Source organism: Anomaloglossus baeobatrachus, unplaced genomic scaffold (genome assembly GCF_048569485.1).
Source record: "Anomaloglossus baeobatrachus isolate aAnoBae1 unplaced genomic scaffold, aAnoBae1.hap1 Scaffold_28, whole genome shotgun sequence".
In the NCBI taxonomy this organism is placed as follows: Eukaryota; Metazoa; Chordata; class Amphibia; order Anura; family Aromobatidae; genus Anomaloglossus; species Anomaloglossus baeobatrachus.
Window position 1 is genome coordinate 1,173,014 of NW_027442278.1, and position 72,089 is coordinate 1,245,102.

A 72,089-nucleotide genomic window follows, 5' to 3' on the forward strand; every position below is an offset into this window, starting at 1 on the left:
ACAGACAACTCCCCTGTAAATATTCCCTTTTCAATCGTGAGTGACAGACGGCTGCGCGAGCCCCGGATCCGGCTGCCACTCGAGCCACAGCCACCACCCGGATCCGAGTGCGGCCCGCCGGTTGTGATCTGTCTCTTGCCCGCGACACATTATACAGCAATACATGGAGGGTTATAGGGTGGGATTAAAGTATATGGCGGACTATGGGGGCTGCATTATAATATATGGAGGACTATGGGGGCTACCTTATACATGGACTATGGGGGTGCATTATAAAACATGGAAGACTGGGGGCTGCATTATAATACATGCTGGGCTATTTCGCTGCATTATAGAAAGAAAGAGAAAAAGCGATCAGGGAGCCCAATTATACAAAGAACAATCAATTTCATCAAAAATAGATTTTTATTGAGAATAAATATTGAATATTAATTATCTATCAAATACACAAGTGCTTGTTTGACAACTCTATATGCATCAACAATATACATGTAACGGAACCGTATCATGAAAAATATATATTCTAGAATGGATAAAATTATCATACATAAGTCAAAGATATATAATCCTTGAAGCTATAGAATATAAATTGAAACAAATATATATAGTAACAGAAATATCTGTAGATCAACAGGGATCACTTTTGCTGCACCAAGGTGTACTGCAACTCTAGTGCTTCAAGTAATATCAAACCCAGAATCGCTGGACATAGGAATGTAGCAGATATCGTTACAGACCACCAGGGGTCACTCTTGCTACACCACAGTCATATCTACCCTACTATTCACAATTACCCAATATTGGTTATTAAGTCAGTTAGGGATATGCCCATATAAACCCATAATGGTGAATTACCAATCAGAATTGTAAATACAGGATTGTTACTACATACATATACCCAAATAAACGGTTACTGTTAGAAAAGTGTGACACCCGACACGTGTTTCGGTTTCTTCGTCAGGGGGCGTGCCCAATCGACCGGAGAGGTTTAAATACAGCCCACCTCCAATCACCGCACATTACCATTAGTGACGCGCGCACCATCATTGCAACTCATCGACGCGAGGTCGTCCGCCGCGTCACAGATCATCTGACCCAGGGAAACATGTGACTCAAGTACAGAGGAGCCGTGGAGACACAGCGAGCTGAACAAGCGCCGATAACCTATGACAGCCGCGCGTTCAGGTGTGGGGCAAAATTAGAATTTATATCATGAATGCAAATTTAGGATTTAAATAGAGAGATTTTTGCAAACACATTATTTGTCAAGAGATACAAGTAAATCTATGTAGCCAGACAGCAATAAATAAAGAAGAGGGAATTCGTTCGTTGGATAATGATATAATACCCAAAAGCAAGACACATAGGACCATTGTACACATTGGTATCATTGTAAGATGTGATCAAGCAGCAAGTTCATTTGGATACTTAGAGAATGCTAAGCAGAACTGGGTCTGTCAATATGTGTGATGGGGGACTACTTGATTATCCCCAATACTATGTATTGTGGGAGATGTACCCTCTTATGTAATATATACAAGTTTTAATATTTATAATAACATCATTTACACATGTTCTGTCCGTTCTAACCTAATATTTATGATATGTATCCTGTATAGGGGTATTTGAACGTTAACATAGGCATAATGATTTATACTTTATTTATTGCTGTCTGGCTACATAGATTTACTTGTATCTCTTGACAAATATTGTGTTTGCAATTTCCAGGGAATAGAAGTATAATCATGGATTGATTTATTCATTCACTATCTTTCACATATATTTAGATTCTGTAATGAATAGTACACTTATTATGTGGTCAAAAATCTCTCTATTTAAATCCTAAATTTGCATTCATGATATAAATTCTAATTTTGCCCCACACCTGAACGCGCGGCTGTCATAGGTTATCGGCGCTTGTTCGGCTCGCTGTGTCTCCACGGCTCCTCTGTACTCGGGTCACGTGTTGCCCTGGGTCAGATGATCTGTGACGCGGCGGCCGACCTCGCGTCGGTGAGTTGCCATGACAGCGCATGCGTCACTAATGGTGATGTGCGGTGATTGGAGGTGGGCTGTATTTAAACCTCCTTTCCGGTCGATCAGGCATGCCCCCTGACGAAGAAACCGAAACACGTGTTGGGTGTCACACGCTTCCAACGGTAACCGTTCATTTAGGTATATATATGTATGTAGTAACAATCCTGTATTTACAATTCTGATTGGTAATTCACCATTATGGGTTTATATGGGCATATCCCTAACTGACTTAACCAATATTGGGTAATTGTGAATAGTGGGGTAGATATGACTGTGGTGTAGCAAGAGTGACCCCTGGTGGTCTGTAACGATATCTGCTACATTCCTATGTCCAGCGATTCTGGGTTTGATATTACTTGAAGCACTAGAGTTTCAGTACACCTTGGTGCAGCAAAAGTGATCCCTGTTGATCTACAGATATTTCTGTTACTATATATATTTGTTTCAATTTATATTCTATAGCTTCAAGGATTATATATCTTTGACTTATGTATGATAATTTTATCCATTCTAGAATATATATTTATATATTTTTCATGATACGGTTCCATTACATGTATATTGTTGATGCATATAGAGTTGTCCAAACAAGCACTTGTGTATTTGATAGATAATTAATATTCAATATTTATTCTCAATAAAAATCTATTTTTGATGAAATTGATTGTTCTTTGTATAATTGGGCTCCCTGATCGCTTTTTCTCTTTCTTTCTTTCTAAATGTGGTTATGCGATTTTTGCCCATATATAGTCCTTGATATTACTAGATTGATTTAATAATGTACACTATCTAGTGATATATTATGTATCTGAAATCACTGTTTAAAATCCTCTTTGTTGGCTACATTATAATATCTGGAGGACTATGGGGAGTGCATTATACAATAATACATGAAGGACTATGGGGTGCAGCATAATATATAGAGGACTATGGGGTGATTATAATACATGGAGGACTGTGGGGTGAATTATAATATATTGAGGATTATGGGGTGAATTATACAAGAAGGACTATGGGATGAATTAAAATACATAGGGGACTATGGGAGGTGCATTATAATATATGGAGGTCTATGGGGAGTGTATTATAATACATGGAGGACTATGGGGTGCATTCTAATATATAAAGGGTTACGTGAGACCCATTATACTATATGGAAGGCTATGTGGGGGCCATTATAGTATTTGGGTAGCTATGAGGGAGCCTTTGTATTTCTTTATCGTTCCTTATGGGAGACCCAAACCATGGGTGTATAGCTTCTGCCTCCGGAGGACACACAAAGTACTACACTCAAACGTGTAGCTCCTCCCTCCGGGCTATATACACCCCCTGGATGACAATCTACCCAGTTCAATGCTTTGTGTTTCAGGAGGATCACACACTTGCATTCTCTGATATTTTTTTATTTTTATTTTTAAAGATTTGGAAGAAAAGCGGGTCCAGTCTGGACTCCCGGCATGTCCCTTCACACCCCACTCTGTCGGGTGCTGTTAAGGTTGACTTTATAAGGCTGGAGCCTTCACATGCCGCGCTCCTTCACACCCTCTGTCGAGGCTCTGTTTGAAGTGGGAGCCTCCACGGTCCTCTCTGCTCGCAGAAGGCCGGTCTCCATCCGCAGCCCTGTCTGGTCCCTGCTGGAAGGAGCGTTACCCCCATTCAGGGACATGGCCCTGCGTCTCAAGAGCTAAGTATTGAGACGTTTTTTCAGGGGTCCCGGGTTCTTTTATTTGGGGGACAGTATGTGCTTTAGCGTTACTGTTAATTCCGGACGGTTCTGGGGGTTTCCCCTGAGAACCGCGCCGAAGGTGCCTGCTCGTCGGCCGCTTTTTAAAATCTAGGCCCCGGCTTCTGTTTGGGCCTAGTTTCGTTTTCGGCTTCTCTGCATGTTTTGCATACAGCGCCGCCCACCGCCCGACCAGCAGAGGGGAGGGCACTCCTCTCTGGGGAGATGTTCCCTCCCCTGTATTTCTTCCTGTATCTCTCTGCCCTCCGTTTTTTCCCGCTCTTGGGGCTTATACACGCCCCCCCTCTTCTCCCAGCGCCATTTTCTCAGCGTTCCTACACTGGAAGGCGCTGGATGCTGCAGCTGCATACTGTTAGAAGGCTGACGCTTCACAGGGGAGCGGTGGAATCCGGAGGGCACACAGAGAGCACGGGCTGGTAAGCCACAACCTCTGGTTGTGGACTTTTATTACACTCTCAGGCTTTCTACAGGAGTGTATTCTGGCTGCAGAGCTTCCACCATCAGCAGCATGTCTGTCACTAGGAGCAAGGCTGCAAACATGTACGCTATATGCACTGCGTGTAAGCTCATTCTGCCAGAGCCAAGCACATACCCACATTGTGATGCCTGTGCTAACATGTTTGTGTCTCAGCCTGGAGCCGCCTCAGGGGTCCCTCTGGCTGCTCCGGCCCCGGTGGCTGAACCCCCGGCTTGGGTAGCTTCCTTTTCACAAGCTATTTCCCAGTCTTTTGCCGACTCCATGGGGCAGCTGTCCCGGACACTGCTGTCCATGCATCAGCCCCCTTCTCAGGGTGTCTCTGCGGCTCCGAGCTCTGCAGAGCCCTCAGAGCATGTCCTAGGACCCCGTCCCCCTAAACGGAGACGCAGGGAACCTTCTCCTTCCTCGTCCCACGGCTCTGATTCACAAGCCGAGGTGCAGGGCGAGGAGGATTCGTTTACTGTGGGCTCAGACGCTGCCTCTATGTACCCCATTGACTTGTCTGAGGGTGATGCGGATGTTAGTGACTTGATTGCGTCCATTAACTCCGTACTGAACCTCAACCCACAAGAGTCAGAGGAACAACCCTCTCTGATAGAGGTACACCAGTTTACCTCTCCTAAGAAACCTAGGAGTATGTTTTTTAACCACTCCAGCTTTCAGACCACTGTTAACAAGCCCAGGGCCTGTCCTGACAAACGTTTTCCGAAGCGTAGTTCAGATGACCGTTTTCCTTTTCCACCGGAGGTGGTTAAGGACTGGGCCCAGTCCCCAAAGGTAGACCCTCCGGTGTCCAGAATCTCAGCCCGCACAGTCGTAGCTGTGGCTGATGGCACTTCTCTTAAGGATCCCACTGACCGCCAGGTTGACCTTCTGGCCAAGTCTGTATATGAGGCGGCAGGAGCCTCGTTCTCCCCGTCTTTTGCGGCAGTGTGGGCTCTTAAGGCAGTCTCTGCCTCTCTGGCGGAGATTCATTCCCTCTCCAGGGACTCTGTTCCTGAGACGGATGCCTTAACTTCTCAAGCTTCGGCTTTTGCATCCTATGCCATGTCTGCCATCCTGGAGGCTTCTCACCGCACTGCGGTGGCCTCCGCTAACTCCCTCGCGATCCGCAGGATCTTGTGGCTTCGAGAGTGGAAAGCAGACGCTTCCTCTAAGAAGTACCTTGCGAGTCTCCCTTTTGCTGGGTCCCGGCTGTTTGGGGAACATCTGGATGATATAATTAAGGAAGCTACTGGCGGGAAGAGTACTTCCTTGCCACAAGCTAAAGCCAAGAAACCTGTCCAGGGCAGGAACCAATCGAGGTTTCGTTCCTTTCGTTCCTCTAACTGGTCGTCCTCTAAGCCCTCGGCCTCGTCCACTACCGCAGTCAAGGATCGTAAATCCAACTGGCGCGCAAAGCCGCGTCCTCAAAAGACCGGAGGAGCCGCTGCCACTAAGGCAGCCTCCTCGTGACTATCTGGCCGCGCCAGCAACGTCCTTAGTCGGTGGCAGGCTCTCCCACTTTGGCGACGTGTGGTTGCAACACGTCTCCGATCAGTGGGTGCGGGATATCATCTCCCACGGCTACAGGATAGAATTTTCTTCCAGCCCGCCAAACAGATTTTTTCTGTCCACCCCCCCCTGCTCCAAAGCCGCCGCCTTCTCTCAGGCCGTGGCATCCCTGCAGGCCAACGGTGTAATTGTTCCGGTTCCCGCCCGGGAACGGTTCAGCGGTTTCTACTCAAACCTCTTTCTAGTCCCCAAAAAGGACGGTTCCTTCCGGCCCATCCTGGATCTCAAGCTTCTCAACAAGCATGTTCAGGTGCGGCACTTTCGCATGGAATCTCTGAGATCGGTCATTGCCTCAATGACCCAAGGAGATTTTCTGGCATCCATCGACATCAGAGATGCCTATCTGCATGTGCCTATTGCGGTTTCACACCAGCGTTGGCTACGCTTTGCGATCGGAGAGGAACATTTCCAATTCGTGGCTCTCCCCTTCGGCTTAGCCACGGCCCCTCGAGTATTCACCAAGGTCATGGCAGCAGTGGTTGCGGTCCTGCACCTCCAGGGGTTGGCAGTGATTCCTTACCTGGACGACCTTCTAGTCAAGGCCTCATCCAGTGCAGACTGCCAGCGGAGTGTCTCTCTCACTCTCGCCACGCTAGTTCAGTTCGGGTGGCTTGTCAACCTGCCCAAGTCCACTCTGACCCCGACCCAGGTGCTTTTGTACCTAGGGATGCAATTCGAGACTCTGCCGGCACTTGTCAAGTTGCCCTTAGTCAAACAGCAGTCCCTTCGTCTGGCGGTGCGCTCTCTGCTGAGGCACCGCCGTCATTCCATCAGACACCTCATGCAGGTGCTGGGTCAGATGGTGGCGTCCATGGAAGCGGTTCCCTTTGCTCAGTTCCATCTGCGTCCCCTGCAGCTGGACATTCTCCGCTGTTGGGACAAGCGGATCTCTTCCTTGCACAGGCAGGTGGCTCTGTCGTCACAGACCAGGAGCTCCCTTCAGTGGTGGCTTCGGCCCCTCTCTCTGTCTCAGGGACGCTCCTTCCTGACTCCGTCCTGGGTGATCCTCACCACGGATGCCAGCCTCTCCGGTTGGGGAGCAGTATTTCTCCATCACCGAGCACAGGGCACTTGGACTCCGTCCGAATCAGCCCTCTCGATCAATGTGCTGGAGATCAGAGCTGTGTTTCTAGCTCTCCTAGCCTTTCACCACCTGTTGGCGGGCAAGCACATTCGAGTTCAGTCGGACAACGCGACAGCGGTTGCCTACATCAATCACCAGGGCGGGACTCACAGCCGTCTGGCGATGTTGGAGGTTCAACGAATCCTCCAGTGGACGGAGGACTCCAAGTCCACCATGTCTGCAGTCCACATCCCAGGCGTGGAAAACTGGGAGGCCGATTACCTCAGCCGTCAAACCGTGGACAGCGGCGAGTGGGCCCTGCATCCGTCAGTGTTCAGATCAATCTGCCGCAAGTGGGGCACTCCGTAAGTGGACCTAATGGCATCCCGGCACAACAACAAGGTTCCGGTTTACGTGGCTCGCTCCCACGATCCTCAGGCCTTCGCAGCAGACGCACTGGTTCAAGATTGGTCTCAGTTCCGTCTGGCCTATGTGTTTCCCCCTCTAGCGCTCTTGCCCAGGGTTCTGCGCAAGATCAGAATGGAGGGCCGGCGAGTCATACTCATTGCTCCGGACTGGCCCAGGCGAGCCTGGTACCCAGACCTGCTCCGTCTGTCCGTAGAGGTGCCGTGGCATCTCCCGGACCGCCCAGACCTTCTCTCTCAAGGTCCGTTCTTCCGCCAGAATTCTGCGGCTCTCAGATTGACGGCGTGGCTCTTGAGTCCTGGATCCTGACGGCGTCAGGCATTCCCTCTGAGGTCATCTCCACCATGACTCAGGCTCGGAAGTCTTCCTCGGCCAAGATTTACCACAGGACTTGGAGGATTTTCCTGTCCTGGTGTCGCTCTTCCGACCATGCTCCTTGGCCGTTCTCCTTGCCGACCATCCTGTCTTTTCTACAGTCCGGTCTACAGCTAGGACTGTCCCTCAATTCCCTCAAGGGACAGGTGTCGGCTCTGTCGGTATTGTTCCAGCGGCGTATCGCCCGACTGGCTCAGGTGCGCACCTTCATGCAGGGCGCATCTCACATCATTCCTCCTTACCGGCGGCCCTTGGATCCCTGGGACCTTAATCTGGTCCTCACGGCCTTACAGAAACCCCCCTTTGAGCCTCTCAGGGAGGTTCCCTTGTTTCGACTTTCACAGAAAGTTGTTTTTCTAGTAGCCATAACTTCTCTCAGGAGAGTTTCTGATTTGGCTGCGCTCTCTTCGGAATCCCCCTTTTTGGTGTTTCACCAAGACAAGGTGGTTCTTCGTCCGTCTCCGGACTTTCTCCCTAAGGTGGTGTCTCCTTTCCACCTTAACCAGGACATTTCATTGCCTTCTCTTTGTCTGGCCCCTGTGCATCGCTTTGAAAAGGCGTTGCATACCTTGGATTTGGTGCGGGCGCTCCGAATCTATGTGTCACGCACCGCCGTTTTTAGGCGGTGCACCTCACTTTTTGTGCTAACCACTGGTCAGCGCAAAGGTCTCGCTGCTTCTAAACCGACCCTAGCTCGTTGGATCAGGTCGGCTATCACCGATGCCTACCAGTGTTCTCAGGTGCCTCTCCCGCCAGGGATTAAGGCGCACTCGACCAGAGCTGGCGGTGCCTCCTGGGCTTTCAGGCACCAGGCTACGGCTCAGCAGGTTTGTCAGGCTGCCACGTGGTCCAGTCTGCACACTTTTTCGAAGCACTACCAGGTGCATGCTCATGCTTCGGCAGATGCGAGCTTGGGCAGACGCATTCTTCAGGCGGCTGTCGCCCATTTGTGAAGTTAGGTTTTGCCTACTTCTCAGTTTGGTTTATTCCCACCCATGGACTGCTTTGGAACGTCCCATGGTTTGGGTCTCCCATAAGGAACGATAAAGAAAAAGAGAATTTTGTTTACTTACCGTAAATTCTTTTTCTTATAGTTCCGACATGGGAGACCCAGCACCCTCCCTGTTGCCTGTTGGCAGTTTTTTTGTTCCGTGTGTTTCACCGGCTGTTGTTAGTAGTCAGAGTTACGGTTATTCCGAGTTTTACTCTATCTCTACTTATGGGTGGATGTCCTCCTTCAGCTTTTGCACTGAACTGGGTAGATTGTCATCCAGGGGGTGTATATAGCCCGGAGGGAGGAGCTACACGTTTGAGTGTAGTACTTTGTGTGTCCTCCGGAGGCAGAAGCTATACACCCATGGTTTGGGTCTCCCATGTCGGAACTATAAGAAAAAGAATTTACGGTAAGTAAACAAAATTCTCTTTTTTATGGAGGGCCATTGCACTTTATGCAAGCAAGTGTGAAAATTTGTGTTGTGTCCATCATACTGTGCGGAGGGCTGTGTGGGGGTCATTATACTATTTGGAGGCTTTAAAAATAACCAAAATTGCCAAAACACAAGGGAACATATACAAGTATATCAATTTATCTCAACCATGGAAAAGTAGAAGGGAAGATAGCCCAGGCTACCTGCACAAAAACAATTGAAATAACCAAAATACAAAGCAAATAGCCAATTAAAATAACAAATTTTATTAGAGTTAATTAAAAGGTTTAAAAAAAGGTAAATAACAAGTGACTGAAGAATACCAGCAAGGAACAGAAGGAGGAAAAAATCAATGAAAGATGTGGCTGTACACAATATGTATAGCTCTACTCCATACCACCAGAGATTAATTAGAAGTATTTAGATATACAGCACAAGTGTGCATAAGAAAGCTCTGATGGAATTAGAGCAGGGCAAAACAATAAAGTACAAATCACAAAGAAATAAAGCCAAAACCTGACAACTTGGAAACCAAGTCCATTCAAGGCACAAAAGCATCTAACTGTGTTATCAATCTCTCGGATTACAAACCAAACAAAATGGAAGTTGCTGTGCTTTCTAGAGGACTCTCATTTTGTCCGACTAAAGCTCTAGACAAAATTGAACTCTGCAGCGACATGGAAGATTACTTCAGGAGACTACGTCTGAGGGAATATTTTAGCGATGCAGATGTTTTAGAATCCTCCCAGACTGAAGGAAGACGGATCTTGACAACCAGGAAAAGATCAGATTGGACACCTCCACCAGGACGCAACCCTCATCTGGATAACTATATAGACACTTTCAGACATTTGGTAAAATCCACTTTCCTAGACACACACAGGAGGCAACCATCCAACATCAGTGCCCAGGAGAGAAGGGCCATAAAATCTTTGAAAACCAACAAAGAAATCATCATTAAACCTGCAGACAAGGGGGGTGCAATAGTCATGATGAACAAATCAGACTACATGAAGGAAGCACACAGACAACTGATGGACACACGCTACTATAAGAAATTGGAGTCTGACCCTACACAGGACTATTACAAGGAACTTAACAAGTTGGCCTCTTGTCTGCCTGACATATCCATAAGAACTGATGAACTGATACCGGTGAGTCCAAGAATAGGCACATTCTACATGCTTCCCAAAATTCACAAATCTGGAAACCCAGGAAGACCCATCATTTCATGTGTGGGCACCCTCACTGAACAAGTCTCTGGATGGGTAGAGGGTATCCTTAAACCCTTGGTAAGGGATACAACCAGCTACATCCAGGACACTACTGACCTATTGAAAAAACTATCAGCAATAGGTCCTCTTCCAGAGGGAACCATCCTTGCCACCATGGATGTGGAATCCTTGTACTCGAATATTCCACACCAGGATGGATTAAATGCTTGCAAAATTTTCCTGGAAAATACAGGAACTGATGCCAATTCTGTGGTGAAGCTTACAAAATTTATCCTCACCCATAATTACTTTGAATTTGACAATGACATATATCTACAGGAGACTGGGACTGCAATGGGAAGCAAAATGGCACCACAATATGCAAATCTTTTCATGGCCAAGCTTGAGAGTGACTTTTTATCCTCTTGTCCTATCAGGCCTCTGGCCTACTACCGTTACATTGATGATATTTTAATCATCTGGACAGAGTCTGAGGAGCAGCTGAAGACCTTCCATGAACAATTTAATCAGTTTCATCCCACCATCAACCTAACACTCAACTACTCCTGCACGGAAATCAACTTCTTGGACACCATCATTAAACTACGGAACAATGAAATACAGACATCCCTGTACAAGAAGCCAATTGACCGTCCAACATACCTGAAATGGGACAGTTTTCATCCAAAACACATAAAAAACTCTATTGTATACAGCCAGGCTATCAGGTACAATCGGATATGTTCCAACAGTACAGATAGAGACAATCACCTTGAGGGCCTCAGAAAAACCTTTTTGAATCAAGGCTACCACCCAAGAACAATTGAAAACCAGATTATAAGAGCCACCAGAATATCAAGAAACCATCTTCTACATTATAAAACCAAAGAAGAGAACAACCGGGTCCCTCTTGTAGTCACCTACAATCCACATCTGGAGGTGTTTAGAGGAGCTGCACGGAAACTACAACCATTACTGCAAAAAGATGCCCGGTTAAAATCTATTTTTCCAGACCCCCCACTTCTGTGTTTTAGACAGCCCCCAAATCTAAGAAGCATCATTGTCAGAAGCTCCCTGTCCTCTCCAACACCAACAGGAACATTTCCCTGCAACCAGAAAAAATGCAAGACCTGTCCATTAATATTGACAACGGACAAGATAAAGATTCCCAGATCACATCAGGACTACAAGATCCCAGGTACGTTCAGCTGCACCACAACCAATGTGGTGTACTTAATTATATGTACCAAATGTCCAACTGGGGGTCTGTATGTAGGGGAGACAGGACAACAGCTCAGGACAAGGATGAATTCTCACCGCCACACAATTAGAGAAAAAAGGATGGATCTACCTGTGGCCAAACATTTTTGTAACCCAGACCACAGCATCATGGACATGAAATTGCTGGTATTGAAAGGAAACTTCAAGTCCCAGAGAGACAGGAGACTATGGGAGTACAAACTTATGATGACCTTTGACACATTCAGAGAAGGAATGAATGTGTCTCATGGATTCATGTCTTTTTACATCAGTTAAAAGATGTGCTCCTCTGACCATCCGAGCGTGTCACAGCCCTGGACCAGACCCTTATCAAAGGACAATAAAACTTTCACACTGAACTGCAGCAGTATTTATGGCTAGAACAGCTTGTCCCCCTGCCATAGAGATAGTTCTGTTTCATATAACTTGTTCCTTTTTTTTTTTTTTTTTTTTTTTTTTTTTTTTTTTTTACTGCACTATTCTAAGTCCTGTTGTGTATAAATACGTGACTCTTCAGATTTTGTGTTATACCATGCCTGATGAAGAGACCTGAGTAGTCTCGAAAGCTTGCAATTATTACCATCTTTTCAGTTAGCCATTAAAAGGTATCAACCACTGAGGACTCTCTGTTCTTTTAAACAATTTTTTTATCTCTACTGGCTAACACGGTACAAAGATATATTTTACTTGTAAAGAAATAAAGTACTGTTTAAAGGTGTAGGAAACCAAATCTATTAATAGATTACCCAGTGGCATCTCCTCCTGCTGGTGCTGGCGTCCGTCCCTACACGTGTTTCAGCATGAAAGCCTTCGTCAGGAGGGTTAGAAGGGGCCATTATACTGTATGAAGGCCCATTATAATGCATGGACACCTGCGTGGGGATCACACTGTGTTGGGGGTATTCATTCATTGCCGTGGTAGTTGTAGGGGGGTACTTTGAGGAGGAATTCACTGTGGGGATCATACAGTGTTTGTGAGGCAATTTTGTTGGCATCATACTTTATGGCTGCAATGAAAAGGGAACCAGGAGGCTTCAATAGGACTGCAATTACTTTGAAAGGGCTAAAAGGTTGTAAGATATGTTCCTATGTGACCAAGCCAAATATTATTATAATTAATAATAACAATAATAATAATAATAATAATAATAATAATAGTGTTTTTTTTGGGGGGGAGTGGCAATTAGAAATTCTGCTATGGGGCCCCATGATTTCTATGTACGCCCCTGCTTTGCACTGTCCCTCACAGGCAGTTTTTGACCACATATGGAGTACTGTAGTTAGGAGAATTTGTTCAACAAATTGGTGCTTTATCTCCTCTTCCCTAGTGAAAGGGATTAAAGCAACATTTTTGAGCTTTAAAAATGTACATTTTTCATTTTCACAGCTCAACGTTATACAATTCTGTGAAGCACCTGGGGTTTCCAGGTGCTCACCACACATCTAGGTAAACTCTGTAAAGTCTAGTTTCCAAAATGGGATCACTTGTGGGGGATGTCCACTATTTGGCCACATCAGTGGTTCTCCAAACGTGAAAAAGTCAAATGGCGCTCCTTCCCTTCCAAGCCCTGCCATGTGCTCAAACAGTAGATTTCCACCACACATGGGGTATTAATGTACTGAGGAGAGATTGCACAATAAATTGTACAGTGGAATTTCTCCTGCTACCCTTGTGAAAATGCAAAATTTGGGGCTAAAGTAACATTTTTGTGCGGAAAAAGTAATATTTTCATTTTTTCCTTCCACATTTTTTCGTTTAGTTAGTGAAGGACCTAAAGCATTAATAAATGTCTTTGACTCCCAGCCCCTTGCTTGACTTTAGGCAAGATACATTTGTCTTTGTCCTCGTCACATGGTTGCTACCAGACACGGTTGAAGCCGTCTAAACCAAATAGGGTTATCTTGGTCTCATTAGAATATGGCTTCAATAATCCATGTCCTTAGTTAGATGCATTAATCTAACCTATTTTCTAATATGCAGTATATCACAAGAGTGAACATATCCCTTATATTTTGTCACAAGTGACAAACAACCCCTGTGGTGTTCGGCTGTAGAAGGTCGCTGCGTTTGGCTGTACAAACTGCTCCTTGATATTCCTTTCCTTCTTCTGTGGAGTGAATGAAGTTCTATGTATTTTCTCTGTTAGGGTTAACTTTTTCCCTTTTAGGACCCTGCGGATATCTTTACCTTTCAGCTGCTAATTATTATGCTCTCCCTGTTTCTTTATGTACCCACATTACCCCTTGGATTGTTACTGGTGATAAAGTTTATTTCTATATGGTCCAGATTGTAAGCAGTCTGCTTGTAATCTCCTGGAAACATTTTGCTTTTTATTGCTGTCGCTCTCCCAAAGTCATCTTGCAGATAAGTTGTTCATTTGAACTGCCCTTTTTGTTTTCCCTATGTCTTATTTAGGACTTAGTGGGGTTGACTAGTGCTCATCCTGACCGATCATTACCTAGGGCCCAGTTCAGGGTCAGCGAGGGTCTAGGTTCCGCACCTATTCGCCGAGCAGGATACCTATCTAGTGATGTCAGGGGAGCCAGGGGCCAGCACAAGGTTTTATAAGGAGTCACCCTCTCTCCTAGACATGGGTCCCACCTTTCCTGCCCTCCTTATTTGCCATTTGCTCGGTATTTCCCCATACCCATCCCTAGCATGACACATTTTTGAAAATATTCTCTTTGCAAAACTACCCTCCGTTTCCAAAATTCAGTTTAAGTGTGGAGGAAACAAAACAAAAGAGCAAAAAAAGAAAAATTGCCTGGTCCTTAAGGGGTTGGGGAGAAAAGCAGTCAAAGTTTAAAAAATTATTTTTCTAAATTTTCAGAAAATAAAAGAAAAAAATATCAACCTAAAATTAAGCTAACATAAAGTATAATGTGTCATGAAAAAATAGTCTCAGAATCAGCAGGATATTTAGGAGCGTTCCAAAGTTATTACCACAAAGTGACACTGGTAACATTTGAATAAATGGGGCTTAATCATTAAGCTCAAAATTGGCTCTGTCATTAAAGGGTTAAACAAACAGGACAATTGGGCAATACACAAATTAACATGACATCTGAGTGCCGTCCCATTTTTATCCTCACACATCCAAAGACTTCTGTTTGGTAAGTTTAATTCCTGACTAGGATCATATATGAATTTGTCCCCATGTTTTGGGCAGACATGAACACCCCATAAAATATAATGGTTACGGCTTCTATCTGTGAAAAGCTCGGTTATAGAACTCATACCGGATACACATCTGAATGGGGCGGCATGTTCCATGTACAGGTTGGCTTTATCATTGCTTTAAAGAGCTCTGAACTTGAATCCTAAATACTCTGTATTGTTTTTCTTCAACAGAAACGCCCTGCTCCATATTTTCTTCAGAGCCAAGTGCAAAGGTAAGTCTCATTGAATTCTCTTAAAGATGTTGTGCATTTGTCACCCAGGGAAGGGGGTAGTCGCTCCCGGGCAGCATACACAGTTAGGGATGTCACTTTGGTGGCCGTTGCCCACTTCCGTGCGCTTCCGTGCCCTGGGTCCCTTTTGTAAGGGGAGTATTTACAGGGGAGATAAGAGTTAATGTTCATGTGACGCCACCTGCGGTGATGCGGGAAAAGGGAATGGATGCCGCCGCTGCTGTTTGTGAGGGACTGGGATTGGGGTTGGTGGAATTGGCAGCTAGTATGTTAATCCCTTCGCGGGTAGGGATAACCCCAGTGTCCCTTTTGGTGCTGGATGAGGCTGAATCGCGCTGGAAGAAAGGGATGGCACAGTACTGGTAAACCAACTTTCCTCTACTCACAAATTCATCCGGGAGACGGCTGCTTTCGGTCCCCTATTTCCCAATGCTGGTGCAGTATCCAGGGCTCTCTCGCTCTTGTGGCACTGTGGTTTAAGGTTGGGACCCCGTGGCCTGAAGCGTCTGTGGGTCCCTGAACTGACCTTGGCAGTTTCTGGTCCAAATGGCGGCAGTGTGAACCCTCTCGGGATGGCGTGGAGCTACTTTCCCTGGCTCAGTCGTTGCTGCTGGTACCTCGGAGTTTTGTGTGTTAGCCAGGTCCTTGAAGGTTTCCTGCTCTGCAGCTTTTTAGCAGGTTGTTTGCAGCTGTCACCTACTCTAGGGCCCTGTGCCCTGTCTGTACCCTGGTTCCAGAGACATGCGTCCTGTGCCTTCCCTGGAACCTCCCTCTCTGTGCCCCAGGTCACTGGGTACCCGATCCAGCTAGAGGCACACCTGACCCTTCACATTTCCTGGGTCTGTCTACACTGTTCGAGCACTTGCTTATCTTGTACGTCAGACACTCACCGCCCCCCCCCCCCACACTGGGCTTGACTGGGATCGCTCCACCCCTTTCAGGGCCATCCCCTAGGTCCCCCTCCCGGGGCAACCTACCCAGTGGGACGTAGGAAAGCTGGGATTTAAAGGTGTTGGTGTTTTCAGCATTGATACTCATGGGAACCAGGGGGGGTAGGCACTGCATCCTAGGAGAGGGTACTGTATTCTTCATTATAAAATAATATCAGCGACTGCTAATAGTCGCACCCCTTCAAGTAAGAGCACAGCAGATCAATGGTGGCCGCTGATTGATAATGTCCTGCGAGCCCCTGGAGATATGGTGCCGGGACGGAGGATGAGTATACAATGCGTATATTTTACAGGGGAATATAGTATTTTAAAAGGGATTGTGTAATTGATGGACAACCCCTTCAATGTTGTAATAACCGAGCTCTACAAATGCTGAGATATACGTAATGTTAAGTATTTATTTCATTACTGCTGCCTTTCTATATCCATTTGAGCTCTTCCAATGAGAGGGTGACCTTCTACACCAGAGGTGTCAAACCCAGCTAGGTGTATGGGGCACACATAGAAAAAAAAATTGAGAGGGGCCACGCTCCTTGCAGGACAAAGTGTCATTTTTAATAATTCCATAGTTGTTTCTATTCACGTTTGGATCACTTTTTTGAACATTTTTTGCTTGTTCATTATAACAAACCTGCACTTTTTTGTTTAGTTATATATATATATATATATATATATATATATATATATATAGAGAGAGAGAGAGAGAGAGAGAGAGAGAGAGAGGGAGAGAGAGATGTTGTTGTGTGTAGTTGCAAAGTGTTTGTGTAGGGCGCTGTAAATGTCCTGGGTGTTGTCTGGGTGTGGGGGGTGTGAGAGCAGTGTTGTTTGTGAGTGTTGCGTTGTTTGTGGAGCGCTGTGTGTCTGCAGAGTTGTGTGTGTGTGGTGCTGTGTGTGTTGCGCGGTTTGTGTGGGTGTGTGTGTTTTGGTGGGAAGTGTGTTTTGTGCAGTGTGTGTGTGTTAGAGGAATAGTCCTGGGGAGAGAGGAGTATAATAGGAGGAGTAGTCCTGGGTGGAGAGGAGTATAATAGGAGGAGTAGTTCTGGAGGTGAGGAATATAATATGAGGAGTAGTCCTGGGGGGAGAAGAGGATAATAGGAGGAGTAGTGCTGGGGAGAGAGGAGTATAATAGGAGGAGTAGTCTTGGGGGGAGAGGAGGATAATAGGAGGGGTAGTCCTGGGGAGAGAGGAGGATAATAGGAGGAGTAGTCCTGGGGGGAGAGGAGTATAATAGGAAGAGTAGTCCTGGGGAGAGAGGAGGATAATAGGAGAAGTAGTCCTGGGGGGAGAGGAGTCTAATAGGAGGAAGTGTCCTGGGGGAGGTGTCTAGTAGGTGAAGTAGTCCTGTGGGGGAGGTGTCTAATAGGTGGAGTAGTCCTTGGGGGGAGATGTCTAATAGGTGGAGCGGTCCTGGGGGGAGGTGCCTAATAGGTGCCCAATGTGTGCGGTGGGCGTGGCTGAGTGGGCATAGTGTGGGGGGCATGGCCAAGCAGGCATGGTTTAGGGGGGCGTGGCTGAGCGGGCATAGTGTGGCAGGGACGTGGCCGAGCGGGCATAGTGGGGCGTGGCTGAGTGGGCATAGTGTGGGTGGCGTGGCCGAGTGGGCATAGTGGGGGGGGCGCGTGGCCGAGCGGGCATAGTGTGGGGGGCGTGGCCGAGCGGGCATAGTGGGGGGGCGTGACCGAGCGGGCATAGTGGGGGGCGTGGCTGAGCGGGCAGAGTGTGGGGGGAGTGGCTGAGCGGGCATAGTGTGGGGGGTGCGTGGCCGAGCGGGCACAGTGCGGGGGTCGTGGCCCGGGTAACTATGCAACACGGTTTCCATAGTTACCCAATGTGTACCATGGTTACCAGCGTACGCCGACTCCAGCACACGTGTGCCAGGAGCCGGGGTAAGCTAGTAACCATGGTACACATCAGGTAACCATTCAAAGCGACAGTGCTGGTTCATTTTTTGTTTGTTGGTCTCCTGCTGTGCAGCATGCATTAACGTGTTTGACAGCTGGAGACTAACGATCTGAATGGGCAGGGAGCCGGCATACGCTGGTAACCATGGTACACAATCGGGTAATTAAGCAAAGTGGTTTCCATGGTTACCCGATGTGTACCATGGTTACCAGCATACGCCGGCTCCGGCACGATCCCAGCAACGCAAGGGTATGTCTCGGCTGGGTTACTGGTGTGGGCTCCCGGGGATGCAGCAGTCAACTGGGAGTCGGGGCTCCGTGCGGGTTCGGAGAATGCGTGCGGAGGGTGGGGCCAAGCCGAGCGTCCAATGCTTGAGGGGGGCGGGGCTTGACCGAGCGGCCAATGTGTGCGGGGGGGTCTGGTCGAGCGGCCAATCCGTGCGGGGGGCGGGGCCAGGCCGCTGTGTCCAGGATGAAATGGGTCCTGATCATGGGCACGTATCTTACGTGCTTGTTGCGGCCCGCAGACCCTGTGAAGATCGCGGCCCTATGACGGGGATCGGCGCCGGCAAGGCTTTTCTAGGGTTGAATCATTGACAGTGCTGCACAGCAGAGCTTTCTGCACTATACCAATGGCTGTTCTCCGCCAATCAGATGCAAGGAGATGACGTCATGCAGCGGCGTCACCTCCTTGCATCTGATTGGCGGGCAGAAAGCTCCTATGCGCGGCACTGAAAATGATTCAACTGTGCTCAGCTGGCGCCGACCTCCAGCATAAGGCCATGATCGTTAGTGGGTCTGCGGGCCGCAACAAGCAGCCTCAGGCCACATGCTGCTCTCGGGGGCCGCATGTTTGAGACCTCTGTTCTACACTAAACCCAGACTTACCCTCTTCTGGGCCTCGGCCTGTACAATGAGCCGAGAAGCAGGATCAAGCTGTGCTGTGTACTAATTTAAACAGTCCTCTCACAGGTTGGAGGGAAAGAAGGGGAGTGCACCCCGAAATGTACAGTGCAAACGGCACGATTATTCAGCACATCCAAACTAAGTGGAAAAAAGTGCAGATGCAAACTGTTCTGGCTGCAACACAGAAACGCTGAATGCTGCCTCCCAGGAGCTCATTGTGTAGGCCAGGGGTCTCAAACTCGGCTGGGCATATGAGCCACACATAGAAGAAGAAGAATTTGAGGGGCCGCATTCTTTGCAGGACAAAGTGGCATTTTTTTGGTGCCATATTTTTTTCTCTCCACACCTTTGGATCACTGTGAATATTTTTTGCTCGTTTATTATAACAACATACACTTTTTTAGTTTACATATAAAAAAACAACATTTCTTTACATACTTTATTTTTTTTGTTTACATTTTATCTTTCTTGTAAGTAATATAGTTTTACAACTAGCACCATTTAGTGATTTTGGCCAAGATATTTTAGTAATATTCCCCATCCTGTTCCCCATGCTGTAGTAATGTACTCATCCTTGTACCTATCCTGTAGTAACGTGCCCATACTTGTCCCCATCAATTTTTGTGAAACTTGTCACCGAGGATCTCAAAGTCCAAACAAAATGGAAATTTGATAATCTCACAAAGACCCAGAGAGATGCCCTGAGAGAGCTTAGGGCCATGGATGATGAGGTATTTAAAGATGCAGACAAGGGGGGGTCACACATAGTAATCTGGCCTAAGGACCAATACGAGCGGGAAGTCTTGAGGCAGCTGAGGAATCCTGATCCTAAACTACACTCCAACCCCCTACCTCTCTTTTCTAGACAATTGCATGCCATCTTGTTTAGGGCATTTGATGATGGCCATATTACTAAAAAAGTTTTCGAGGGCCTTACCACCACCTATCCCAAAATACCCACCTTTTACATAATCCCTAAAATCCACAGAGACCCCCTTTAACCTACAGGACATCCCATTGTGTCAGGGATAGAGGGTCTATGCCATATGTAGGTTCATAGACTACTACCTTAACCAACTTGTTGAGACATTACCTTCATATGTCAAAGACACAATGGATGTCCTGAATAGGGTTGATGGGATCTTTGTGGATGATAACGTGTTGCTGGTTACAGCAGATGTAGAATCCCTGTATACTTGCATGGACCACCAGCATGGTCTACAGGCAGTTCACTTCTTCCTCAGGGCAGCCAACCGGGATAGACACCTATGTGATTTGATTATTGAACTGGTCGACTTTGCCCTGTCACACTATTTTTTTGTGTTTAAGAATTCCTTTTATCTTCACCGTCGTGGCACTGCAATGGGGACGGCCTATGCCCAGTCTTATGCAAACCTCTTCCAGGAGTACTGGGAGTGGGCTTTGTCTGGGGGGAACAGTCACCGGCCGGCTCTCATATCCAGTGCTGGATAAGATACATCCACGATATTTTTATTTTCTGGCAGGGCACAGCGAGCAACTCGGTTTTTTTTCATACACTCAATAACAATGAGTATCACATCAAATTAATACACAGGTGTGATTCTTGCAAAATTGATTTTTTTGAGCATACAGTTGGACCATGGTCAAGGTAGTGCTATAAAGACCGACGTTTATCGCAAAAAAGTTGGTTCATTTTTTATTACACGCATCCTCCTCGCACAAATGCTCCACCATTAGAGCTATCCCGGTTGGCCAATTCTTGAGGATGCGGCGGATATGCTCTACCGAAGAATGTTTTGAGGTCAGTGACCTTAACACCTGCTTTTTACAGAGACGTTACAGCAACAGGTGTGTAAAGGGTGGGTACAAGTGAGCAAAATACACTTCCCGGGCTCAGTTACATCAACCAACTAAGAAAGATGGATCTGAACAAAAATGGAGATTCCTCTCAACTTATAACTATGAGTGGTTAGCTATAAAGGCCATTCTTTTAAAACATTTGTCCATCTTAAACATGGAGCCCTCCTTCACTCAATTTTTATCTGAAAGACCACTTTTGACCTCTAGGCGGTGTAAGAACCTCAGTGATGTCCTTATCCAAAGTCATTACGTATCTAAGATAACAAACCCCTTTAACACCAGAGGTCCTATCGTGGGTTGTTATTCATGTGGCCGCTGTGCTGCCTGCGCCAATGTCCTGCGCTGCTTCACTTTTGAGACAGCAGATGGTTTTCGTTGCTATAAAATAAATCACTACATCACATGTAAAAGCACCCACATGGTATATTATGCCACGTGTGGTTGCTCCAAAATCTATATTGGCCTGACCTCCAGAGAACTACGGGTTAGTCCAAGAACATTTGTGGGACATTGGTGCGGCCAGGACTGCGACCGATGTGGCTTTTTTGAAAAGTTTGCCTTGTCACTTCACAGATTTCCATAATTGTGATCCTAGGTCCCTGAGGATTTGAGACTTAGGCGGGCTTTGCACGTTGCGACATCGGTAACAATGTGTTACCGACGCTGCAGCGATAGTCCCCGCCCCCTTCGCAGGTACGATATCTTGTGATTGCTGGTGTAGCGAACATTATCGCTACGCCAGCTTTACATGCACTCACCTGCCCTGCGACGTCGCTGTGGCAAGCGACCCGCCTACTTCCTAAGGGGGCGGGTCGTGCGGCGTCATAGCGACGTCACACGGCAGGCAGCCAATAGAAGCGGAGGGGAGGAGATGAGCGGGACGTAAACATCCCGCCCACCTCCTTCCGCATAGCCGGCCGGGACGCAGGTAGGATATGTTCCTCGCTCCAGCGGCTTCACACACAGCGATGTGTGCTGCCTGCTGGAATGAGGAACAACATCGTACCATCTCAGCAGCGGTATTATGCAAATGTTGGACCCTACACCGACCATACGATAACGACGCTTTTGCGCTCGTTAACCCTAGAACGCATACCTGGGGCCTCGCAGGCCTGCTAGGTCATTTGTTTTCTATGGTAGATTGTTATGCTTGCGCGTTCTAGGGTTAATCGTATGTAAAAGGCTTTACACACTACGATGTCGACAGCGACGCCGGATGTGTGTCACTTTCGATTTGACCTCACCGACATCGCACCTGCGATATCGTAGTGTGCAAAGCCCACCATAGACTTAGTACAGGGAAGGATCAGGGGTGCCAACCTTAGGAAAATCCTGGCACAGAGAGAGACACCTCAGGGATTAAATGAAACTCTGAACTTTTCTCCATGCTTGTAGAATTCTTGTGTGCATGTGCCCTCCACAATTGTCTCATACTGTATCTTTCTATTTAATATGATATATTATATTCTACAATTGTCATATGTTTTTTACAATAGTGCCTTGCTGTAAGCATTCCTGTCTGGGACCTGTCTCCATATACTAATTAATGGTGATTTTGATCCAATGGATATTATGGATATCATATGGATCCAGCTCTTTGCCTGCTTATTGTGGATACATCATATTATTTATGGACTTGCCCCTATTTAGGGCTAATACTTGCCTTTGTTGTATTTAATATATATGATGTACTTCTTAAGAACCAACCTAATGGATGTGCGTATGCGTCCCTTCTGGCTATCTCTCTTCCCCTCTGTCGCTGTCTGGTGGTCTTGTGCGCTTGTCCGAGTGCCATAGCAACTTGTCTCTGACCCTGTACATGTGGCGCCCTGGACAAGCCAGGACGTCACAGGTACTGCAACAACGCACCCCACACCCCGGCTAGGCACACCAAAGTCAGACAAAAATCCTTGTTGCCTCCCTCCAGGGGCTGATGTCCACACCAGGTGGGGTGGAGCTAGGCAGTTGGCTCCACCCACCGAGGAGTTCACAGGCCTGGAGGCAGGAAAAGTGACAGTTCAGTTAGGGAAGTGGAAGAGAGAGGAGTGAAGTGGTAGTGGAGCAGACTGACCGTGTCCGGGTGCGTGACCCGGGCACATACAGCAAGGTTGGCAGACGGTGGTGACCGTCTGCAGGAGAGGCTGATTGACGTGAACCGTAAGGACCGGGGACGGGCGGTGGCCCACCGGTACCGGATCGGAGAGCAAAGAGAAGCCAGCACCATTCGGCAGGGCCTACGGACCCCGACCAGGCTTGGAGTCGCCTCAAAACCGGTCAAATCCGTTAGCGAAGGGAACCTCCGGGGTTTCCCAGCAGTCAAGACCCAATTGAAGGCAACCGCTCAAACCGTGAAGGGAAATACAGTCACCGCCAAGGCTACAGTTCCCAGGGCCAGAGCCTGCGGGCAAAAGGGGCTCCCTCAGCATCCATCCAAGCTGGGGAGAGGGTTACCGGTGGGAAGCCACCAGAACCGAGAACATAACACAGGTGCGGGGAAAGGCAGTCACCGCCAACCTACCGGGAGAAGAACCACCGCAGCCGTCTGTGGGACCCGTCCATCCAGCCGTTTGTTTTACCGGAGACTTTGCATTCATTATTGGCTGAGTGAGTACCACTGTGCCGTGCGGCACTGCGCTGCCCCCGCGACCCTGCACCTCACCAGGTCCCGTAACCCACCTGCCATTCCTCCCTCACCGGGCCCCGGGACAACCAACCCTGCTACTCACGGAGGGGAAGAACAACATCTAAGCTGCTCCCTGTCATCGCTCCCGGGATCCCCGTCCAGAGCAGCGGTGGTGTCACAACCTCACCACAACCGTGGGTGGCATCACGGACAATACATCCCCAAAACCAATCCCCCCTTTTCACTCACGGGCGAGGAGCGCTGCTCGAGTCCCCGGGTCCGGCCCACCACTCGAGCCACCGACCGAGCAGCAAGCGAAGCAGCCGGACCCGAGCGTGGTGAGCGCAGCGTCCCTTCCCCGCCCGCGACAACTTGGCGTCACGAACAGGATCTTACCGCTCTGCCGTCTGGTAGAGGTGCGCCTTGTGACCGCCTGAGGTGTCTGGCCGAAAATTTTGAGAAGCCGCCATTTTGGGTGCGAAAAATCCCCGCTCGAGCGTCTCCTCGAGCAGTGGAGGCGCGAAAGCCGAAACCCCGCCCCTGTAGAGGAGGAGCCAGAAAAAGACTAAGGGGTAAGGGGGCACAGAATGGCGGCCGGCCGCATATGAACCGCGGCTATAGAAGCAGGGACGCCAGGACTCTGCGATCTGCTGGTTCCTGGAAAGTACCGCTACCACCATGTCCGCCCCGTCCAGCTACGCAGAGGTTACGGAGCCGGTGCCCGGAACAGCGGCGTGGCTCAGGGCCCGAATGGCGGGGATCTGCCGGCGCTACCGGAGTCAGATATGTCTGCTGATGGAGCAGTGGACCGCGGAGGTGGAGGAGGTAGCTGCGGTCGCCCGGGTATACGGAATGGAGGCCATGATGGAGGAGCTGGTGAGTGACCCACGCCCTTGTGTCCCCGAGGGACCGGCCGTTGCGGCTGAGGGACCCGGTCTACCTCTGGCCCCCATGCCGCCTCCGTCTTCCCTGCCCGTGCACCCCGCTGCTGCTGGTCCATCTAACGTACACCCCCTCGTAACAGTAGCCGAAAGATTGGTGAGCCCGGAGACTGCGGCAGCTGGCGGCAACCCGCCTGGCGCAGGGACAGATGATGGTGACTCCGGACCTGACACAGAGCCTGTTTCGGAGGAGGACGAGGGAGTCGTCGCCCTGTATGGCACGGAGGCCACTTACATCCCCCGGAGCGGAAATAATGGATACCGGGCGGCCCTTCCTCGTCGCGCCTACTATGCGCTGGAGGGGCTGGTACCTGTGTTCTTCCACCCAGGGTCGGGTGAGGAGGACGAAGGTGAGCAGTAATGGCAGCGGTCCCCCGCCGCAAGTTGTCCCCTTTGGGACCACCGGCACCGTTTGAATAAGTTAAATGATAAGATTGAATCAACCGAACTGTAATCTGATTGGGACCGTGATTAAACTGGCCGTTGCCGGCATGTTGTCCCCGTAGGGACTTTCTGCAACCGCTGCGTAAGGAACTGCTTACAGACAAGCCCGAGAACTTGCAGGGCAACCACAAACTTGTGGGATGTAAATATTTGGCTTAAACCGTTGCCGCCTCCGGAGAGGCAGATTGGAGGAAGGGCCCGCAGCAGAGTAGGCTGGGGCCCGGCCACCACCTGAACCGGTGGTGATCCTCCGGGGGTCAGGGGTTCCCATGGACATGGGACCCCTGAAAGAGACCGTACCCGCTCGGGCAGCTTGGTTCTGGACTGGGGTCAAGGGGTGCTGCCCGCTTCTTAGGGGCAGCATCAGGGCCAGGTTGTTTGGGTGGGAGAAGAGCGGAAGCCGTACCATTTAATAAATATATGCCGTTAGAAACGTTTAAGAATGTGCCTCCCGTTGTGGGAAGTTTGACTAAAAATGCTTGTGTTTTAAATGATGTTTTTACTCTTTTGCAGTTAACAAAAAAAATAAAACCGGTGATGGACGGGCAGCCAGCGGACGGTCTGCATTTTACTAAGGAGGAATGTGGCGCCCTGGACAAGCCAGGACGTCACAGGTACTGCAACAACACACCCCACACCCCGGCTAGGCACACCAAAGTCAGACAAAAATCCTTGTTGCCTCCCTCCAGGGGCTGATGTCCACACCAGGTGGGGTGGAGCCAGGCGGTTGGCTCCACCCACCGAGGAGTTCACAGGCCTGGAGGCGGGAAAAGTGACAGTTCAGTTAGGGAAGTGGAAGAGAGAGGAGTGAAGTGGTAGTGGAGCAGACTGACTGTGTCCGGGTGCGTGGCCCGGGCACATACAGCAAAGTTGGCAGACGGTGGTGACTGTCTGCAGGAGAGGCTGATTGACGTGAACCGTAAGGACCGGGGACGGGCGGTGGCCCGCCGGTACCGGATCGGAGAGCGAAGAGAGGCCAGCACCATTCGGCAGGGCCTACGGACCCCGACCAGGCTTGGAGTCGCCGCAAATCCGGTCAAATCCGTTAGCGAAGGGAACCTCCGGGGTTTCCCAGCAGTCAAGACACGATTGAAGGCAACCGCTCAAACCGTGAAGGGAAATACAGTCACCGCCAAGGCTACAGTTCCCAGGGCCAGAGCCTGCAGGCAAAAGGGGTTCCCTCAGCATCCATCCAAGCTGGGGAGCGGTTTACCGGTGGGAAGCCACCGGAACCGAGAACATAACACAGGTGCAGGGAAAGGCAGTCACCGCCAACCTACCGGGAGAAGAACCACCGCAGCCGTCTGTGGGACCCGTCCATCCAGCCGTTTGTTTTACCGGAGACTTTGCATTCATTATTGGCTGAGTGAGTACCACTGTGCCGTGCGGCACCGCGCTGCCCCCACGACCCTGCACCTCACCAGGTCCCGTAACCCACCTGCCATTCCTCCCTCACCGGGCCCCGGGACAACCAACCCCCCTACCCACGGAGGGGAAGAGCAACATCTAAGCTGCTCCCTGTCATCGCTCCCGGGATCCCCGTCAAGAGCAGCGGTTGTGTCACAACCTCACCACAACCGTGGGTGGCGTCACGGACAATAAATCCCCAAAACCAATCCCCCCTTTTCACTCACGGGCGAGGAGCGCCGCTCGAGTCCCCGGGATCTGGCCCACCGCTCGAGCAACTGACCGAGCAGCAAGCGAAGCAGCCGCAACCGTGCCGGACCCGAGCGTGGTGAGCGCAGCGTCCCCTCCCCGCCCGCGACATACATAGTGCTAGTGTTATGACAACGCAAGCGGAATGGACAGATTGATTTCAGATGGTGTACAGGTGCCACTATATCCACCTTGATTGGTTCTCGCAGCCCAGGTGACCACTACCTCTTACTCTAAAAAGGTCCTGGCATGTGTACCTTTCAGTCCTTTGATGAAGCGAGCAATTTCTCACGAAACACGCATTGAGGCGTTCTCATGGGATTTCCTCTGACCCTGTTATGCTTGCCGGACGAGCAATGTTGTTTAGCAAACCCACTGGGCCACAGCACACATAAAACCCAGAGGGGCTTGACTACAGACCTGAGCCTGGTCTTCTCCAGTGCTTCTCATGGTGAGGGTGTTACGCTTCAGGTATGAGTCTGGGTGCCACTCGGGAAGACTGGTGCTGCATCGGCTGGCCCCAGGGGTATGGGAGCGGCAGTCTCTGGCAGTAGGTTACAGCAGCAGCAGGTGTCGAGATTCCATCCAGGATGGATGGACGGATGGATGGTACAGCAGCTGTGACCGGCATGGATACTTGCAGAGGCGGGTATCGTGTAAGCTGGTCGGCGTAGATGGTAGCGACAGCAGTGGAACAGCATGGTAGTACAGCACTGAAATATAAAGATGTATCAGCAGCAGCAGACAGCACAATATCATCAGCTGCAGTGCTAAGGGCCCTGATAACTAGCAATGACTAACTCATTGCCCAGGCACCAGTGATAAGGCTGAGGCTGGAGGCCTGGAAGATGTACAGATGTTCTGGGAGACAGCAGCATGGGACAGGGACGGGACCACCACCGCAGGACTCCTGGACAGGTGAGGAAACCGACGTCCTTGCTGGGGAAGGGGAGCAGGAGAGTGCGAGGATGTCGGCATGGGCGTTACAGTACCCCCCTTCCTTACGCCCCCCACCCACCCCCTTTTAGGGTATTTGTTAAGGAGAAGAGGGAAATTAATATTCTCCCTTGGCTGCCATGACCTCTCAAAAAAGAACAACCAATTGAGATATAACCAAGGGGTTAACCAAGAAGACCAAAAGAAAAACCCCTAAAAAATTACTTTATCATTATTGTCTTAAAATCAGAAATTCCCCCCAAAAAGCGTGATTATATAAAGTCATTAACACGGTGCAATGATTAAGGATTGGGAATGGCCAAAAACCCTATCAGTTTCCCTTCCTTGCCACGGAGGTTGGCACTCTAAATTTAGCGCAATGGCGCCCCCGCTCACCGACGGCTTGCCCTTATAGTCTGAGGTGCAGCTAGTCTGGAAATTCGGGAGTAACAACACACATAACAATCTATGCACACCTACATGTCCTTAAAAATATAAAATGACTTAGCACTGTCACAAGGGTAAAAATATCCCAGACAGTTAGATCCCCCTATTTTCTATAATATAATACTAGAAAAATAGGTTTGATCTCTCAGCTTAAATAACCTGATGTTATACTTATTAAAAAAATAAATTGTCAAGTGCCTCCAAAGTATATATAAAGTGCTAAATACCTCCAAGTACTGTGTAACACAAGGAGTAAACACAAACACTGCTGTAAACCTAGACTGTTATTGTGCAAACTGGCCAAGCAATATATCAATGTAAGCAAGGACTCTCTTTGCTAATAACCTGGTTTTTCATTATCACACCAGCAGAAAAAGGTACCAAAAGATATGTAAACATAGTCAAACCTATTTTCTAGTATTATCTTATAGAAAATAGGGGGATCTAACTGTCTGGGATATTTTTACCCTTGTGACAGAGTCATTTTATATTTTTGAGGACATGTAGGTGTGCATAGATTATGTGTGTTGTCACTCCCGAATTTCCAGACTAGCTGCACCTCAGACTAGAACAGGGATATAAGAGCAAGCTGTCGGTAAGCGGGGGCGCCATTGCGCTAAATGTAGAGTGCCAACCTCCGCGGCAAGGAAGGTAAACTGATAGGGCTTTTCACCATTCCGAATCTTTAATCATTGGACCGTGTCTATGACTTTATATAATCACGTTTTTTTGGGGGGGATTTCTGATTTTAAGACAATAATAATAAGGTGATTTTTTTAGGGATTTTTCTTTTGGTCTTCCTGCAATGACCTCTCCTCAGGACCAAACCCCTTCCAGAGGCTAAGAGGTACCTGGATCCCTGTGATAACGGCTCAGGATGACAGGTTTGAGGAGGGACACATGGAAAGAGTTGGGGATGCATAGAGAAGCCAGGAGCTTCAGTTTGTAGTCTGGAGCACCTCAATGGGACTCAACTTGTAGGATGGTAACTTGAAGTGGACGTATCCGGAAGAGAGACATACCTTGTCTCCGGGCTGGAACGAAGAAGGATGTAGGTGTCTCTTGTCTTCATGCCTCTTCATATGAATGGAGGACTGCTCCAGGGAGGACTTGGTCTCCACCCTGATGTCGGAGAACGTCTTAACGAGAGAAACAGCTTGCCAAAGGTGAGTGCCACTGGGAATGGGATTCTGGGTCGCTGTCCATACAGAATCTGAAAAGGAGGCTTGGCGGCGGACTTACTTAGGTGGTTTTATATACGAGAACTCCACACAAGGGAGGAGCTTGACCCAGTCACTATGATGCTCATTGACGAAGTGTCACAGAAAGTTCATCATAGTCTGGTTCACCCGTTCCACTTGGCTATTGGACTGCGGATTGTAGTCTGCCGAGAAGTCCAAAGTGACATCCAACAGCTTGGAGGTGGCCTTCCAGAATCTAGATATGAACTGGACTCCTCTGTCGGACACAATGAGGAGTGGTAGACCGTGCAGCAGAAAGATGAGCTGCATGAAGTGCTCAGCAAGCACTGGCGAAGAAGGCAAACCGGTCAGCAGGGTAAAATGGGCCATTTTAGAGAATCTGTCCACCACCACTAAGTTGACGGTGCAACCGGAGGACTTCAGTAGATCTGTGATAAAGTCCATCCCGATGTGATATGCTATCAGGGGGTAGATGGCACCGGAAAAGGGAGCAGTGGATCAGCAGGAAGCTTCTTCAGTGTCTTCTTATGGGCACTCGAAGGACAGGCCAACACAAATTCCAGGACATCTTGTCGCAGTGTAGGCCACCAGTAGCACTACAACGTCAGCTGCAATGACTTCTGTCCAGTATGACTGGCCAGCCAAAAGGAATGACCCCACTGAATAACTCGCTCCCTGTCTGCTTCAGCAACATCTTGCCGGGAGGAACCTGGAAAATGTCTATAGGAGCCATGTCACCATCCTGGATGGCTCAATTATGTGTTGAGGCTCCTCCTCCTGATCGGCTGACAGAAATGATCGCAACAGCGCATCAACCTTGATGTTCATTTCTGCAGGGCGGAAATGCAGCACAAAGTCGAAGCGAGTGAACAAAAGCGACCACCGGGCTTGACGAGGATTCATCCCCTGAGCTGACTGTAGGTAAGCAAAGTTCTTGTGTTAGGCGTAAATGATTACAGGGTGCACTGCTCCTTCCAACACATAACACCAGAGCCATCTTGAGGGCCAACAGCTCCCAATCGCCAATTGAGTAGTTGCACTTGGCTGGAGAGAAAGCCCTGGAAAAGAAACCGCAGGTTAAATAGCACTTCTGTGTGAGAACTGCATCGGCAACAGAAGACGAAGCATCCACTTCGAGGGTAAACTGCTGATTAGAATCAGGTCTATGTAGCGTCAAAGCTAAGTAAGGCCTGTTTGAGGGAAATAAAGGTGTTTTCTGCCTCAGGAGTCCAAGCTTTCAGATTCGCCCCTTTGCGGGTCAAGACTGAGATGGGAAGAGCCAGTGACGAGAATCACGGGATAAACTGCCTGTAGTAATTGGCAAACCCAAAGAACCGCCGGATCAGACTGTCAGGACGTGGCCACTTCAGTACTGCTAACAACTTGCTGGATCCATCCTCAGGCCGGTCACTGAGATGATGTAACCTAAGAAAAGCAGGGATGATTTCTCAAACAGGTGCTTTTCGTATTTGGCATATACATGGTTCTCCCTTAACCTCTGCAGAACCTGCTGAACGTTTCTTCTGTGCGTAAGAAAGTCCAGTGAGAATACAAGAATGTCGTCCAAGTACACCACTACACATGTGTATAGCAGATCTCGAAAGATATCGTTGATGAATTCCTGAAAGACTGTCGGGGCATTGCTGAGCCCAAATGGCATTACCCGATACTCATAGTGGCTGTCATGGGTGTTGAAGGCAGTCTTCCATTCATCGCCCAACCATATCCTAACCAGATTGTACGCACCAAAGAGGTCAAGCTTGGAGAAGATCCTAAATCCTCGGAGTCGGTCGAACAATTCTGGTATGAGCAGCAGCGATTATTTGTTCTTGACTGTGATTTGATTGAGACCTCTGTAGTCTATATATGGTCAAAGAGACCTGTCCTTTTTTCACAAAGGAGAAACCGGCTCCGGCCGTTGAGGAAGTGTATTGAATGAAACCTCTTGCCATATTGTACTTTATGTATTCGGACATCACCTGGGTCTCGGCCTGAGACGGGATACATACAACCACGAGGAGGGGTTGACCCAGGGAGTAGGTCAATCGGACAGTGGTATTGTCTATGTGGCGGCTGGGTTTTGGCCTCTTTTTTGTCAAAGACATCTGCATAGGCCCAGTATGCAGACAGCAGACCTGGAAGATTAGAGGGCTTCATGGGTGGTCAAGGAGATTGTACATGAACAAGACAGCTTTTATGGCAAGTGTTACCCCACCTGAGCAGATCTCCAGTCCAGAAGTGGTTCGTGCTTCCGAATCCACAGTAGACCCAGCAACAGCGGATGCGACATTCCTGAAAGGACGTGAAAGGTGATCTTCTCCATATGCAGCACTCCTACTCATAGGACAGCGTCTTCTGTAACAAACTGGATGACCTCGGGCAGAGGCTTTTTGTTCACCGACAGCACTGGAACAGGACTTTGCAGCTGATGAACAGGAATCCAATACCGATCCACTATACTCAGTTGTATGAAATTCCCATCAGCACAGAAGGGCCACCTCAGAGAACCAGAAGTCACTGGTTACGGACACAGTCAAATATAGAGGTGCAGAGGACTTGCCATCACGTAGAGTAGCCTCTCCTACTGACCCTAGGCAAGAAATTTTCCCGGCTTCTTGGGACAAAAGCAGATTAGGTGCGCGGAGCTTCAACAATAGTAGCACCTCCCATTGGTACGACGAATGTCCTGGCGATAGCAGACAGACCACACTTGATCAATCTCCATTGGCTCTGGGACTGTAGGTATGGAGGCCACACTGGCACGAGGAACCAAGCACCTCAGAACAGAGGGTACTGGGTGTGATGACCTCCTTTCACGGGCTTTCTCATGAGCACATTACAGAAAGCACAGGTCAATCTGAATGGCTAGGCTAATCAGGTCATCCAGAAAGAAGAATAAAGCACGACTGTAACGATAGTCCTGGGAGTGGACTCACTGGACTGGGCACTGGACTCTCCTGAGGTGCCGCCTTGAGCGAATCCCTATACAGGGACGTCGGGCGTAACCCCAGAGGGTCTAGATGCACGGAAGCCGGGATCAGCAGGATTCACAGGAAAGAGTTTTATAGAGTCTGTGGTAGATACAGGATCAGATCTGAACCAGGTACAGGTTAACGGCATCAGGCTGAAGGCCAGAATCGGAGACTGGTGCAGGTTAACGGGATCAGGCTGAAGTCCAGAACCGGAGACTGGTGCAGGTTACAGGGATCAGGCTGGAGTGTGTGCTCAGAAAGGTACTCAGGATCTGTAAGCAAAGACAGTGTTACACCAAGCATAGGCATAGAGAGACCTGAACAACTGGTACAAGAGACAAGCTACAGGGACACGTTGAACAAGCACTGGCCATGGGGAACAGGAAGTCTTAAATACCCAAGGTATTTAGTAGTCAGATCCTGGACAGCTGTGCTGGCCCTTTAAGTCTAGGAGAGTGCACACGCATGCCCTCTAGTGTGCATGTGTGACGCCCTTAACCCGTGGTGGGTGGCGCAGTCGGATCGGGAGCGTGACAATGACCAGCTAACTCGTCCCTTGATTTTACCAGTTAGGCCTCACCAGAATGCTCCGATGAATGACTCATTGGTCCACTGCAGCTCAGACAATAAGGTGTGGAATCTTATGGCTTACGGTGAAATCCCCTTGTTGCAGGTCAAACAGTGCTTCTGTAGCAGATGCAATGTGGCCAGGTTCATCAAATATTTCCTGGAAAGTCTCCAGGAAGATAGACAGGTTGGAGACTAGTGAATCAAGCCTCTCCAGAAACGAACTGATCTAGTCCAAAGCTTCGCCCTCTAGGTAAGAGGCCAGGAAAGCCACTTTGGTGGCATCTGTGGGATACTGCTGCGGCAGGAGACGGAAGTGCAACTGGCACTATTAAGAAACCCTTAACAAAGCTTCGGATCCCCTCGGTACCGTGGATGTCTGCTGAGACGAATGAGGAAGACTGCCGACTGGAAGAGAGGACGGCACAGAAGGCTCCAAAACTGGAGTAGCAGCTTGGCTGGAAGCATTCTGCTTGGATGTCTGCCGTTCGTCCATGGAAGCTAAATACTCCAGCACCCGACCTTGTATACCTTCCTGATGAGTAAGTTCTTGTTAGACGCTGGTAAGCTGAGTGTTGTTGGTTGCAAGATCTGTCAACTGCAGAGAGGTCAGCCATGTGTCCATAGCCTGCAGACTGGTCATGAGATGGTGTTGTTCCTCCTGCAAATGAGCAAGTTCTCACTGAGCCGAGAATGCAGGGCCAGCATGGTTCATGTCCTGGGAAAACTGTTATGCTCGCCCGCAGAGCAGAGATATTTAGAAAAGCCACTGAGCCACAGCACACAGAAAAACTAAAGGGGCTTGACTATGGACCTGAGCCTGGTCTTCTCCAGAGCCCCTCATGGTGAGGGTGTTACACTGCAGGTATGTGTGCGGGTGACACTCAGGAAGACTGGTGCTGCTTCAGCTGCCCCCAGGGGTAAACGAGCAACAGTCTCTGGCAGTAGGTTAGAGCAGCAGCAGGTGTTGAGATTCTGTCTGGGATGGATGGACGGATTGATAGTACAGCAGCTGCGACTGACATGGATACTTGAGGAGACGGGTATCGTGTAAGCTGGACGGCGTGGATGGTAGCGGCAGCAGTGGAACAGCAAGGAAGCACAGCACTACAATATAAAGAAGTGTGAGCAGCAGCAGACAGCACAATATCAGCAGCAGCGCTAAGGGACCTGAGAACTAGCAATGACTCCAAGGGGTACTTTGCACATTACAACATCGCAGGTGCGATGTCGGTGGGGTCAAATCGAAAGTGACGCACATCCGGCGTCACTGTCGACATCGCAGTATGTGAATCCTTTTACATACGATTAACGAGCGCAAAAGCGTCGTTATCGTATGATCGGTGTAGGGTCCGACATTTTCATAATTTTGCAGCAGCGACGGTATGATGTTGTTCCTCGTTCCTGCGGCAGCACACATCGCTGTGTATGATGCCGTAGGAGCGAGGAACATCACCTTACCTGCGTCCCGGCTGCAATGAGAAGGAAGGAGGTGGGCGGGATGTTTACGTCCTGTTCATCGCCACCCCTCCGCTCCTATTGGCCGCCTGCCTTGTGACGTCGCTGTGACCTCGCACGACCCGTCCCCTTAGGAAGGAGGCGGTTCGCCTGGCAGAGCGACGTCGCAGGGCAGGTAAGTGCATGTGAAGCTGCCGTAGCGATAATGTTCGCTATGGCAGCAATCACAAGATATCGCTGCTTCGACGGGGGCGGGGACTATCGCGCTCGACATCGCAACATCGGCTTGCAATGTCGCAACGTGCAAAGTACCCCTAACTTATTGCGGCTAACAATCAAGGATAGAGGACAAATCCCAATTGAAATTAACAAAAACAAAAAATCCTAAAAGTTGCAAATTAAAGTATAATATTAAAAACTCAATATGTGGATGTGAGAAAAGCACTCCAAAACAATAGAGTGGACCAAAAAAAGTGAAATAAGCAAGGATCTAGGTAAACCTAAAGGGCCCTGCCGTTGCCCATACAGTCTCACCCTACCTTGCTGCGGAGGTTGGCACCCTAATAAAATGCAAATAGTGCCCCTGCTCACCGATGACTCACCCTTAAGGACCCTGATGAGTCCCTAAACTAGATCCTATCATAAATTATGCAGAAATACAAAGTCTGATCAAATAGGTTTTAAATAACCAAGCTCAAAAGGTAATAACCACGAAGGTATCTACTAATAATATGCCATGCTGAATCCTGATAGATACCTCATGAAACAGCAAATCAAACTGCGAGGGCTACTGGTGTGCACCACAACGCCCCACGTAAATGAAAGAAAGGACCCACAATTACAGGTTACAAAAACAAGCAAAAGATCAAACAAAAAAATAAAGATAAAAACACTTCCCTTATACATGTCATTATTCACAAGACGGCCTCAACGCGTTTCCCCTGTTTCAGGTTCATCAGGAGGCCTGATTGGGGTATAGATGTCCCTAAATGGTGTGGATACACTGAAAACGCAAACCTATTTGATCAGACATTGTATTTGTGGATAATTTATGATAGGATCTAGTTTAGGGACTCATTAGGGTCTTTAAGGGTGAGTCATCATTGAGCGGAGGCACCATTTGCGTTTTATTAGGGTACAAACCTCCACGGTAAGGTAGGGTGAGACCGTAGTGGCAATAGCAGGGCCATTTAGAGTTACCTAGATCCATGCCTATCTCGCTTATTTTTCTCCTCTATTATTTTGGAGTGCTTTTCTCACATCCACATAGTGAGTTTTTAATATTATACTTAATAACATTTGCAACTTTTAGGAATTTTGTTTTTTGTTAATTTCTAACTGATTGCCCAGGCACCAGTAAAAGGCAGAGGTGCTTTAAGTACCTGCGACCTCCCAGCTGACCTTGGAGGTACTTCTGAGATATGAGGATATTGGCTCTTTAAGAAATCGGTCGTCTGGATAGGGGAGAAAACCAATGTCCTCGCCAGGGGAGGGGAGCAGAAGAGTGTGAGGATGCCGCCATGGATGTTACAAGCACCAATTATATACTGCAGTATTTCCAGGTAATATAATACCCTTAATATATGGGCACCCCACTGGTTCAATTTTTGGCTGTATCTTGAATCTAAACTTTTGATATTGCCTAGGAGCATATGGTTTGCTCCAAGTGCTGATGCACTAGTCACTTTATATTTGGTATTAGCTTTGTGTATTATATTTCTGTAGTTTAAAGGGAACCTGTCAGCAGAAATTTCGCACTAAACCTAAAAGATTCCCCTTCTGCAGCTCCTGGGCTGCATTCTAGAAAGGTTCCTGTTGTTATTGTGCCCCCTTTGAGACCTAAATAAATACTTTATAAAGTCTTACCTTTTTGTATGCAAATCTTTTTTTATGGTCACAGGGGCGGGCTGTCTTGCGTCCGTTATTCTCCCTCCTGCCACTTTACGCCGTCCCCCATTGCTCATTTCCATACCTGAGGACGCCGCCCAGTGCTCCCTAGGTCTCGCGCATGCCCAGTGGCACTATCGCGGGACAGCACTGTGTAAAGTGTGACCACTGGTGAGGTGATTGCGCAGGCGTGAGATTATGGGCGGCGCTGTGATTGTCATCAGCAGCGTCATCCAAGTACCCGCCCATAATCTTGTGTCCGCGCTTTTCACTCTGCCTCCACCGTTATGCGGTTATGATCGGTGGTATGCTGCTCCTCACATCTATTTCCTGCTCCAGGGAAAGATGGGTAATAGGTGACGTGGGTTCATATGGCCAGCGCTTGCGCATAACGGTGGAGGCAGAGTGAAAAGCGCGGGCAGGAGATTATGGGCGGGTACTTGGATGACGCTGCTGATGACAATCACAGCGCCGCCCATAATTTCACTCCCTGCGCAATCACGTCACCAGCGGACACACTGCGCACAGTCCCGCGAGAGTGGCACTGGGCATGCGCGAGACCATGGGAGCACTGGGCGGCGTCCTCATGTATGGAAATGAGCAATGGGGGACGGCGTACAGCATCAGGAGGGAGAATAACGGACGCAAGACAGCCCGCCCCCGTGACCATAAAAAAAAAGATTTGGATACAAAAAGGTAAGACTTTATAAAGTATTTATTTAGGTCTCAAAGGGGGCACAATAACAACAGGAACCTTTCTAGAAAGCAGCCCAGGAGCTGCAGAAGGGGAATCTTTTAGGTTTATTGCGAAATTTCTGCTGACAGGTTCCCTTTAACTACTGTATACTTACATATGTTTACATGCCAAATACTGTATGTGATCAATTCATTTTATACTGCATATCAAGTGTGATCTCGAACCATGGCATTTACATTTACTGTTGTCTGTTTTTCTATATCTTATTTTTTAATATGTTTAATAAAATTTGTATTTTTTTATGGTGTTTAGTCCATTTTGTTCTCTCCTTAATATAATTCTATTTGTGGATATATGCATTTTCGTCAGATTGGGAATTATGTAACGTTATTCCATGGCTAACACTCATTATACTTTTGTTTAAATGGAATTTGTGTATTTATTGTTTCCATCCTGTAGTAATGTGCCCATCCTTGTTCCCATACTGTAGTAATAAGAAACAGAAAGCAATGTTGTCAGCTCACCTCCTCTGGTTCTCTGGCATCCTAGTGGCAGCCTGGACTTCGTTTGGCCAACCGTATGAAGACAAGCAAGAAAATAGATGTGGCGCTTGTAAGAAACCAGCTTGAAGTAGTTCAATAAAATATCCAAAATTTATTTAGAAACGTTGCAAGTAAAAATATAGGACAGTCATGACTACCCCCTTGTAGAACTAGATGGTGAGTGGGGACAATGCGTTTCTCCAATCTCTTGGGCTTAATCATGTACATGATTAAGGCCAAGAGATTGGCAGAATCGTGTTGTCCCCACTGACCATCTAGTCCTACAAGGGGGTAGTTATGACTGTCCTGTATTTTTACTTGCAACATTTCTAAATAAATTTGGATATTTTACATGAACTATTCAAGCTGGTTCCTTACAAGCGCTGGATCTATTTTCTTGCTTGTCATTCTGTAGTAATGTGCACATCCTTGTCCCCATCCTGTAGTAACGTGCCCCAGCCTTGTCACCATCCTGTAGTAATGTGCCCATCATGTAGTAATGTGCTCATCCTTGTCCTCTTTTACTAAAGTGCACCATACTTGAGCCCATCTTGTAGTAAAGTGCCCACCTTGTAGTAATGCAGCCCTCCTTTTCCCCATTCTGTATTAATGTGTCCCTCCTTTTCCCCATTATGTATTAATGTGCCCATCCTTGTCCCCATCCTGTAGTAATGTGCCCTTCCTTGTCACCATCCTGTAGTAATGTGCCCATCCTGTAATAATGTGCTCCATCCTGTAGTAATGTGCCCCATCTTGTAGTAATGTGCCCCATCCTTGTCTCCATCCTGTAGTAATGTACCCATCCTTGTCCCCTTTTACAAATGTGCCCCATCCTTGAGCCCATCCTTTAGTAAAGTGTCCATCCTGTGGTAATGTGCCCCATCTTTGTGCCCATCCTGTAGTAATGTGCCCTCTCCTTGACCCCATCCTGTAGAAATGTGCCTATCCTGTAGTAATGTGCCCCCTCTTTGTCCCCTTTTATTAATGTTCCCCATCCTTGTCCCAATTTTGTAGTATTGTGCCCATCCTGTGGTAATGTGCCCAACCTTGTCCCCTTTTACTAATATGCCCCATCCTTGAGCCCATCCTTTAGTAAAGTGTCCATCCTGGCTTAATGTGCCCCCTCTTTTTCCCCATTCTGTAGTAATGTGCCCATCCTTGTCCCCATCCTGTATTAATGTGCCCCATCCTTGTCCCCCTACTGTAGTAATATGCCCATCCTGTAGTAATGGTCCCCATCCTGCAGTAATGTGCCCATCCTCTAGTAATGTTCCCCATCCTTGTGCCCATCCTTGTCCCCTTTTACAAATGTGCCCCATTTTTGTCCCCATTGTGTAGTAATGTGCCCATCCTGTAGTAATGTGCCCAGTCTCGTCCCCTTTAACTAATGTGCCCCAAACATGTGCTCATCCTGTATTATTAAACTTGTTCCCTTTTATAATTTGTCTCATCCTTGAGCCCATCTTGTAGTAATGTGTCCATCCTGTAGTATTGTGCCCTCACCTTGACCTCAACTTGTAGTAATATGACCATTGTGTAGTAATGTGCTCCCTCCTTGTCCCCCTTTACTAATCTGCCCCATCCTTGTCCCATTCCTGTAGTATTGTGCCCATCCTGTAGTAATGTGCCCAACCGTGTTCCCTTTTACTAATGTGCCCCGTCCTTGAGCCCATTCTGTAGCAAGGTGCCCATCCTGTAGTATTGTGCCCCCTCCTTGATCCCATTCTGTAGTAATGTGCCCATCCTGTAATAATGTGCCCATTCTGTAGTATTATGCCCATCGTGTAGTAATATGCCCATCCTTGTCCCTTTTTACTAATGTGCCCATCCTTGTTTACTTTTACTATACTGTCCCCTTTACTGATCCTTTTTTTGTAGCAATGCCTCATCCTTGTCTGCTATTGTGCCATTTCATACCTCTCCTCCATTCTCCAACCTGCTTCTTGCAGCCAGCAGGCACGAGCCCCCCTTGATGATCGAGGCAACTGGCGACTGTCAACGCATCATCTGAAATTCAGATGAAAGTTTTGCCGCCGTGCAGTGTCAAGCTCTCTCTGCACTATTCCAATGGCAGCCGCCGGCCAATCAGAGGCAAACAGGTGACGTCATATGCATCAACCTCTTGCCACTTATTGGCCAGCAGCTGCCATTGGAATAGTTATGCAGAGAGAGCTTGACTCTGCTCTGCATCGGTAAAACGTTCATCTGAAATAAAGCAGTGAGCACTGACAGGTGCGACCCTTGCACCAGCCGCGATCGTCAAGGGGGGCACTTGCCTGTGAGCCGCAAGAAGCAGGTGATCGGGTACTGTGACTATTTGGCAGCCTAGAACAACTGTGCTGTACTCGCGTACCTGCTACAACTGATGACGGGTCATGTGACAGAAAGGAAGTTCCAAGTCAGTGGCTGTGATGGTTGGATATGGGGGGAGGTGTATCATGTTGTGTAGATTCATATTTTAAGCTTGGTTCACTGTCCATTATTTGTACTGCTTGTGTGTACATTGTATTGTCTGTAGGTAATCACCCCCTGTAGTGTTCCTGTTCCTAAGTTTGGGGGAAGGGGCCTGAGATTCACCCAACCTCTTTGCTTACCTGGTAGACTCAATCAGTCTGTTGGAGAACTTGAACAGAGAAGGATTAATCCTCTGTGAGAAACTGTGGCTTCTCAGAGAGACCTGTACATTTATCGCTTACCGGACTATATTTGTGTTACAGGACTAATTTTACCCTCTGTTTTGTGGTTTATGTTATGGACCATTTGAGTTGCTTGGAATAATTGCTCTTTGGATTGTACCGCCATCTCTCACTCTGTTAATTGTGTGATATGGGAGAAGGACCCCGTCACAGTGTCGCTAAGCTCATGTGATGTGCCTATTTACATGTGACCCACAACTCTCAGACCGCGGCCCGCGAGCCAGCAGCGCCATCATGGTAATGGCGGTGCATGCTAGCTAGGCCATGTTGTCGACATTGTTGGTGGTCAGGGGAGACACCAACAGGCTCAGCGCTCCCTGGAACTAAAATTCTGTGAATGTAGGACTATGTATGTATGGACTATACCCATGTTTGCTGACTATATATTGGAAGAAATCCCGAACATTACACAAATTTAGTATATACTAGAACCATACTATATGTGGACATGAGATTGACATGAAAAAGAAGGGATAAGCAAATAATAAATCCACCCCATAGGTTATAAATGGAATGATTCCCTATTGAGTGAATTATATTTTCACACTTTATTTATTTTTTTTAAATGCTACCAAGGATCATACTAAAGATACCCCAGGGCCTATAGTATGATAACCAATAACCATATGTGTGGCCATAATTATTGCAACAATTTGATGTAAACAGTAATAATTGCTATTAATTAAACCTTCAAGGTTGTGGTTAATACCGGCCTAAGAACAATATATGGGCACTTACTAATCAAAAGTAGTCAGATTACTAACCCTCAGATTCAAGGGCAATTTTGGCATAAAAATAAGTAAGTGCTGAAAATTGTGTAATTACTATTGTGTGGTGAATTTGATGTGACTAGCTAATTTAGTTCAATGCCTAGGAACAGTGATCAATATTCTGTGAATTATGTGGTTACTCAAGAAGTAGTGCAATACCCAATATTAATAACTAAAAACCTACTCTTAAGGCCGCTTTACACGCTGCGATATCGTTACCGATATCGGTCCCCATCAGTTGTGCGCCATGGGCAAATTGCTGCCTAATTACCACACTAATTACCTGCATAGCGACGTTGCTGTGACCGGTGAACCGCCTCCTTTCTAAGGGGGCGGTTCATTTGGCGTCACAGCGACGTCACTAAGAGGCGCCCAATAGAAGCGGAGGGGCGGAGATGAGCGGGCCAAACATCCCGCCCACCTCCTTCCTTCCTCATTGCGTGCGGCCGCAGGTAAGGTGAGCTTCCTCGTTCCTGCGGTGTCACGTATAGTGATGTGTGCTGCCGCAGGAACGACGAACTACATCGTACACGCAGCAGCAACGATAATTGAGATTAGGGGGGCATGTCACCGATTAGTGATTTTGCACGTTTTTGCAACGATGCAAAAATCGCTAATAGGTGTCACACGCAACGACATCGCTAAAGCAGCCGGATGTGCGTCACAAATTCCGTGACCCCAACGAAATCGCTTGAGCGATGTCGTAGCGTGTAAAGCGGCCTTTAGGCTATGTGCGCACTAGAAAAATGATTTTTCTTAAGAAATTTCTCAAGAAATTTCTTGAGAGTGAAGGATTAGCGCACCTGCGTTAAAATAACGCACCAATAACGTAGATAATAACGCATGCATTATTACTGCGTTTTGGTGCGTTTTTGGTGCGTTATTTTGCAGGTTGGTCCCTGCGTTTTTTAATGCTTTTAACAGCTACTTTAACAGATAATATATAGATAGATAGAGAGATAATAGATAGATAGATAATAGAGAGATATAGAGAGAGATAATACAGAGATAATAGAGAGATACATAGATAATAGATACATAGATACAAACATAGATAGATAGATACATACATAGATAATACAAAGACTGGAGGACAAGGAGTAAAGTGCAAATAGGTTTAATAAATAGCAACTGGCACAAAGGAATCAGCGGCAAAAACGGGCCGGCAGATAAAATATAGATGTACTAGATGACAATTACATATAGGGCACAAGTAAAATGAATAAATAACAGACTGGGTCAAAAACATGAACAAGGCATCCTGCACATAAAGAGCATGGTGTAAAATTTTGACAATTGTTACACATAGACAGATGGAAAAAAACAGCTCTGGATAAGCACAATGATAACAGTGTATACTCTGAAATAACAGAGATATATAAAATATATAAAATAGGATCCAAGTCTCACTAATCACTAATAAACAGTGCTTGATACAGATGCTGGTGAAACAGCAACTTCTGCAGTGACAGAGTCAAATAGTTAAACAGTCAAAAAAGCTATAAACAGATAAACAGGTTTAGCCACCATGAGGTGCTAAGTGGATGCCAATGAACAGTCAGATTAAGTACAAAGACATGAATGCATGAATAGAATCCCAGCAGGTTTAAGTAAACATACCCATAAGTGCACAAAGCCGGCCTGATAAGCAGCAGAGCAGACCCCCCCCGGAGAGAGCCCCAACGTATACCTTTCACAATCTCAGCTATAAGATTATTTCATCAAGGGGAGGTGGAACACTGTGAAGCAGCCATGTGTTTTTATACATGGTGCTCCCATGCTCCAACTGCTCCATCCCCACTCTGTCAGCGCGGCCGGACCAATCGCGGCCAGTGACCAGCTCTGTCAGCAGTCAACGCCCCTTTTTTTTTTTTTTGTTAGGTAGCGTGCATGTGCGGAAAGTGGGGACACGTCACCCACGAACCGCGCACGTGCGCAGGCGATGATGACGCCGACAGAGCCGGGCCAGTAGGTCACTGATGCAACCGCGCCGACGGGGGGAGGAGGGGCGGGAGCGAGCATAAGAAGACAAGGATAAGTAAATATGCAATGTAACAGTAATAAGAGAACATCAACTGTGACATAAAGTCTTAAATGTAACTTAAAAGGTCCTAGCCGTGACCCAAGAGGAAGATACATGATAAATATCAAGGATATACATAGGTAATTATGAACAATGTGCCACTGATAAAAAAACATATACTATAACATCAAACCCTCAATATTAATTCAAGTGTCATAGTCGTGGTACAGAGAGGAAGGTAATCAATGCGTAATACATGAGTTCCATATCAAAGTTAAACTAAATAAGTATGAGCAGTATAACACATAAGGAGATCATATACTGTAGCACAGATTATTCAATATCACAAAAAACATCCCAAGTCGTGGCACAGGAGAGGAATGACCAGTGTATATATAATATACATAAACTTCATGTCACAGGATGTTCAATGTAAATTGAGATCTCCTAATCGTGGCACAAGAGGGAAATAATCATTATACAATAACTCCATGATCATAAAAATATGAATATAAACACAGTGACACCGGTGAAAAAACATAAGTATAACATAGAGAATACAATATTGCTTCAGATGTCCCAGTCGTGGTACAAGAAGGAAGATAATCAATATATGACAAAAATCCATGTCGATGTTCAATGTCAGAAGTGTGGTTCCAGAAGAGTACCAGCAGAAAAAAAAAAAAAAAAAAAAATTCCGTGACCCCAACGAAATCGCTTGAGCGATGTCGTAGCGTGTAAAGCGGCCTTTAGGCTATATGCGCACTAGAAAAATGATTTTTCTCAAGAAATTTATTGAGAGTGAAGGATTAGCACACCTGCGTTAAAATAATGCACCAATAACGTAGATAATAACGCATGCATTTTTACTGCATTTTGGTGCGTTTTTGGTGCGTTTTGGTGCGTTATTTTGCAGGTTGGTCCCTGCGTTTTTTAATGCTTTTAACAGCTACTTTAACAGATAATATATAGATAGATAGAGAGATAATAGATAGATAGATAATAGAGAGATATAGAGAGAGATAATACAGAGATAATAGAGAGATACATAGATAATAGATACATAGATACAAACATAGATAGATAGATACATACATAGATAATAGATACATAGGTAGCAGCACAGCTCTGATCAGCAGAAATGCTGTGTTCTTGTTACAGCCGCTGCTCTGCCGGCTGTAACATTAAGGCTATGTGCGCACTAGGCGTTTTTTTGCGGTGTTTTTGCGCGTTTTTCGGGTGCCTTTTTGTTCAGAAAACTTCATGACTTTGCTTCACCAGCAAAATCTATGAGTTTTCAATTTTACTGTCTGCACACAGCGGTTTTTTTTTAGCTGCATTTTAGTGGGGCCCAAAAAAATGCAACATGTCAATTATTCCTGCGTTTTTCACTGCGTTTTTCACCCATTGAGTTCAATGAGATGTTCAAAAACGCAATGAAAAACGCAAATTACAAATATTGCTGCATTTTAGTGCGTCTCTATGACTAAAACACAGCTATAAACGCAAGGGGTGGGTAGTACAGTGACGTGTACAGGAAGAGGATTCCTTGTGTTGGTAAACACAGAAGAGTGAATCCTCCCGCTACCGCCACCCCTGCTTCCACCTTCCGTCCGGCGCCGTGTCTGCTCCCGTCCTGCGCCATGTCCGGACGGGAGGTGTAAGCAGCTGCGAAATCAAAAGTGAACAGTAGAAAAAAAAAATCTCATACTCACCTGTCGGCAGACTCCCGGGACACGACCGATCGCTGCAGGACCTGCCGGTGATCAGCTGATGCCGTCACCTGACGGCATCAGCTGATTGTATAAGTCCAGCAGTGAGGCCGGCTTTTTACCGCCTGGCCGACAGAAATTATCAGCTGATGCGGTCAGGTGACTTCCATCAGCTGATTACCGCCGGCTCCTGCAGCGATCGGACGGGAGTCTGCACAGAAGTGTGTGGTGTTTTTTTGTTGTTTTTTTTTTGCGCTGATACATCAGCTGATTGTATAAACGGCTTTTAGAAAACCAGCTGATGTGTGATGTGATTCACGTCCTTGAACCTGACACATCATCTGATTGGTTTGCCTTCCAGCAAACCGATCAGATGATACTGGATCCGGATTGGACGGCGTGGGACCCTTGACCCAGGATTACGGAGGGGGGTTCTTTATTTCAATAAAGATGGAGTCACTAATTGTGTAGTGTTTTTTTTATCTTTACTAGAAATTCATGGTGGCCATGCCTAATAATGGCGTGACACCATGAATTTCGGGCTTAGGGCCAATTGATAACATACAGCTAGCCCTAACCCCATTAATACCCAGCGAGCCACCTCGCACCAGGGTAGCTGGAAAAGTTGGAAACAGCGCCAGAAGATGGCGCTTCTATAAAAGTGCCATTTTCTGGGGTGGCTGCGGACTGCAATTCGCAGCGGGGCAGCCCAGAAAGCTTGGGCACCCTGCGCTGTGGATTCCAATCCCCAGATGTCTAGTTGTACCTGGCTGGACTCAAAAATTGGGCGAAGCCCACGTCCTTTTTGTTTTTTTTTAATTATTTCATTAAATTCATGAAATAATAAAAAAAAAGGGCTTCCCTATAATTTTGGTTCCCAGCCGGGTACAAATAGGCAGCTGGGGGTTGGGGGCAGCCCATACCTGCCTGCTGTACCTGGCTAGCATACAAAAATATGGCAAAGCCCATGTCATTTTTTTTTGGGCAAAAAACTGCATACAGTCCTGGATGGAGGATGCTGAGCCTTGTATTTCTGCCGCTGCTGTCTGCTCTCCTGCATACACTAGTGGATGGAGCATGCTGAGCCTTGTAGTTCTGTAGCTGCTGTAGGCTCTCCTGCATACACTAGTGGATGAAGTATGCTGAGCCTTATAGTTCTGCTCCCCTGCCTCTCCCTCCAGCATACAGTCCTGGATAGAGCATACTGAGCCTTGTAGTTCTGCAGCTGCTGTCTGCACTCTTGCATACACTAGTGGATAAAGTATGCTGAACCTTGTAGTTCTGCTCCCCCTGCCTCTCCCTCCAGCATACAGTCCTGGGTGGAGCATGCTGAGCCTTGTAGTTCTGTAGCTGCTGTAGGCTCTCCTGCATACACTAGTGGATGAAGTATGCTGAGCCTTATAGTTCTGCTCCCCTGCCTCTCCCTCCAGCATACAGTCCTGGATAGAGCATGCTGAGCCTTGTAGTTCTGCAGCTGCTGTCTGCACTCTTGCATACACTAGTGGATAAAGTATGCTGAACCTTGTAGTTCTGCTCCCCCTGCCTCTCCCTCCAGCATACAGTCCTGGGTGGAGCATGCTGAGCCTTGTAGTTCTGCAGCTGTATGCTCTCCCGCATACACTAGTAGAGAATGAAGAACATATTGAGGAAAGAAATGACATCAGACCTTTTTTTTTTTTCTCCAACAATCTTTAATGGCATTGTTCACTGATAAAAAAAAAACGCATGAAAACGCAGTGAGCAAAAACGCAGCAAAACGAAGCCAAAAAAAGCGGTAAAAATGCATGCTTTGTTATGAGGTTCTTTGCCGTGGGTGCGTTTTTGTGCGTTTTTTGCGGCAAAAAACGCACAAAAACGCAGCGCCAAAAAAACGCAGCATGCGCACATAGCCTAACTATGTTATGATAGTGACTGGAGTACTTCCCCGAAAAAAAGACACTGTCAGCTTTTCTAATCGGTAGAAATGTGCAGGGATTGCCACTGGCTCACCGCAGCAGCCAGCGGTGATCACTCCTTCATGATTTTGGATGTACTATTACATTGTAGGTTGTGAAGGGGTTAATACTATCTTCCTATATTAAACCATAACAATTTTTATACATTATCTCATTCTTATCCATGTATTCCAGAGAATGTCATCATTATAATATTTTTCATCAATAGACCCATAATCCCCATGATTCCAAATCCCTCATATACATTCTTCTTATTATTTTTCTTTTTCAGGGGATCCACCCCTACTGCAACTAATTTGTTGTCCCGGGCGAATACCAGCCAGCCCGGTAATCTCAACAGGTAAGTCACCATTCAAATAAATACCAATCTATGAAGAAGCAAAATAAAATTAATACTTATACATAAAACCAACAAACCATCATTAAAAACACAACATGCTAACCAACCCAATCTCGATACTTCAATCTTATCCTTCTTACAAAAACGCGCTACCGTACTTCCACGAAAAAAAGACACTGTCTTATATTTTATTTGCCCCGAAAAAAGCACTAGATCTTATTTTCGGGGAGTGTAATACTAATATGAAAAGACTGACCCTCCCATCCTCTTTTTTTTACTTTTTTTATTTTAGTAATCCCACTAGGGGACTATAAGGATCAGAAGTCTGATCGCTCATTCATTTCTGTTGATCAAAGCAGCACAGCTCTGATCAGCATAAATGCTGCGTTGTTGTTACAGCTGCTGCTTTTCCGGCTTTGAGAGGAACTATGACATGATAGCGACAGGATTCATCACATGACATGTCGCTACCATGACAGCCTTCAGCTGCCGGTGATCACATCATGGGCCTCCGATGGCGGCGGGGAAATGCGCGTTTCTCGCTGCAACGATTTAAAACGCACTGTCACATTTTGACAATGCGATTTAAGTGGTTAACAGGCGTGGGTGGATCGCGGATCCACCTGTGCCTGTAAGCCACACATGTCAGCTGTTATAATCAGCAGACATGTGCAGGGATCGCCACTGGCTCACTGCAGCAGGCAGCGGGGATCACCCCTTCATGATTTTGGATGTACCGTTACATCCTAGGTTATGAAGGGGTTAATACGATATTGCTATATTAACCATAACAATTTTTATACAATATCCCATTCTTAAGGCCCCGTTACACGCAACGACGTATCTAACGATATATCGCCAGGGTCACGGATTCCGTGATGCACATCTGGCATCGTTAGCGACGTCGTTGCGTGTGACAGCAAGGAACGACCGTTAACGATGGAAAATGCTCACCTTATCGTCCATCGTTGACACGTCTTTCCTTTTCAAAACATCGTTGATTGTAGAGGTCGCAGGTAGTTCGTCGTTCCCAAGGCAGCACATATCGATACGTGTGACACCTCGGGAACGACGAGCTACAGCTTACCTGTGGCTGACGGCAATGCGGAAGGAAGGAGGTGGGCGGGATGTTACGGCCGCTCATCTCCGCCCCTCTGCTTCTATTAGACGGCCGCTTAGTGACGTCGCTGTGACGCCGCACGAACCGTCCCCTTAGAAAGGAAGCGGTTCGCCGGCAACAGCAACGTTGCAGGGAAGGTAAGTCCGTGTGACGGCTCCTAACGATTTTGTGCGCCACGGGCAGCAATTTGCCCGTGACGCAAAAACGACGGGGCGGGTGCTTTCACCAGTGATATCGCTGCGTGTAATACCCCCTTTATCTATGTAATCCAGACAATGTCATCATTACAACATTTTTCATCAATAGACCTATAATCCCCACAATTCCAAATCCCTCATATACATTCTTATTATTTTTCTTTTTCAGGGGATCCACCCCTACTACAACTAATTTGTTGTTCCGGGCGAATACCAGCCAGCCCGGTAATCTCAACAGGTAAGTCACCATTCAAATAAATACCAATCTAGGAAGAAGCAAAATAAAATTAAAACTTATACATAAAACCAACAAACCATCATTAAAAACACTACATGCTAACCCACCCAATCTCGATACTTCAATCTTATCCTTCTTACAAAAACGCACTACCGTACTTCCACGAAAAAAAGACACTGTCTTATATTTTATTTGCCCCGAAAAAAGCACTAGATCTTATTTTCGGGGAGTGTAATACTAATATGAAAAGACTGACCCTCCCATCCTCTTTTTTTTACTTTTTTTATTTTAGTAATCCCACTAGGGGACTATAAGGATTAGAAGTCTAATCGCTCATTCATTTCTGTTGATCAGAGCAGCAAATTTCTGATCAGCAGAAATGCTGCGTTCTTGTTACAGCTGCTGCTTTGCCGGCTTTAACAGGAACTATGTCATGATAGCGACAGGATTCATCACATGACCTGTCGCTACCATGACAACAATCGGCTGCCCGTGATCATGTAGCGCCCCTGAGACTAGTCGCTACAGGGTATATCATTATATCCTCCCCGGGCAGGTCAAGATGTTAATCTGGTAAGTTCTATAAGTTCTACACACACCTCACACCACCATACAGCAGGGAGAAGCTGTCACTAGGAAAGGGTTAACAATGTTTCTACAAACACAGTTAGGAAGTGACTCAGCCAGTTCTTAGCAAACCCAAGTAGCCATGACAACTTGCAAAGGTGTGGGCATAGGCAGTTAGGAGTAGAGACACTATTGGCCCGGCAGAACAAGCTTAGACACGAAACAGAGCCGACGCACAGTGTGCAGCTCCCCTCAGGGAGGCTGTCAGGCCTTCAGGGAGGCAGAACAGAGCTGTCTGGATGTAACACCAAACAGACAGCACAACCAAGCTGGGGCCAGTAACATCTAGAGAAAGACGGGACCCGGCATTTGCACTCGTGGACTAAAAGGGCTGCAGTCGCCAGAGCACGGGACGGAGCACAGAAGAGGTACAGAGCCCTAGTTCGGGTTGCTGGGGCATGACAGCAGAGAGAGAGAGAGCCTGGGGAGATGGGACAGAGGTCCGGCCCATGAGAGGTTAAGGCTGCCGGCACTACGGACTGGGACCGGGGAAGAGTACAGAGTTGTGCATGGAGGAGAAAAACCTGACTCTGTGAGTAACTGCCACTGCCCTGCGCTCCGGCGCTCCCATGGACTGCCGCCCCCGTTCTCACCAACCTTCCTGGGCACCCCGCTCCGCCCGTGGGAAGCGATACTGTCTCGGCTGCACCTAACACCTGCCCCGGAGAGAGACTGTGCAGCGGCGGCTAATTCCTGGCCGCATACCAAGTGTTGCTCTGCAAAGCATCCCCGCTCAGCATCCAGTACTGCCCTTGGGAGAGGATTAGCCGCAGGAAGGGTCAGCGGCGGAGGAGGCCGGGACCCCAGTCACTACTGCAACCGGTGACACGCTTCCCAGGGGCCTGCCACCCTCATTCCATCCCCGTCTGTATTGGACACTTGTCCGTTTCCTGTTTTTGTGTTTTTTTTTTTCATGTAGCCGACGGGGTCACGGAACCGGGTCAGGCCAGTCACAGCTACCCCAAAGAATCACTGGCCCACTGACGAGTAACCTAAGGCCCCGTGGACGCTACAATCACGTCACGGGGCCTCCGATGGCGGCAGGGAAAGGCGCGTTTCCCGCTGCAGCGATTTAAAACGCAGTGTCACATTTTGACAGCACGATTTAAGTGGTTAACAGGCACGGGTGTGTTGCGGATCCACCTGTGCCTGTTAGCCACGCATGTCAGCTGTTCTAATCGGCAGACATGTGCAGGGATCGCCACTGGCTCACCGCAGCGGTGATCACTCCTTCATGATTTGGATGTACCATTACATCGTAGGTTGTGAAGGGGTTAATACTATCTTCCTATATTAAACCATAACAATTTTTATACATTATCTCATTCTTATCCATGTATTCCAGAGAATGTCATCATTATAATATTTTTCATCAATAGACCCATAATCCCCATGATTCCAAATCCCTCATATACAGTGCCTACAAGTAGTCTTCAACCCCCTGCAGATTTAGCAGGTTTGATAAGATGCAAATAAGTTAGAGCCTGCAAACTTCAAACAAGAGCAGGATTTATTAACAGATGCATAAATCTTACAAACCAACAAGTTATGTTGCTCAGTTAAATTTTAATAAATTTTCAACATAAAAGTGTGGGTCAATTATTATTCAACCCCTAGGTTTAATATTTTGTGGAATAACCCTTGTTTGCAATTACAGCTAATAACCGTCTTTTATAAGACCTGTTCAGGCCGGCACAGGTCTCTGGAGTTATCTTGGCCCACTCCTCCATGCAGATCTTCTCCAAGTTATCTAGGTTCTTTGGGTGTCTCATGTGGACTTTAATCTTGAGCTCCTTCCACAAGTTTTCAATTGGGTTAAGGTCAGGAGACTGACTAGACCACTGCAACACCTTGATTTTTTCCCTCTTGAACCAGGCCTTGGTTTTCTTGGCTGTGTGCTTTGGGTCGTTGTCTTGTTGGAAGATGAAATGACGACCCATCTTAAGATCCTTGATGGAGGAGCGGAGGATCTTGGCCAAAATCTCCAGGTAGGCCGTGCTATCCATCTTCCCATGGATGCGGACCAGATGGCCAGGCCCCTTGGCTGAGAAACAGCGCCACAGCATGATGCTGCCACCACCATGCTTGACTGTAGGAATGGTATTCTTGGGGTCGTATGCAGTGCCATCCAGTCTCCAAACGTCACGTGTGTGGTTGGCACCAAAGATCTCGATCTTGGTCTCATCAGACCAGAGAACCTTGAACCAGTCTGTCTCAGAGTCCTCCAAGTGATCATGAGCAAACTGTAGACGAGCCTTGACATGACGCTTTGAAAGTAAAGGTACCTTACGGGCTCGTCTGGAACGGAGACCATTGCGGTGGAGTACGTTACTTATGGTATTGACTGAAACCAATGTCCCCACTGCCATGAGATCTTCCCGGAGCTCCTTCCTTGTTGTCCTTGGGTTAGCCTTGACTCTTCGGACAAGCCTGGCCTCGGCACGGGTGGAAACTTTCAAAGGCTGTCCAGGCCGTGGAAGGCTAACAGTAGTTCCATAAGCCTTCCACTTCCGGATGATGCTCCCAACAGTGGAGACAGGTAGGCCAAACTCCTTGGAAAGGGTTTTGTACCCCTTGCCAGCTTTGTGACCCTCCACGATCTTGTCTCTGATGGCCTTTGAATGCTCCTTTGTCTTTCCCATGTTGACCAAGTATGAGTGCTGTTCATAAGTTTGGGGAGGGTCTTAATTAGTCAGAAAAGGCTTGAAAAAGAGATAATTAATCCAAACATGTGAAGCTCATTGTTCTTTGTGCCTGAAATACTTCTTAATACTTTAGGGGAACCAAACAGAATTCTGGTGGTTTGAGGGGTTGAATAATAAATGACCCTCTGAATAAACTTTTCACAATTTAAAAAAAAAAAAAAAAAAAAAAAAAAGAAATAACATTCTTTTTTGCTGCAGTGCATTTCACACTTCCAGGCTGATCTACAGTCCAAATGTCACAATGCCAAGTTAATTCCGAATGTGTAAACCTGCTAAATCTGCAGGGGGTTGAATACTACTTGTAGGCACTGTACATTCTCCCCCGCAGTATACACCCACTGACTGGAGCTGAGGAGATCAGTTTTTGCTTAGTGTCCGAGGAGGTTGGACACGCAGGGGCTGCTCTCAGCCCTTCAGGTTTGTATGGTTGTGTTTTATTAATGTTTTCCCTTTGTTTTTCAGACACAGCTCGTCGGGCGACAGGGTGTAATCGCTCACCCTGCTCTCCCACATAGAGACCGGTCGCACAGAAGTGGGGTCCGTCCGCCACTTCCGTTGTCTTCCGTGTCTGTCTGGCAGGACCCTACCCCCCTAACACTCTCAAGACTGTTTGGGGGGCATCCGCACAGAGGGACAGGCGGATGGTCCTTGCCCCCCTCCCCAAACTCTCTCGCTCCCGAGCCTGATTGTGGGGTAGGAGGACGAAGACCGTACCCAGGATGGAGAGGTACCCTTCTGGTCTCCCCTAGACTATGCCTGGGACGACCGTCGAGATGTCTTCGCTCACCTTCCAGGATGGATCCAGGATCACCTCAAGACAAGCCGGGAACTCAGATAAGTAATCCAATCCCCCTCCTTCTTCCCCGTCCCGGGTTATGGGGAGGGATCCCGTGTATAGAAGCCCACAGTCTTTCCACCTGGGTCAAGGGGTCCCATATCCCCCCTAGAACCCCTCACCTTAGCCCCCTTGGTAGTTGTTTTCCCCGGTTCTGCGACCGGTCCCCCTGCCGTGGCGTCCACTATCCGGCGGCCTATCCTCAAACCTTAGCCCCCGGCTCCATTGCGGCCCGGCGGCCCCTCCGGCGGCCTGCCCTTAGAAATTTAGCCCCCGGCTCCATTGCGGCCCGGCGTCCCCTCCGGCGGCCTGCCCTTAGAAATTTAGCCCCCGGCTCCATTGCGGCCCCTCCGGCGGCCTGCCCTTAGAAATTTAGCCCCCGGCTCCACTGCGGCCCGGCGTCCCCTCCGGCGGCCTACCCTTAAAATTTAGGCCCCGGCTCCATTGCGGCCCGGCGTCTCCCCCCGCGGCCTACCCTTAAAACTTAGGCCCCGGCTCCTTGCGGCCCGGCGTCTCCTGCGGCCCGGCGTCTCCTCCGGCCCGGCGTCTCCTCCGGCTCGCCGTCTCCTCCGGCCCGCCGTCTCCTCTGGGGGATACCTTTAAAAATGTTGCAGCCGGCTTCATTGCGGCCCTCTGCGTTCGCGCGCTCGCCTGGCCACGCCCCCAGCCGGGAATTCAGCCCGCGCGCGCGGGCTTTTCAAATTCTTCTGGCTCCCCTGTGCAACCGCCGCCCCCCTCTTTCCTGGCGCCTGACGTCACTTCCCGGCGCCGAGACTCCCGGGGAACGTCGCTCCTGCCCGCACTTCCAGCCTCCCGGCTCGGTAACTAACCCCACCACCGCAGCTTCAGCGCCCCCCCGCAGACAGCCAGTGCGACCCAGGGCCCCCGCAGTCACCGCTCCAGGCTGCCCAGCACCACTCGCCTCAGACTCCCGGTCTCTGCAAGACTGCAAAAAAAAAAAAAAGACCTTAAGCTTACCGCAAAACCGGCTCTCCTGTTATTACTCCAGGAGCACCTACCCCGGATTCCTGGTGCAGTTCACTTGCAGTGAGCTGTCCCCCCTCTAACACACAGCGCAGGGTTATAGAGCGACTTCAGTCCGGGAATATTAACAGCCCCCCCTCACCCTTCTACAGGTGCGAGATGTCAATCTCCTACACGCACTCCATTTCCAGGGGTATTCCAGCGTACTGTGGTCCTATCCACTTCCACCGTCTGTGTTTCTTGTGCTCCTGCCTATGTTCCTGTTTCCACTACCTAGTGTGTCAGTGTTCCTCACGTAGGGTCACTATTGGTGGGTTAATGTTCCTCATGTCCTATCTGCTGTCATATACCCGCCTATTACAGGGTCATTGACCCGTCCACTGTTTTCAACCTCAGCCTGTTCACTATCCAGTGTGCCAGTGTCTCCATTTACCTGTCTACTATACAGTGTGCCAGTGGTACCATGTGTCTGTCCACTACCCAGTGTGCCAGTGTTTCGCTTGCAATGGTCTACACCAGTGTGCCCGTGGCCTTCACCTGTGTGCCAGTGTCTTCTGTGTGCCAGCGTTTTCCTCCCGCTTGTCCACTATCCAGTGGGTCAGCGTCTCTACGCACTGGCCTACATCTCCGCGCCAGCGCTTTCCTGTCCCTGTCCACTATCCAGTGTGCCAGCGTCTGTGTACCCCAATACCCAGGTGCCAGTGTCTGTGCCATGCCTGTCTGCCCCAATACACAGGTGCCTTTGGGATCCTGCCCGCTATTCAGTGGGCCGGCGTTATGACGCGCATTTGTTTACTCTGGTGTTCCAGTGTCCTCTCGAGCCGCCTCACTATTCAGTGCGCCAGTGTTTCTTTACGCACCTGTTTACACCACCGTACCAGTGTTGTGTGAACCTACCCACGGTTTGGGGGGTCAGGTCTCTAATCGCACCTCTCTGTTTCTGCAGACAAAAGAATTTTTTTGTATATAGACCATCAAGTCCAGCATCCAGATTGACAGTACCACAAATCTGTCCACTTGCTTGTGTGCCAATGTCTCTATATGTCGGTCCACCTTCCAGGGTGCCAGTACCCTCTATCCAGAGTGTCTCTATGTACCTACCCACCATCCGGTGTGTTAGTGTTTCTTGAATGGGCCCCCTACCTCGTGTACCTGTTGGCTATACGCACCTGTATACTACAGCGTGACAAGGATTTGATGAGCCGCGTCAGCATTCACTCTCCAGTGTATCTTTACGCACCTACCCACCATGCGGTGTGCTAGTGTTTTCTTGCATGTGACCTCTATTTTGTGTGCCAGCGTTTCTATATGCACCTGTATACTACAGCGTGACAGTGATTTGATGAGCCTGCCCACTAGCCTTTGGGCCAGCACTTCTCCGAACCAGAGGCCAGATACAGCAACTGGCTTAAGTGCTTTGTTCAGCTTTTCCGCTCATCTCTGACCGAGGCGAGCACTCCATCCATCTCCGTCCCATGAGGCGGCACGGGAGCAGCTGTCACATTCAGTGCCAGTACTCCTGATCGATGATCCTGCCCGCTACCCAAGGGGCTAGCGTTTATCCACACCAGAGGCTGGTTACCGTAACAGGTATGTGTTCACTACTCTCGACCCAGAGAGTCGAACAGACTGAAGTCACCTAGTGGGTCAGCTATCTCCCTCATCTCCGACTGAAGCGAGGACTGGGTTCTGTAGGGACCCCATGATGCGCCACGGTTGCAACTGTCAATAGGTTGCTTCCCAGTGACCCAGGACTCTCTCTTACTTCAAACCATCCAGTCAGGTGACCAGGCGGTAAGCCAGGGTCCTTTGGACCAGTTCATTGTCCTTCCTTCCTGCACCAGCTATTTACTCACTTCCCAGTGATCTGCATCCATACGTCTGGAGTAACCTTGAGGTAAGGCTACACGCGACCATTTAACCGGAGAGTCGTGTGCTTCACCCCGGCAGCAAGCACGGACCCCATGACGCGGCTCAGCAGCAGCTCTCTTTTGGTCGCTTCCCAGTGACTCGAGACCTTCTCCTACCTCGCACATGCATGTAAGGTAACCACAAGGTAATGCTTCTTCTCCCTTGACCGTACGTTGGCTCCGTCGTTTTCTTAAAACAGCAGTCATTTTGGTTTCCAAATGAGGTAAGCAGGGTACAACTCTGTCGGCTAACCAGTATGTTGTCCGTTTTTACTTCCTGCCACCCTCCTCGGGTGGTTCATAGTATTTTTTGGTATCCGCCTATTTTTTGGCTTAGACCAGCCTTGGCTGCGCCCTCCACTAGGGTTCCGGCCAGGTACTGTACATATCCAAATCCATAGGCCGTTATTTACATTCTCTCTCTTTCAGATAGAGATCAGATTCCTCAGTCCCTTCTCAGTCAACAGATGAAGTTAAGAACCAGACACAGGAGCGTCCAATCATCGATTCCACGGAGGACCAGTCTCCCCAAGGGACTTCTAGTATCCTGATGGCCCAGTCATTGGGCTCACTCTTCTGGACAGATTGTAGGTTCCAATGTTTGTCTTCTGTCCTCTTTCCGCAACAGAATCCTCCAGGGAGCCCTGATTACTCAGGCCACTGGGTGTTTCCACCCGAACACTCGACACTACAGCGAGTGGTCTTCGCCAACACCTAGACATGACCTGCTTCAGTTTCAGGCCAAGAGGGGTCTTCTTTTCCTCTGTCCCGGGTCTGCCTCACTTCCCTCGTAACCATTCTAGATGGCTCTTGGAGATAAGCTAGATCTCTCTGTAGTCTCCGCCATACCAGATTCCATGTCCGCTTTCCACCGCTTGGTCTTAGCCGCTTGTGCATCCCTGCACTTTTCAAGCAGAGTTCCTGCCAGACCATTTGGACTCACATATTCTCGCTCATTTCCTTCCACTCGTCATCACTTCTAGTTATGACGTGATGACGCGTTTTAGAATAATATTAAGAATGTTTTATTCTTTCTCCCGTCATTCTCCCATCTTCCTCGCCAACTTCCAGGAATAGGCGTCCCTCCCCTGGTCGGCTAGCGCTTAAGCCAACGACTTAGTCCGAGCCCTTCTTGAGGTCCCCCTCGAAAGGGCCTTCCTTCTCCCACTCCAGGTCATACATCCCAGGTCTTGTTCCTTTTTGTCTTTCTCAGGAGTCCACCCCCATGGGGGTTCTCCTCCCCATGATTCACTGCAATGATTACCCAGTACCCGACTACAGAGTTCGAGTTTCTCCCAGTCACGTTACTGTAGATGCTCGGATTCCCTTCTCCTGTCGGCCACGTCACAGCGGAAATCGGTCCTGGGAATTCCTTTGACTCCTTAACCTTGTCATTTTTCTCTAGACCTCACAGGTTCTCTGTACCCCTTCCATACACAGGAGAATTATCTCCCGTATTATTTTCTCGCCCGCAGGCTGTTTCTTCCACTAGGGTCACATCACCCCTCGGGTGCTGTGGAACCAACGGGTCAAGTGTCCCTATGGCGGAATTCCCTTACACGCTTCTCGAGTATCCCGACTCCCTTGCAACCTTTTAGGCAGTCGTTTTCCCTTTTAGTCATTCTGCGGCTATAAGGGGCCAAGGCTCCTTTGGCCTCCACTTTCTGGCTCCTACCTCTACCAGGTGCCCTAGTTTTTCGCTCATTCTGACAGTCTCAAACGTAGTACCAGGGTCTGTCGAGTTCTTTCTCTCTTAGCCCAACCTATTGCTGTCAGTCGCCTTAGATCCTTAGCCTTCTTAGGTACAGACCTCAAAGGATGTAGTGTCTCCCTGATCATCCTATTCCCTAGCACACGCATTTTACACTAGTTCTTAGTACTCCCTAGTACTCTAACTTTTCTCCTATACTTCGACCCCTGGCCGGGTAGCGTTTCCTTACGGGGTCTAGGACCAGGTTCCGGTCAAGGAATCTTGTCTCTGCTAACCCTGTTTTCGGGTTTTTCTCTTCCCACCCTTGGGGACTGCTTTAGGACGTCCCATGGTTTCATGTGTCCCCCAATGAAGCGATAAAGAAAAGTAGATTTTGGGTACTCACCGTAAAATCTCTTTCTTGGAGCCTTCATTGGGGGGCACAGCACCCGCCCTTTTCTAAGACTTCAATGGATCCGGAATGTTATAGATTTCAAGCTTCTCCTCGTACTGCTTTTACACAAACTGATCTCCTCAGCTCCAGTCAGTGGGTGTATACTGCGGGGGAGGAGCCATCTTTCTTATTTGCATAGTGTCACCTCCTAGTCCCAGCAGCATACACCCATGGTTTCCTGTGTCCCCCAATGAAGGCTCCAAGAAAGAGATTTTACGGTGAGTACCCAAAATCTACTTTTTTCAGGGGATCCACCCCTACTGCAACTAATTTGTTGTCCCGGCCGAATACCAGCCAGCCCGATAATCTCAACAGGTAAGTCACCATTCAAATAAATACCAATCTATAAAGAAGCAAAATAAAATTAAAACTTATACATAAAACCAACAAACCATCATTAAAAACACTACATGCTAACCCACCCAGTCTCGATACTTCAATCTTATCCTTCTTACAAAAACGCACTACCGTACTTCCACGAAAAAAAGACACTGTCTTATATTTTATTTGCCCCGAAAAAAGCACTAGGTCTTATTTTCGGAGAGTGTAATACTAATATGAAAAGACTGACCCTCCCATCCTCTTTTTTATTACTTTTTTTATTTTAATAATCCCACTAGGGGACTATAAGGATCAGAAGTCTATTCGCTCATTCATTTCTGTTGATCAAAGCAGCACAGCTCTGATCAGCATAAATGCTGCGTTGTTGTTACAGCTGCTGCTTTTCCGGCTTTAAGAGGAACTATGACATAATAACGACAGGATTCATCACATGACCTGTCGCTACCATGACAGCCTTCAGCTGCCGGTGATCACATCATGGGCCTCCGATGGCGGCGGGGAAATGCGCGTTTCTCGCTGCAACGATTTAAAACGCACTGTCACATTTTGACAGTGCGATTTAAGTGGTTAACAGGCGTGGGTGGATCGCGGATCCACCTGTGCCTGTAAGCCACACATGTCAGCTGTTCTAATCAGCAGACATGTGCAGGGATCGCCAGTGGCTCACTGCAGCAGCCAGCGGTGATCACCCCTTCATGATTTTGGATGTACCGTTACATCCTAGGTTATGAAGGGGTTAATACTATATTGCTATATTAACCATAACAATTTTTATACATTATCTCATTCTTATCCATGTTTTCCAGACAATGTCATCATTATAACATTTTTCATCAATAGACCCATAATCCCCACAATTCCAAATCCCTCATGTACATTCTTATTATTTTTCTTTTTCAGGGGATCCACCCCTACTACAACTAGTTTGTTGTCCTGGGCGAATACCAGCCAGCCCGGTAATCTCAACAGGTAAGTCACCATTCAAATAAATACCAATCTATGAAGAAGCAAAATAAAATTAAAACTTATACATAAAACCAACAAACCATCATTAAAAACACTACATGCTGGGGGGGCGTGGCCAGCAGGCAGCATGAGCGGTCGCATCTGAGAGCAGCTCCGCAGTCCAACGCTGATAAATACTATTAATCCTGCCGAAATTGGTGCCTAAATACACCTCCGGATTACCTGTGGTGCGGTGAGCATTCTGATCGGTACCATGAGCAGAGGTCGCAGCGCAGCGGCGGCTGAAAAGCTGAAGAAGTTTGCCCGGGACTCCCAGCAAGATGGCGTCGGCAAGCAGTCGGAGCGGGAATCCAGTGAGGCGGAGGAGGAGGAGAGCATGGAGGCCGGATCCAAAGAATCGCAGGAGCTAACCTTGCAGCAAGTTACTTCGCAATTACTTGCGGCGATCCAGGATTCAAAAGTGTCGCTGACGGGCAAAATCGAGGAGGTTAAGATCGATGTGGGACTCCTCCGGGTGGACCTGCAAAATCTGAGAGAGCGGGTAAAGGAGACGGAGCAGCGGATCTCCACGCTGGAAGACGACGCAAGAGCGACGCCGGGCAGATTGTCCTCTTTGGAAAGCGCGGCAAACAACTGGGCGCAAAGGGCTGACGATCTGGAAAACCGCCTGCGTCGCAATAATTTAAGAATTCTGGGGATGCCGGAGAGGGCAGAAGGGAGCGACCCATGTAAGTTCATGGAAACATGGCTCTCTGAAACTTTCCCTGATGCGATGCTGTCAGCGGCATTCGCTATAGAAAGAGCCCACCGGGTACCGGCCAGACCTCCTCCCCCGGGAGCGCAGCCTAGACCTCTCCTGGCCCGACTGTTGAGCAGCAGGGATAGAGATGCGATCCTTGGTGCGGCGCGACGCAAAGGCCCGATCCTACATAATAATGCTCCCATACTGATTTTCCCTGACTTCTCTGCGTCTCTCCAGAAAACGAGGGCATCCTTCATTCAGGTGAAAAAACGCCTTAGAGATCACCAAATTGCTTACTCCATGATCTTCCCGGCTCGTCTCAGAGTGGTTCATCAAGAGCGATCCTTGTTCTTTACTTCTCCTGCGGAGGCGGATGATTGGATCAACATGCTGAAGAGGAAGCGCTGATGCGTTACAGCCATGAGCGACGCCGGGAGGATCGCTGTTGTGATGGCGTCGCGGTTCTGATTTGTTTATTTCATCTCCTTTGGAGTGAGGTCGGTGATACGATTCTTTTTCCTGGGACGTCTGAAATCGCTGTTGCGATAGTTGTAGGATCATCCTATGCAGATATTCGGCGTCCTTTGATATTGAAGGCGCGAAATATTTTTGTTTCCTTCATCTCCCCTGCCATACGAGTGGAGCGGTGCTCGGGGTCGCAGTTGCGTCCGCGTCCTGCTCTTTTGGTTCCAGTTTGTTGAGAAATTGACGATTCCATCAGGATGCGCTGGTGCGCTTGCGACCCCCGGAAGCATGTGAGTTACTGGATGTGTTTATTATTGGCCTTCCATTGTGCCGGTCTCCAGGTTGGCCCCCCCTCGAGGCTGGGCAGCTGGAGGTTGCGCCTCTGAGTGTGTCGGGACCTGAGCTCACTGCGATCATTACTAAGTCCTGTTTGAGTTCTGGAATACTCGTCGCTGGTGGGACCGGACTTAACTGACTTCAGGCGGGACATGTGCCAGAACGCTGCTGCGGTGCCATGATCACCATCATGCGATCTTGAATTATCCTGCATCTTGCGATCCAAAATGGGACTTCACTCCGGGTTTGCAGTATTTGGCAACGCACTTAAGTTCAGGATGCTGAATTTTGTCTTTAGAGCTATATTAAGGTTTTTTAAGGTCACCATACATGATAATCACTTATAATTTGGGATTGCCTGCAAATTCTCCTCCCATTTCCTTTATATTCCTATCTCTTCTTCCCCCCTCTCAGTCTCACTTACTTGTTTAATCCCTCAGCCCCTTTTATCTCATCCTCATACCCATCCTTGCTATCCCATTCCCTATCTACCTCTAAGTCTTCTTTTGCTATTCTCTCCAGCTTCCCTCTTCAACCTTCCTCTCTCTTCCCCAATTTCCACCCAGAATGCCATCCGTTACCTCTCTTCTTCTTATATTTCTATATTTCCTCCTCCTCACACTCTCTCTTTTTCCGCCCATCTTAAGTTCTCTTCTCTCTCTTCTCTTCCCTTGCCCCCTTTCTCTCTTCCTCACCCCTTCCCCGCCCACCTTTCACTCCTCCATTCCACCCCCCCCCCCTTTTTTTTTTTTTTTCCTCTCTCTCTTCTCTTTCTTCTTCCCATATTTCTATGCCCATTCGCTTTGGGTTCTCTTACCCAAGTACGATTAATAGGCTATGTTGCAGGGTAATTCAATACGTTGGACTGCAGGAGAAGCTTAAGTCCTTGTTTCGAGGACACCCCCGTACCAAGTACACCATCTAGCCACGTTGGTTCACCCTGGTCGTTACTAGGGACACCCTCTCCTGGTCACACTACTGGATCAGTTCTTTCGGCTGTGTGTTTGCAACCGATAGTTTGTATTTAAGGGTACGTTTGCCCAAGTTCTACTGTGGGTTAAGTTTTTGACATTTCCCTATTAATTCAGTAAGAGATACATTTCAATGGCTTTAAGCTTGATGACATGGAATGTTAGGGGACTGGGCACATCCAGGAAACGGGCGGCAGTATTCGCACATATCAAAAAATCCAAAGCTCAGATTGTATGTTTACAAGAGACCCATTTGTTGTTGGAAACCACGAGAGTGCTTCAGAAGCCTTGGGTTCAATGGTCAGCTCACTCTGTTCATTCCTCATATTCGAGGGGAGTATCGGTACTAGTCCATAAAGCATTGCGGTGGGACCCGGGTAAGATTATAAAGGATAATGATGGGAGGTATGTGTTTATCCAGGCTCACATCGATGGGATCATGATAGTGATCTTAGCTATATACATCCCCCCTGCGATGGGAATCTCAATTTTGTATGAAGCGGCTAAGTTTGCCTCACAATTCCCACAAGCCTTGGTGCTCTGCATGGGGGACTTCAATTTCATTAGTAACACAGGGCTGGATAGATTCAACACCCGACAGGTCCCGATCTCCCCTACGATGCAAACTAGATTGAGTGCATTCCTCCAGGAGGTGGGGTGGTGCGACATGTGGCGTTTTTTTAACCCAGTACTGAGAGAATACACATGTTATACCCCAGGGAAAAACTCATTGTCTAGAATTGATTACATCTGTGGAAATGAAAGAGTCTGTGCCCATATACAATCGGTGTGTCATCTACCCAGATCAGTATCAGACCACTCTCCGGTATTTGTCAGCATTAAGTGGGAGGGTTGTAAATCTCGTAAAGTGTCACGGAAGATTAACCCTTGGTGGCTGTCACTCTTTGGTACCAATGACAGGATTCCTGATCAGCTCAGGGCATACACCGAGACGAACTCCGTGGAAGAGAATCACTCGGCCTATTGGGACGCGCTTAAGGCGTATTTGAGGGGTTGCTGTCACTCCTCTATCTCTTATGTCAAGAAACAGGCGGCCAGAGAGGAGGAGGAATTGGCCACTCAAAATAGAGTGCTTGAACATAGATTTACCTCAGACCCTTCTGAAGGAAACAGATTCCAGTGGCTACAGGCTGGGAGGAAATATCTTTTGTTCCTGCAAGATAAGGCTAAGAGACATGTCTTCTTCATGAACCAGAGATATTTTGAGCAAGGGAACCAATCTAGTAGTTTACTTGCGTTCCTGGTGCGCCAATCCACTAGCTCACCTGCGGTCCTTAAGATCAGAGACTCCGGTGGCGATTCAATCACCTCCGTCACTGGCATTCTGAAGGTGTTTCTGGACTTCTATAGGAACCTATATGAGTCCAGGCTGACTGTGTCAAGGGAGGAGATCGCTGAATACTTGCGGGATCTGGAGTTTCCCAGACTGACTTTGGCCCAGAGGTCGGCCTTGGATGAGCCCATTAGCATGGAAGAGATGGTGGAGGCGATGGGAGCCCTCAATAGGGGTAAGGCGTCTGGCCCAGATGGACTCCCGATTGAAATATTTGACAAGTATAGGGGGGAGCTGGCTCCAGCTCTCCTGGAGACGGCTGAGGCTTCGTTCCGCAGGGGACGGTTACCTGATTCCTTCTATGAGGCAACCATCGTGCTACTATTGAAACCAGATAAGGATCCATTGGATTGTGGCTCATACAGACCGATCTCTCTGTTGAACTCTGATTACAAAATTCTTACTAAAATTCTAGCAACTAGACTCAATAAAGTGATCTCCTCCATAATACATGAGGATCAGTCTGGATTCATTCCGGGTAGAAGTACCTCGGATAATCTGAGGAGGGCACAGGTGATTCTACAGATGGGCACCAAGTTAGAGGAGGATTGGGCTTTGGTCTCCCTGGATGCGGCCAAGGCCTTTGACTCTATAGAATGGCCATACCTGCTGGAGGTACTGCGGGCATTTGGTTTCGGCAACGATTTTATTAGATGGATTGAGATTATATATAAAGCTCCAACGGCTAACATTCAGGTGGGAGGCGGAGTATCGGAAACTTTCCCTTTGGGGAGGGGAACCAGGCAGGGGTGTCCTCTATCCCCTCTTCTGTTCGCCCTTGCCATGGAACCGTTGGCAGTGCGCATTCGGACGGACCCAATCTACCGGGGAGTGAGACATCGTAAGGGAGATGAACGTTTGTCTCTGTATGCAGACGACCTGTTATTGTTTGCTTCTGACCCGGATTCCTCCATTCCTAGAGCCGTAGAGTTAATCGACCGATTTGGGGAGTTCTCGGGCCTGTCAATAAATTGGTCAAAATCGTACCTCCTCTTCCTATCTCGGGACAGGAAGGAAATGATGAACACCCACATATGTAGAGTTCCAGTGGTGGATCATTTTAAATACCTGGGGATTATATTGACGGGAAACCCTTCGGAGATGATAGCAAGAAATATTGCCCCCTTATTATCACACCTCGGGGAGAAATTTAATAGATGGAGCCAACTCCCGCTCTCAGTGGCGGGAAGAATTAATCTCCTTAAAATGATAGTGCAACCAAAGTGTCTTTACATAACCCAACATGTATTCGTACAGATTCCTCGCTCTTTCTTTCGGTCCCTGGAATCTTTAATGATCACCTTTGTCTGGGGTCCTTCCAGATCAAGGGTCCAATTGGCCAAATTACAGAGACCCAGGGACATGGGGGGTATGGCCCTTCCTGATCTGTACATATACTATCTGGCCGGACAATTGAAATATTTGGGACAATGGACACTTCCTGGGGTGAGGGGTTCTCCGGAGGGTCTTCTGGCAGAGCTCACAGGTATGGATCTCCTATGGCCATTGTTGACGGACCACAAGAGGGCTCCTGAGGGTTGGGTCCTCCCAATACACAAACTGGGGGCCAGGGTCTGGAAAGAGGCTAAAACCATTTTTGGTTTCCATGATATGCCAACTGAGATACCCCTATGGGATAACCTGGACCTTCCACACTTTTGTGGGCTGCCGGGGTTTGGCGAATGGAGGAATCGAGGAATAGTCTCCCTGGGATCACTGGTCCGGGATGGTGATCTCCGCCCCTTTGCGCAACTGCGTGCAGAATTTGATTTGCCGGAATCTCATGGGTTTCAGTATCTCCAGATTAGGCACGCCTTTCGGGCTCAGTTCTCTGGTCGTGGGATTAGATTCTCTTCCTTTCCAGTCATTGGAATTATCAGATCACAGGGCCCTGGAGGCCTCATTTCCAAATTGTACTCCTCCCTTATCCGGGCCAAGGCCATGAACAGTCCTCTTTCTGTCCGGGAGAGGTGGAGTGTCAGGATCCCTGAAATTGATGATGTAGTGTGGGACGACATTGTCGAATCCCACACGCTAGTCTCTCCTGCAGTCAATAATAGACTGATTCAGTTATACATAATACACCAAAGTTATATGACTCCTCAGAGACTGAACAAGATGAAAAAGGTGAATAATCTGGTGGGGGTGGGTTGTCCAAGATGCGGGAGAGACGGTGCTGATTTCTGGCACATGATATGGGATTGCCGGGTCATTCTCTCCTATTGGAGTGAGGTTGTAACGACTCTGTCCACCATACTTCAGAAAGGAGTTGCTCTGTGCCCAATTCTGTGTCTATTTGGGGTGGTGGATGTACGCTCCTGGTCCCAAAGTGAAAACTTGCTAATAAAAAAGGTATTATTTTTGGCCCGGAAGGGCATTATACTAAATTGGATGGGCATCCACCCTCCAACTAGAGCCTCATGGATTGCATTGGTAAATGCTATAATTCCGTCAGAACACTATGTTTATAAGATAAGAGGTTCTTTAAATAAATTCGACAAAATATGGGGTAGATGGATGGGCTCGCCCTTGACCGGAGGATCACCCGGCTCCCTAGCTGATAGCCTACAGTCGGTACTGGCGTGATAGTAACTAATGGTACTCCGACGGGTGGAAAGGAGAAATACGTGGTTTATGATATAATGTATTGGGGATATTACGAGACCTCTGTAATCTGGGTTGCGCTTCTCTTATTGGTGTGGGCTTTTTGCCCCAGAATGGATATCTTTCGAGAACTGACACCTCTGCAATGATTAATGTGCTAAGGCCAGATTGAAAGTAATAGTTGTTGATTTAATTGTTGTTGCTTTATTACCCTGCTTATCAAACAGTATACGTGTATACTTGTAAAGTACAAATTGCTGACTTATCCTATAATGTAATGTCTTACTTAACCTTCAATAAAACGAGTTTAAAAAAAAAAAACACTACATGCTAACCCACCCAATCTCGATACTTCAATCTTATCCTTCTTACAAAAACGCACTACCGTACTTCCACGAAAAAAAGACACTGTCTTATATTTTATTTGCCCCGAAAAAAGCACTAGATCTTATTTTCGGGGAGTGTAATACTAATATGAAAAGACTGACCCTCCCATCCTCTTTTTTTTACTATTTTTATTTTAGTAATCCCACTAGGGGACTATAAGGATCAGAAGTCTGATCGCTCATTCATTTCTGTTGATCAAAGCAGCACAGCTCTGATCAGCATAAATGCTGCGTTGTTGTTACAGCTGCTGCTTTTCCGGCTTTAAGAGGAACTATGACATAATAGCGACAGGATTCATCACGTGACCTGTCGCTACCATGACAGTCTTTAGCTGCCGGTGATCACATCATGGTCCTCCGATGGCGGCGGTGAAATGCGCGTTTCTCACTGCAACGATTTAAAACGCACTGTCACATTTTGACAGTGCGATTTAAGTGGTTAACAGGCGTGGGTGGATCGCGGATCCACCTGTGCCTGTAAGCCACACATGTCAGCTGTTCTAATCAGCAGACATGTGCAGGGATCGCCACTGGCTCACTGCAGCAGCCAGCGGTGATCACCCCTTCATGATTTTGGATGTACCGTTACATCCTAGGTTATGAAGGGGTTAATACTATATTGCTATATTAACCATAACAATTTTTATACAATATCCCATTCTTAAGGCCCCGTTACACGCAACGATGTATCTAACGATATATCGCCAGGGTCACGGATTCCGTGATGCACATCCGGCATCGTTAGCGACGTCGTTGCGTGTGACAGGAAGGAACGACCGTTAACGATGGAAAATACTCACCTTATCGTCCATCGTTGACACGTCTTTCCTTTTCAAAACATCGTTGATTGTAGAGGTCGCAGGTAGTTCGTCGTTCCCAAGGCAGCACATATCGATACGTGTGACACCTCGGGAACGACGAGCTACAGCTTACCTGCGGCTGACGGCAATGCGGAAGGAAGGAGGTGGGCGGGATGTTACGGCCGCTCATCTCCGCCCCTCCGCTTCTATTGGACGGCCGCTTAGTGACGTCGCTGTGACGCCGCATGAACCGCCCCCTTAGAAAGGAGGCGGTTCACCGGCAACAGCAACGTTGCAGGGAAGGTAAGTCTGTTTGACGGCTCCTAACGATTTTGTGCGCCACGGGCAGCAATTTGCCTGTGACGCACAAACAGCGGGGCGGGTGCTTTCACCAGTAATATTGCTGCGTGTAACACCCCCTTTATCTATGTAATCCAGACAATGTCATCATTACAACATTTTTCATCAATAGACCTATAATCCCCACAATTCCAAATCCCTCATATACATCCTTATTATTTTTCTTTTTCAGGGGATCCACCCCTACTACAACTAATTTGTTGTCCCGGGCGAATACCAGCCAGCCCGGTAATCTCAACAGGTAAGTCACCATTCAAATAAATACCAATCTATGAAGAAGCAAAATAAAATTAAAACTTATACATAAAACCAACAAACCATCATTAAAAACACTACATGCTAACCCACCCAATCCCGATACTTCAATCTTATCCTTCTTACAAAAACGCACTACCGTACTTCCACGAAAAATTTTTTGCCCCAAAAAAAGTACTAGGTCTTATTTTTTTGGGGAGTGTAATACTAATATGAAAAGACTGACCCACCCATCCACTTTTTTTTTACTTTATTTTACTTTACTAATCCCACTAGGGGACTATAAGGATCAGAAGTCTATTCGCTCATTCATTTCTGTTGATCAGAGCAGCAAATCTCTGATCAGCAGAAATGCTGCGTTCTTGTTACAGCTGCTGCTTTGCTGGCTTTAACAGGAACTATGTCATGATAGCGACAGGATTCATCACATGACCTGTCGCTACCATGACAACCATCGGCTGCCCGTGATCATGTAGCACCCCTGAGACTAGTCGCTACAGGGTATATCATTATATCCTCCCCGGGCAGGTCAAGATGTTAATCTGGTAAGTTCTACACACACCTCACACCACCATACAGCAGGGAGAAGCAGTCACTAGGAAAGGGTTAACAATGTTTCTACAAACACAGTTAGGAAGTGACTCAGCCAGTTCTTAGCAAACCCAAGTAGCCATGACAACTTGCAAAGGTGTGGGCATAGGCAGTTAGGAGTAGAGACACTATTGGCCCGGCAGAACAAGCTTAGACACGAAACAGAGCCGACGCACAGTGTGCAGCTCCCCTCAGGGAGGCTGTCAGGCCTTCAGGGAGGCAGAACAGAGCTGTCTGGATGTAACACCAAACAGACAGCATAACCAAGCTGGGGCCAGTAACATCTAGAGAAAGACGGGACCCGGCATTTGCACTCGTGGACTAAAAGGGGTGCAGTCGCCAGAGCATGGGACTGAGCACAGAAGAGGTACAGAGCCCTAGTTCGGGTTGCTGGGGCGTGACAGCAGAGAGAGTGAGAGAGAGAGCCTGGGGAGATGGGACAGAGGTCCGACCCACGAGAGGCTAAGGCTGCCGCCACTACGGACCGGGACCGGGGAAGAGTACAGAGTTGTGCATGGAGGAGAAAAAACCTGACTCTGTGAGTAGCTGCCACTGCCCTGCGCTCCGGCGCTCCCATGGACTGCCGCCCCCGTTCTCACCAACCTTCCTGGGCACCCCGCTCCGTCCGTGGGAAGCGATACTGTCTCGGCTGCACCTAACACCTGCCCCGGAGAGAGACTGTGCAGCGGCGGCTAATTCCTGGCCGCATACCAAGTGTTGCGCTGCAAAGCATCCCCGCTGAGCATCCAGTACTGCCCTTGGGAGAGGACTAGTCGCAGGAAGGGTCAGCGGCGGAGGAGGCCGGGACCCCAGTCACTACTGCAATCGGTGACACGCTTCCCAGGGGCTTGTCACCCTCATTCCATCCCCGTCTGAATTGGACACTTGTCCGTTTGCTGTTTTTGTGTTTTTTTTCATGTAGCGGACGGGGTCATGGAACCGGGTCAGGCCAGTCACAGCTACCCCAAAGAATCACTGGCCCACTGACGAGTAACCTAAGGCCCCGTGGACGCTACAATCACATCACAGGGCCTCCGATGGCGGCGGGGAAAGGCGCGTTTCCCGCTGCAGCGATTTAAAATGCAGTGTCACATTTTGACAGCGCGATTTAAGTGGTTAACAGGCATGGGTGTGTTGCGGATCCACCTGTGCCTGTTAGCCACGCATGTCAGCTGTTCTAATCGACAGACATGTGCAGGGAGCGTCACTGGCTCACTGCAGCAGCCAGCGGTGATCACCCCTTCATGATTTTGGATGTACCGTTACATCCTAGATTATGAAGGGGTTAATACTATATTGCTATATTAACCATAACAATTTTTTTACAATATCCCATTCTTAAGGGCCCGTTACACGCAACGACGTATCTAACGATATCTCGCCAGGGTCACGGATTCCGTGATGCACATACGGCATCTTTAGCGACATCGTTGCGTGTGACAGCAAGGAACGACCGTTAACAATGGAAAATACTCATCTTATCGTCCATCGTTGACACGTCTTTCCTTTTCAAAACATCGTTGATTGTAGAGGTCGCAGGTAGTTCGTCGTTCCCAAGGCAGCACATATCGATACGTGTGACACTTCGGGAATGACTAGCTACAGCTTACCTGCAGCTGACGGCAATGCGGAAGGAAGGAGGTGGGCGGGATGTTACGGCCGCTTTTCTCCGCCCCTCTGCTTCTATTGGACGGCCACTTAGTGACGTCGCTGTGATGCCGCACGAACCGCCCCCTTAGAAAGGAGACGGTTCGCCGGCAACAGCAACGTTGCAGGGAAGGTAAGTCCGTGTGATGGCTCCTAACGATTTTGTGCGCCACGGGCAGCAATTTGCCCGTGACGCACAAACGACGGGGCGGGTGCTTTCACCAGTGATATCGCTGCGTGTAACACCCCCTTTATCCATGTATTCCAGACAGTGTCATCATTATAACATTTTTCATCAATAGACCTATAATCCCCACAATTCCAAATCCCTCATATACATTCTTATTATTTTTCTTTTTCAGGGGATCCACCCCTACTACAACTAATTTGTTGTCCCGGGCGAATACCAGCCAGCCCGGTAATCTTGACAGGTAAGTCACCATTCAAATAAATACCAATCTATGAAGAAGCAAAATAAAATTAAAACTTATACATAAAACCAACAAACCATCATTAACCCTAGAACGCATACCTGGGGCCTCACAGGCCTGCTAGGTTATTTGTTTTCTATTGTTGATTTCTATGGTTGCGCATTCTAGGGTTAAAAACACTACATGCTAACCCACCCAATCTGGATACTTCAATCTTATCCTTCTTACAAAAACGCACTACCGTACTTCCACAAAAAAAAACACTGTCTTATATTTTATTTTCCCCGAAAAAAGCACTAGGTCTTATTTTCGGGGGATTCATCACATGACATGTCGCTGCCATGAAAACCATCGGCTGCCCGTGATCACATCGGGGCCTCCGATGGCGGCGGGGAAAGACGCTTTTCCCGCTGCAGCGATTTAAAACGCACTGTCACATTCTGACAGTGAGATTTAAGTGGTTAACAGGCGCGGGTGTATCGTGGATCCACCTGTGCCTGTAAGCCACACATGTCAGCTGTTCTAATAGGCAGATATGTGCAGGGATCGTCACTGGCTCACTGCAGCAGCCAGCGGTGATTACCCCTTCATGATTTTGGATGTACATCCTAGGTTGTGAAGGGGTTAATACTATCTTCCTATATTAACCATAACAATTTTTATACATTATCTCATTCTTATCCATGCATTCCAGAGAATGTCATCATTATAATGTTTTTCATCAATAGATCCATAATGTCCACGATTCCAAATCCCTCATATACATTCTTCTTATTATTTTTCTTTTTCAGGGGATCCACCCCTACTGCAACTAATTTGTTGTCTCGGGCGAATACCAGCCAGCCCGGTAATCTCAACAGGTAAGTCACCATTCAAATAAATACCAATCTATGAAGAAGCAAAATAAAATTAAAACTTATACATAAAACCAACAAACCATCATTAAAAACACTACATGCTAACCCACCCAGTCTCGATACTTCAATCCTATCCTTCTTACAAAAATGCACTACACTGTCATATATTTTTTTTTGCCCCGAAAAAGCACTAGGTCTTATTTTTTGGGGAATGTAATACTAATATGAAAAGACTGACCCGCACATCCACTTTTTTTTTTACTTTTTTTTATTTTACTAATCCCACTAGGGGACTATAAGGATCAGAAGTCTGATCGCTCATTTATTTCTGTTGATCAGAGCAGCACAGTTCTGATCAGCAGAAATGCTGCGTTCTTATTACAGCTGCTGCTTTGCCGGCTTTAACAGGAACTATGTCATGATAGCGACAGGAGTCATCACATGACCTGTCGCTACCATGACAACCATCGGCTGCCCGTGATCATGTAGCGCCCCTGAGACTAGTCGCTACAGGGTATATCATTATATCCTCCCTGGGCAGGTCAAGATGTTAATCTGGTAAGTTCTACACACACCTCACACCACCATACAGCAGGGAGAAGCAGTCACTAGGAAAGGGTTAACAATGTTTCTACAAACACAGTTAGGAAGTGACTCAGCCAGTTCTTAGCAAACCCAAGTAGCCATGACAACTTGCAAAGGTGTGGGCATAGGCAGTTAGGAGTAGAGACACTATTGGCCCGGCAGAACAAGCTTAGACACGAAACAGAGCCGACGCACAGTGTGCAGCTCCCCTCAGGGAGGCTGTCAGGCCTTCAGGGAGGCAGAACAGAGCTGTCTGGATGTAACACCAAACAGACAGCACAACCAAGCTGGGGCCAGTAACATCTAGGGAGAGACGGGACCCGGCACTTGCACTCGTGGACTAAAAGGGGTGCAGTCGCCAGAGCACGGGATTGAGCACAGAAGAGGTACAGAGCTCTAGTTCGGGTTGCTGGGGCGTGACAGCAGAGAGAGAGAGAGAGCCTGGGGAGATGGGACAGAGGTCCGACCCACGAGAGGTTAAGGCTGCCGCCACTACGGACCGGGACCGGGGAAGAGTACAGAGTTGTGCATGGAGGAGAAAAACCTGACTCTGTGAGTAACTGCCACTGCCCTGCGCTCCGGCGCTCCCATGGACTGCTGCCCCCGTTCTCACCAACCTTCCTGGGCACCCCTCTTCGTCCGTGGGAAGCGATACTGTCCCGGCTGCACCTAACACCTGCCCCGGAGAGAGACTGTGCAGCGGCGGCTAATTCCTGGCCGCATGCCAAGTGTTGCGCTGCAAAGCATCCCCGCTGAGCATCCAGTACTGCCCTTGGGAGAGGACTAGTCGCAGGAAGGGTCAGCGGCGGAGGAGGCCGGGACCCCAGTCACTACTGCAACCGGTGACGTGCTTCCCAGGGGCCTGTCACCTTCATTCCATCCCCGTCTGTATTGGACACTTGTCCGTTTGCTGTTTTTGTGTTTTTTTTCATGTAGCCGACGGGGTCATGAAACCGGATCAGGCCAGTCACAGCTACCCCAAAGAATCACTGGCCCACTGATGAGTAACCTAAGGCCCCGTGGACGCTACAATCACATCACGGGGCCTCCGATGGCAGCAGGGAAAGGCGCGTTTCCCGCTGCAGCGATTTAAAACGCAGTGTCACATTTTGACAGCGCGATTTAAGTGGTTAACAGGCATGGATGTGTTGCGGATCCACCTGTGCCTGTTAGCCACGCAT